The sequence below is a fragment of the Schistocerca americana genome, chromosome 7 (genome assembly GCF_021461395.2).
Source record: "Schistocerca americana isolate TAMUIC-IGC-003095 chromosome 7, iqSchAmer2.1, whole genome shotgun sequence".
NCBI classification, from domain to species: Eukaryota; Metazoa; Arthropoda; class Insecta; order Orthoptera; family Acrididae; genus Schistocerca; species Schistocerca americana.
In genome coordinates, this window is record NC_060125.1 from 465,626,768 (window position 1) to 465,698,856 (window position 72,089).

The following is a 72,089-nucleotide window of genomic DNA, read 5'->3' on the forward strand; positions in this document are numbered from 1 at the left end:
TTGTATCGAGTGTAGCCATGTATGGAAGTGAAACATGGACGATAACTAGTTTGGACAAGAAGAGAATAGAAGCTTTCGAAATGTGGTGCTACAGAAGAATGCTGAAGATAAGGTGGGTAGATCACATAACTAATGAGGAGATATTGAATAGAATTGGGGAGAAGAGAAGTTTGTGGCACAACTTGACTAGAAGAAGGGATCGGTTGGTAGGACATGTTTTGAGGCATCAAGGGATCACAAATTTAGCACTGGAGGGCAGCGTGGAGGGTAAAAATCGTAGAGGGAGACCAAGAGATGAATACACTAAGCAGATTCAGAAGAATGTAGTTTGCAGTAGGTACTGGGAGATGAAGAAGCTTGCACAGGATAGAGTAGCATGGAGAGCTGCATCAAACCAGTCTCAGGACTGAAGACCACAACAACAACATGACTCTCGTCTCCCAATCCGGACTGTGAAGTCGTAGATACTATATACACAAACACTGAGTCACGTCTTGGTATGATTTCTATGTGGTGCAAGGATTGTTTAACTGCCTCAGATGTACCTGAACGTGAAGTTGTGTATTTCAGAAACGGCTGAAAGGTAGTAATCTGTTGGTCAGTTTAAGCTGCACAGGAGGTAGAAATTATTATTGATGACTAATGCGAGCCATCAAAGCAGTAATTGAGACGTAGCCTGATTATTGTTTCACACAACAAGTTTCGTTCGTTAGAATATCATAAGATCGGCGAGTTCTAGCAGTATTGTGATTTGAGGTGTTTAGTGTACATAAGAGTCGTTAGACACAAAAACTGAACATGAAAACTGTGATGTGAACGTTAGACACCACGCTAGAGGTTGCGATAATCGATAGTGGTCCAGCAGTTGCCACCTCTCTGGACTCGCTGGCGCTTGCAGCGCCGCTGTATGACACGGATAGAGACTTTCAGATCGCACCGGCCGAGTCAGCTACAAGTAGTGAGCGAAGTCACATTAGAATTGTCTTCAGCTCTCTACGTTTGCAGCTTCTAGTTCGCGCATGCGTAATACCAGAATTGTGTTATCTTGCTTTTTGTATAATCCACTTAATGTTTGTTAATGAGTCATTTGTTTTCAAGAAAGGTAGTTGTTATTAGTTATGTTCCTGGAGTGCAGTAGAAGGAAAAAGTTTAGTAAAAGTTATTTACTAAAGTATTCCAGCACTAATTATTACAGAATGTTCCAGATTCCTACAACCACCCCACTCATGCTAGCCTCTATCATCCCACTGCAAATCCCAGGGGTACCGATCGAAAAGCATCCTGCATTTGTGTGAGGTCATCACATGCTGTCCTCAAACTTCACATCAGAAACCACCATAACATGTCGTCGATCTCGTGGCAGATTCATGGCGAGCAGTAAGTGCTTACGACACGGCATGTCGTATGCACTGCGCTGCTGCTCGCCATGAATCTGCCACGAGATCGCTCTTATGATTGTTATCTTCAGATTTCGGCTCTAACGTTACGTATGACAACTAAACATCGGAAATCATGATACTGGAACAACTTGGCAATCTGATAATGTTCTAAAGAATGAAATGAAACGTATGAGACAACAAAAGTGTATCAGTATTAGGATTCGCATTAATCATCAGTATTAGTAGGTCTATTAATCTCTTACTACAGTATCAGTCAGTCACAATTCGAACCAGTCAACTCATACAAACGCATGAAAGTAAATTTCTGGCGAGATAAAGTGAAATGCTCACATAGGCTACTTCATAGACATAAACAAGGTTGTAGGCTTAGGTTCCATTTCGAGATGCTGCGAAAATAGAGTTTACAACGTAATTTCTTACAAACTACTCCTACAACCCATCCAAGAATATTCAAGTACATGGGACACATAACAACTAGGGCTGACCGGGAACATTAAACGTATAGAAAGATGTGCAACAGGAGTAATGAAAGGTTTTCCAGCTCAAGGGAGGGACTCACAGAAATGCCGTAAAATCTGAATTGACATACATTTGAAGCTTGACGTCTGTTATCCCTCTGAAGCCTACTTAAAAACTGTCGTAAAGCATTATTGAGTGAGGTCTCTGGCAATGAAATAGAGATCTCTACATCTCTCTCCCGCAGGGATCGCGAAGACGTTATTACACTAAATACAATGCGTAGAGAGTGATTTGAACAGACATTCTTCTCGCACCCGGTAAGCGAATGAAACAGCAAGAAACTCAAATAAGCGTCGCAGTGAGTGGTACACACTGCCGTCCTCTTCACAGTGGTTTGCAGAGAGTGTGTGCATGAAAGTAGAATCTGTAACAGATCTGCAATCCTAGCATTAAGAAATACGACAACACATTTAAAAAATGCTTTTGATTGTCGCAGTTCTTGGATGCCATTCCAGTGGTTTTATGTAGCGTAAGCAGCACGGTCCCCACAAGGGTGAAGTAGGGTGGATCCTAGGGTCCAGGCTCACACCTGAAGGGGACCCGGTCCCCGCCCTGTGCAACTTAATTTCTCAATTATTATAATTTAATACAAATAATATTTTTATCTGATCACATTAGAGAAGATTCTGCAGCTAATTATAGTCTAAAGTTTAAAATTTATATTTATAGTGAACAGTTTATCGTAAACTTTAACAAATTTGGTGCTGGCAGTATTTTCATTGTGTGTGTTGTGTTAACATACGTGTGTATTAGTGCAGTAAAGGTCGTCACCATTCGGCCCCCTCCCCCTCCCTCCCTATTTCCCCAACCCACTTTCGGCCTCCACTGTTTTTGGTCTAGCCATTTTCCTCTTCCTCTTTACTCTAAAAACAGAAACATCACATCGCTCGTAAGACGCACTCTACCTGTCAACTCCGCGCACCCTGGGTCGAATTTCATCATTTTTGTCTCCTAATAGTGACCCATCAACGCAGAGTGAAGGCAAAGGACGACAACAAGCTTACTGAGGTAGGTGGACTGCAAATGTCGAAGGGGAGAGGTGGACTCATAACCAGAACCGCCACACGATGTCTGAAAACTGTTTATTACATAAATATTGACATTTTTTCTGCAAAGGCCAGAATTAGGTAGGGCATCCTTACTAACCTAACATAGAGTCATCTAGGGTATGCGCAAACATGGTATCGTTTGATTTATAGGTCTTTGTGTACCATCAGATGTAGGTAAATGAATATAAAGTTGAAATACGTAATTAGCTAGTGGAAAAACTGATAGATTAAGACTGCATGTCGTTCATTAACATATTAAGATATACGGCAAACAATAATACTCACTTTTTTTCTTTTTGCTTCATTTCTAAGTGGAGCACATCACCATCTTCAATGTATATTTCGTACACAGCACGCGAAATGTGAGTTTTGCTGCGATCCAGTAGAAAAATGCATCACCGAATTCCCGCCCGCTTCAGTGCGGTCGATTGTGTAACGGCTTGGAGAATGCATGAACTCTTGCCAGAAAGCGGAACGAGAAAGACTGACTGCGAAAATTCAGTTTACCGTATTCTTCCATGCAGATGGCGACGAAACCAAGTTTCAGCATGTTTCATATTTCTGGATGAAGGACACAGGCCAGGGTGCACATATAAGGATCGTACCAAATATGCTGAAAGAGTCTTGCTGAAATTACGAGTTGAGTACAAAGCAAACTCAAAGAAGCCTTCTGAGTCCCAAAGAGTGTTGTAACCGTGCGGATTAATTCTTCTTAATGGTTTTGTTATGTGTAATTTTCTACAGGTCACAGCATCTTATCCGAAAATTACCTTGAGCAGATAGTTAGCGGAAATGAATCGAATACTATATTAGCTCTTCCGGTCACCAGCGAGCCCAAACTGGGAACCAGTTACCTCAAGGCCGTAACAGCGTCACAAGAAAGATAGAAGGATATTTCTGCTTAGCAAGAGTTATTATCTCTTATGATTTTTTCGTTACCGTAATTAGTAGAGTTTAGATGTTCGAGTTAAATTTTCAGAACTAGCGTGTCATTTAGTTCACAAATCTATCAAAGATTACGGTCGGAGAGACTCCGCAGTGTGCAGTGCAGCCGCGTTGAGTGGCTACGCGGTTTGAGACGCTATGTCACGGACTGCGAGGCCCCTCCCACCGGAGGTTCGAGTCCTCGCTCGGGCATGGGTGTGTGGCTTGCTCTTAGCATAAGTTAGTTTAACTTAGTTTAAGCAGTGTATATGTCTAGGTTCAAAGTGCTCTGAGCACTATGGAACTTAACTTCTGAGGTCATCAGTCCCCTAGAACTTAGAACTACTTAAACCTAAGTAACCTAAGGACATCACACACATTCATGCCCGAGGCAGGATTCGAGCCCGCGACCGTAGCGGTCGCGCGTTTCGAGACTGTAGCGCCTAGAACCTCTCGGCCACGACGGCTGGCGTATGTCTAGGAACTGATGACCTAAGCAGTTTGGTCCCTTAGGAATTCACACACTTATGAACATTCGTGTAGTGCATATCTACATAAGGAAGCTGGAATCACTGGAATAGTGTTGGCCATGTAACAGGCTCGTCCGCACCATCCAACATTTTTATAAAGCCGGTACCGTAGTAAATGACACTTTGATTACTGATAGAAGAAACAAGAAGCCAAAATAATTTGATTTGAGTTTCACGGGTGATCTTTTGTTTGACTGCTTCCTCTTGACAGTCCTTTTCCATTCAATTAACATCTCTAGTTAACAATGCTCTTCATGACTTTTTTGTTGGATAGATGCAAAGCGAAAAACGTGCTATTCCGTACATGAATATCACAAAACATTCTCTACCAAAGAATAATCAGTGCATAGTGCACATATTACATATATGATATAGTACACAAACAACCGTTGATGACTCAGTGGCGCATTGCCGATACACTTAAATACCACTATCAGTGATTTGACGTAGACACACTGAACTGTCAGGTTATACAAAAAGAATTGATATTATTGCCAAAAAATGCAGTTTTCAGATTACTTGAGCGGTCAACATGAAAATTTCATATCCGGCACTTACAGTTTTGAGTATCAGTGGAAAAATTTAAGAGGATTATATAGACGTGTTCGACAGGTAGTTGTCGAGCGGAGCTGTGAGAGATGCGCAACGTCCGCCGAAGTTCAAAAGCCTTGTTACAGAGATGCTACGAAAGCAAAGACAACTTCACTCCAAATTTAAACTTAACCAAAGCCTCACAGACAAACAAAAACTGAACGACGTCAAGCTTAGAGTAAGGAGTACCATAAATAAACTGTTCGCCAAATTCGAAAGTAAAATTCTATCTACCAATTTTACAGCGAATCGTAAGAGATTTTGGTCTTATGTTAAAGCAGTAAACGGATCAGAACCATCTACCCAAACACTCTGGCATACAAACGGAGGGCGACACTAAGAAGGCCGAAGTACTAAAAGTTCTAACCCCCTCCCTCTCCCCCCCCCCCCCCCCCGATATATTTTTCTTTACGAAACTTAGCCCAAATTTACCTCCCACTCGATACAAAGCTCTACGTATTACCAAAACTGTATACTCACAAACTATTATCTAACTTAAACTCGTATGCTAGCCTTTGACTGAACAGAAACTAATTTGAACTGAACTGTAACTGGTCTAAATACAAATTGTCTTTACATTAAGTGCGCAACTGAAGTAAAACAACTACCTGGCCCAAATCAAAATGTCCACTTACCTCGAGTCTTGATAATAGTGTTGCAGATTTCTCGAAAGCACAGCAGAAAACGGCTAGCAGGCAGTGGATAAGCTAGATTTCTGTTTCGAAATAGATATTCAAACTGTTGCATACCACATGCTGCAGTGCGGTAATGAATAACGATAAACCTTCTTTAGACTGTGGGATGGGGGGCAGCAACTATTCCTATCACGTGATATTCCACGATAACGATTTTAGAATAAAGTATGTATTCAGAAAGACACAGTCAAATTTCGAGTGATCTTAACATACACACATGTCTGAACAACACTATACTTAACAAAGTGAACAATGATTTGAAAAGAGTAGAATGTTGAAAAGAGAATTTCTGTAAAAACCAAACAGTTTAATCAGTTGATATCTTAATGCATGACTCAGGGAAGTGGGATGGTCTTTCTCTCAGCGCTGAGCACGTTAACTAGCTGACAATAATTAAACTGCAAAATTTAGCTGCGCATTGCTGCAGTCTTGTCTCGCAATTTTTTCTCTTCAAAAATAATATTATTATTCAAATTTTATATTCGTTTCGCCTTCCAATATGCATCTCATATTCATCGTTGCTGTCCTTTACGATAAATCTTTCTTCGTCTAACAGATACAATCACAAGTCAAGTCAGAAATACTGAATACGTCTATTATCTATCACATTTCAGCAAGAATGTACCAGACTGCGCAGAGGCGAAGACTGTCTGACAACAAGACCAAATATTATTTAATAGTAACATAACTTGCTCTCTCTCTGACGTTATAGTATAATAAAATAATGGAATAGATGATAATAAAATGCGTGGCTTTTTAAAATGTATTGAATTAATGAGATTAATTTTTCGGCGTGAATGACAAGCACAATAAGCTGAGCTATGCCTGGAAATAAGTCCGTATTAGTTCATATTATTTTGCAGGGCGGAGTAGTTTCTTTCTCTGCTGTAGATTTGTGCTTACCATTCTTTATAATACTACGTTTGGTCGCCGCGTTCACCTTTGAAGTCTTGACCGTGTTCCTATTAAGCTTATCGGATCTTCGTAATTTTCCAAAGTACACAGGTGGGCTTCAGTTATTGTAATTATTGTACTATTTGAAATAACAACTGACACGACCTTTCTGTTAATAAAACAATACTGTATTTTTCTAAACGGTGCACATACGAAATCCACACTCCTCACTTATTCATAGCGACCCCAAAATGGCGGTCTACAAATACTCGCTAAAAAATTGACGTGCTTCTCACTCTTTCACTAGCTGAGCGCGAATCCCTCCTTCCTCCTACCGGTACCAGAAAAAATCCTCTGTTTATTAACAACTGAAAGTCAAAAAATACATGACGGTAGGCATAGGCTCTATGATGGGCTACCGCTTCATCTTGTCTCTTTGCCTTTAAGGAAGACGAAAACATAAAGGAAATGCAAAAGGTTTATCACAACGTGCGTGTCGACAACTTACAAAAACGAAAATGACATGCCCACCTTACAACGTCTTTTTCCAAACTTGGTTCATGTTGGAAGATCGAACTGCAGAACTTTCTTGAAATCGTCGCACTAACAATAAAATCGCTAATATCGAAGTAAGCGACCATGAGAAAGCTCAACAGGGGAAAAACACTTCAGCTGATGGGATACCAAGGTGGTTCCACATAGAATATGAAAAACGACCTTGCTCCTCTTACAGCAGCAGTGGACCAAAGGATGATGGAGGAGCAAATCGTTCCTAGTGATTCCAAAAAAGTGCAGAACATTACGTTCCCTAGAAGGGTCGTTTAACAAACGCACAAAACTGTAAATTTATACCACTGACATCGGTTGGCCTGTTGTAGAATTCTGGGACGTCTTTTATTCTTCCGTATTATGACGCGTCAGTAAACCAAAACTCTCCTCTGTAAGAATCAACGGGGCACCGAAAACAACGAGCGCGTGAAACCCATCTCGCTCTGTTCGTTCGCGAGGCCCAGAAAGCCGTAGGTGGGTACCAGTGACTAGGTTGATATCTTGATCCCTAGATTTGGGAAGGCGTTAGATACAATTCGAAATTGCCGCCGAATGAACACAATGCGAGCGCATGGAATATTTGAGACCCGTATGACTGGACTGAAGAGTTTCTAGCAAACATATCATGGCGTGTCATTCTCAACTGAGAGAAATCTTCAGATGGAAAAGTGACTAAGGACGTGCCTCCTTTTTTCTCCTTACATAAAAATCGTTAACTGAAAATTTGAATTTGACTCTGTTCCACAAAGTTTCATGTCCAATCCACTGCAGTAGTAATTTTTTGCGTCAACAGCTGCCAGCACTGTAGTTGCTTGCAAAATGGCAGATCTCAATGATCGTATTAGATACGTTCTGTGATAGAATTCTTAAATACAGATGATGAAACATCCATTCGCATTCATGAAAGACTAAAAAATGGATACAATGATACAACATTGGACATCACCAATATTAAACGATGGGTTCGTCTCTGTAACGAAGCTGAAAGGCAAATACCGTCGGCTGACGGAACGCGGAGTGGCGGGCCGATGTCTGCAGTGACTCCACACAACAGTCAGCGAGTCTATGACTTCATTCGTGGTGACCGCCAGGTGACTATGTAGCATTACCTCACTCACTAAATTAGCTTTGTTGACAAGGTACGCAATATGACGCAAATGTTTTTGTTTATGTTAGGAATTGCAAACCCATGAAGTCAGGATCGCATATGGAATCTTGTTTATTTAGATGAGTTACTAGTTTCGGCTAACAATGTAGCCTTTTTCGAATTATAAAACACACTTGATTAGTGTTGGTGCCACAACGGCTTCACATTTAGTTAAAATCTTTGTTAAAATGACGACATTAGTACATGAGATAACTAGAAACAGCCAGTATATTTGAAAAAAAAAAAAAAAATGCTCCAAGCACTATGGGACTTAACATCTGAGGTCATTAGTCCCCTAGACTTAGAACTAGTTAAATCTAACTAACCGAAGGACATCACACACATCCATGCCCGAGGCAGGATTCGAATCTACGACCGTAGCAGCAGCGCGGTTCCAGACTGAAGCGCCTAGAACCGCACGGTCACAACGTCCGGCGTGTAATTGAAGGCGGTCATAAAGCAAAGGTTCTGTCTGTACCCTTACAATTAAGTAACTTATACAATGAGTAACTAAATTACTAACTGATACAATTGGTTACTAAGTTGGAACAGCATACGCTTTTGCTTTATGACCATCGTTCAATTACGCTGGTCACGAACGGTGAAAAGCTGTTTTTAATTATGTCACGTATGGATGTTGTTATTTTGAGAAAGATTTTAACTATGTGTGAAGCTGTAATGACATCAACTATAATCAAGAGTGTTCTATGACGTGAAGATGACTCGATAGTTAGTCGAAGCTAGTAATCCACCCGAATACAGAATATTTCATGTATGACTTTAATCTTATGGGTTTTCAGTCCCTAACACAAATAAACACACATTTAAAAAATCCTTCAGTAAAGGCAGTGTGATGAAGATTATTCATCAACTAGTACACTCAAAGGTTTATGCAAGTTGGGTTCTAAGAATCTTAACAGACCATAATGAAGAGACAAGAACAATCATATCAACTCTTGCAGCGCTTCTATTTGGAGGGAGAGGAGTTCCTGGAAAATAACTGTGGCCATAGACGAAACATGGGTTCATTTTTTTGAAGCTGAATCTAAGTGGCAGCCAGTGGTATGGTGCAACAGACATTTACAGAAGAAGCGAAATGTTCGGAAGCATGAGATCGGCAGGGACATTTATGACTACGGTATTCTGGGACGAAGAGGGTGTGATAACGGTTGATTTTCTGAAGCATGGATGCTCAATAAATTCAGTCCAACACGTCAGGACCCTCAAATAGCTTAGAACCCGTCTTCAGCGAGTTCGTCCAACAAAAGCTGAGGCAGATGTTTTTCTCCTGCACGAGAATGCAAGACCACACGCCGGTCGACACACCACTGAAAAGACTGCGAAAACTGAATGGGAATTTTTGCATCATGTCCCATACGAACATGACCTGACACCACCTGACTTCCATGTGTTCGGGCTGCTGACAGAAGCTCATCGTGGGGTTCATTTTCAACATGAGGAGGCCGTGAAAACATCCGTGCATCAATAACTTGAGAAGGAGGACTTTGCTTTTACGATACAGGAATATATGCTCTTGTTAAGAGGTGCACCAAAGCTGTGGAAATGAGCGGAGAGTATACTTAAAAGTCATCAATTAACCTTCAGTGTTTTCAACGTATGTAGTTGCATTTGAAATCGGTTCATGTCAGATCACCGAAGTTAAGCGCTGTCGGGCTTGGCCAGCAGTTGGATGGGTGACCGTCCGGTCTGCAGAGCGCTGGAAGAGCTACTTGATTGGGACGTAGTCGCTCTGGTCACGGAAACTGACACGGCCGGGAGAGCGGTGTGCTGACTACATGCCCCTCCATATACGCATCCAATGACGCCTGTGGGCTGAGGATGTTCAAATGTGTGTCAAATCTTACGTGACTTAAGTTCTAAGGTCATCAGTCTCTAAGCTTACACACTACTTAACCTAAATTGTCCCAAGGACAAACACACACACTCATGCCCGATGGAGAACTCGAAACCCCGGCGGGATCAGCCGCACAGTCTATGAATGCAGCGCCGTGGACCGCTAGGCTAATCCCGCGCGGCGTGGGCTGAGGAAGATACGGCGGTCATTCGGTACCGTTGGCCCTTCAAGGCCTTTACCGGCGGATTTTAGTTTAGTTGTATTTGAAATTCTTGGCCAAAAAGAAATTGGATTACGTTTTGACTGACCTTCGTAACAACGGCATAATCCATGACGTCGGAAGTTCCACTAATTCATAATCAATTCTCTTCACCAAGGCTTACCGACGTACTGAAAAATGCCTGGTACATATCAGGATATTTGGAGTATCGCTCGCGATAATTTGATATCCTGCTCAATTTTGTTTTTTACTGTGGTCTCTGTCGTGTATATTTTGTGAGAAAATTTCCTCCATTTTATGTGCGTGGTGCAAGAAACAGTTATGTTTTAAACATTTAAGTACAGATTATCAATATTGTAATGATTTTGTGTCATAATAAAGAGTCCCCACAGATTGGAAGACTGCAATCATACATCCTCTGTACAAAAAAGGAAGTAAAACAGACCCCAACAACTATCGTGGAATCTCTTTATTGTCAATAACATACAAAATTCTGTCTAAAGCCCTACTAAACCGCGCAGAACCTCAGCTGGATTCAAAACTAGGCGAATACCAAGGTGGGTTCAGAAAAGGTCGATCATGTGTAGAACAAATCCTTAACTTGAAAAACTCAATGAAATATTTACATAGTACTTCAAACAAAAGTTATGTCATCACGTTTGTCGACTTTAAAAAATCATATGACAGTATAGACCGAGAATCCCTTTTTGAAGTATTAGCAGAATTTGGACTAGATCAAAAGACAACAAACATCATAAAAGAAACACTCACAGAGACCAAATCCAAAGTAAAATTTATGGGAGAATTGAGCATAGAATTTGAAATAGACACAGGAGTACGACAAGGGGATGTACTGTCCCCAGTGCTCTTCAATTGTGCTCTTGAAAACGTTGTTAGAGAATGGAAAAAAGCAGGTGCACCAGCACACAGACTGGGACCAAGACATAAGGGCATAGAATTAGACTGTTTAGCATTTGCTGATGACATGGCACTGATCGCACAAGACATTACCGATGCACAGAAACAACTAGAATTATTACAAGAACAGGCAACTAAAATAGGATTACAAATTTCATTTGAAAAAACAAAATTTATGACTGACATCAAAGATGCACCTTCTGATCTCAAAATTGGTAATAACTACATCTCTCGAGTAAAAGAATTTAAATATTTAGGTGAATGGATTGCAGAAAATTGTAATGAAAAGAAATCTGTCAGATCAAGAGTCCAGAAAATGGAGACGGCGTTTCAGTCACCAAAAACATTTACAACAAAAAGAGTCTCTCGTAGAACTGCAAAATACGACACTATACAACAGTAATTAGACCCGAAGCTCTCTACGCATCTGAGACACTAAACCTTCAACACAGAACACTAAAAGAGGAATCAGAAGTGAAAGAACGTAAGATAATGAGGAAAATCCTAGGACCAAGAACTAAAGATGGGGTACATTATCCAAAACCCAATGCAGAAATATATAAAAATATCTCCGAAATAACAGACACAATGCGCATGAGAAGAATCCAATTCATGGGTAACTTAGAAAGAATGGACTCAAACAGGTTAACGTACAAAATCCATACATTTTTAAAGAACAAAACTACAAGACCGAACTGGTACACACAGACGGAAAAAGGCCTGAGAAAATTAGGGTCTCCAAATCTACATGATAGAAATGAAATCAGAAAAATCACAAACACACGGGGTTTTGAGGAAGAAGAGAGAAAAACTAACCGACATACATGGTCTACGCAACGGAAGCTAGCCCATTCGTTGTTCATGAAGGAATACTGGGCGAAAAGGAAGGCCAACAAATGTTGATTACGCGTGGTCCTAAGTGATCCATCCGCGAAGAAGAAGAAGAAAGAGTTACTTATTTACAACTAGCAAAATACATGTATGTGAAACGGTAAACTGAAAAAATGTAAACTTAAAAAAGAAATTTAAAACATCAAACATATCTAAGTATAATAAATAGCTATATTAATTATTAATATTGAGATATTTTAATGAAATCTGTTGATAATGCTGTGACAATACGTTGTGTACAGCTTCTTTTTTTTTCTTTTCTTTTCTTTTCTTTTCTTTTAGCTTGAAGGCGTCTTTAATTTATGTTGTAACGGAAGTTTTCATCTCCCCAAAAGTAATTAATGGCGGCGGATTGATTTGCAAAATTTCATATTATCACAAAATTCGAGTATAGTTTCCAAGAATGTTAATTACATACAATTTTTATACCTCGTCAAGATATTCCCTCCAAACCTTATTTGCCAAATTTCCTATCCAGGTGTATTTTGCAAACAAATGAATACGTATTATAATACTTTGTCACTCTACACACCAAACAAGTGTCTTCAAGATCGTTTATTGCCACTTGGGAATGTTCCCTTGTAACTGTACATTCTAAAATAGCTCCCAGGTTTCCTATACAATAAGAAGCTATTTCATCAGATTAGGGAATAGAAAAAAGTGACACGGAGCTAAATCTTGAGTATTTGGAGGGTGAGTGACGCTTCTCACATTGATTTTTGCAGCATTTGGCCTGTTTCATGGACAAGTGGTCTTCTGAGCCTCACTTGGCCTCTGAAAGTTTCCAGGACATCCCTGTTGTATTTACCAATTACTGATGTGTGTACTGATTGCAGATATAACACGCTGATAAAGCAATCCGTGAATATAAGAAAATGTGTTCACCACAATCGCACCTCATGTGCAAACTTTCATAACCAAGTTGCAGATGGCACCCAATAAAATTTTCAGTATTTCAAAAAGTGTTCGTACTACTATTGGTTGACCTTCTCTCACACTGACAGCAGCGGTGTTGATAATTTCTGCCGTAAGAACAGTAAATGCAGCTCCGGGCCCACCATCTTCGAAATTTATTGTCTCACCTCTTCAAAAAATTTAAACCATTCTCGGGGCGTGCTGTGGAGAAGAACAGACTCTCCACACACCTCCGGTAACACTGCATAGGTCTCAGCTGAAGGTTTTTGGAACGAAAGGAGAATTTAAAAGCCGCATATTGTTCTTCGCACCTCATTTCCTGTATCGCGGTAGACGATAATGACGTGTCTCAGCTTGCCTGCAGCTCACAGCCGGACACCAGGAGTGATAACAATGAAACTAGTGGGGCGTGTTTGTAACGCGTTACGCATTACTCTACGAGAATGCCTAAGATTAAATTCTCGCTCAGGCAATTAAAACTGGAAAAATACAATCTTTCTGTACTGAATAGCCCTCGTGTTTGCCTGGAGTGTAGCTTCTGTACTGAAGTGAAACGTGGACGATAAGCAGTTCAGGCAATAAATAGAGAACAGCTGGTTTAAAATTTGAGGCTTCAAGGAAGCGTCAGTTTGATATTGGAGGTAAGTGTAGGGGAAACATTGCGGAGTGAGAAACCAAGGTTCGAATACTGTCAGGAGGTATAAATTTGTGTAGGTTCTGGTACTACTACCGAAAACCTTCTTTTTCCCAGAAACGTCCTCTTTTGGAGGCAAGAAAATCTGTCCGGGTGAAAAATGTCTCCAGGCTGATTTCATAGAAGTCTACAAAATGTCCTCTTTTTTAGTCTCAGAGAAAACAGCTGTAACCCCCTACGTCATCAAAAATCTGAAAAATAAGCGAGTTTTGAACAAAGGAAATCGATCGTCGCTATGATCAGTCGTAAATAAATGTAGCTCTAATACTTTCATGTCGTTGTTGTCATCATTAGGAAGTTGCCTACCCTATATTCAACCGGTATGCCCTTAAAAATAAAGGCAGTATTCACACATAAAAAGAAAGAAGGTCACTCACAAGAGTGTAACAACTTTGGCAAAGAGATGACTGTTGCGCAAAGCTCTGCAACTGAATATTTACAGAAGTGGTTGGCTCAATATTAACAGTTCGGACCATTCAGGTGGATGTAGCTCTCAAGTGTTACTGTTTGAGAGGATGTTAAAAACTGTGTCACATATCTTAACGAACAAATAAACGTAAGCGCTAATAATATAATTTACTCGATCAGTATTGTAATTTTATAAATTTTTTGAAAGACTGTCAAAGGAAACAAAATCTACCAGAAGTGGTGCGCATATCTCAAATTGGTCATCTAGTGTAGTTTGTTATTCTGAGCAGATGACAATTGTAGAAGTCTGTTTTTCTATACATAGTCATAATGCTAACAGGGAACGTTTCTTTTCTCTTGTAAATGCACAGTGTATCAAAGACAGGAACAGATTTAAAATAGAAAGTATAAAAGATGTGTGTGTCCAGTACAGTTTCAAACACTTGAACTACCTGAGGTTTTATGAATAACAATTGAGGAATAAAAGACTATTAAGAGAGATTTTTCACCCTCCAAATATTTGTTGCATAAAAGTGAAGGGAACAATAAGAGTAGAAGACCAAGAACAAAGAACTCGGATTAGAAAGGGTGTAAGAAAGGGATGTAGTGTCTCGCCCCTACTGTTCAACCTATACATCGAAGAAGCGCCGACGGAAATAAAAGAAAGGTTGAAGATTGGAATTAAAATTCAAGGTGAAAACATAACAACAGTAAGATCGCTGATGACATTCATACCCGCAGTGAAAGTAAAGACGAATTACAGGGTCTGGTGAATGGAATGAACAGTCTGATGAATGCAGAACACGGATTGAGAATAAATCGCAGAAAGAGGAATGTAGTGAGAAACAGCAGAAATGAGCTCAGTGAGAAACTTAACATCAGGGTTGGTGGTCACTTGGTAGCTGAAGTTAAGTAATTCTGCTACCTAGGCAAGAAAATAATCCACGACGGATGGAGCAAGGAGGACGTAAACAGCAGACTAGCACTGACAGAAAGGACGTTCCTGGACAACAGAAATCTTCTAGTATCGAATGTAGGCCTTATTTTGAGGAATAAATTTGTTGATAATGTACATTTGGAGCGCAGCATTGAATGGCAGTGACACATGGACTTCGGGAAAACTGGAAGAGAATTGAGATGTGGTACTACAGGAGAATGTTGAAAATTAGGTGGAGTCGTAAGGTAAGGAACGAGTAACTTCTCCAGAGAATTGCCGAGGAAAGGGATATATGGAAAACACTGATAAGAAGCAGGGACAGGGAGGTAGCACTTTGTTAAGACATGACGGAATAACTTCCATGGTACTAGAGGGAGCTGATGAAGGTAAAACTGTAGAGGAAGACAAAGATTGGAAAACATCCAGCAAATAATTGAGGATGTAGATTGCAAGTGCTGCTCTGAAATGAGGAGGTTGCCACAGCATCAGAGAGGAGTTCGTGGCCGGCTACATCAAACCATAAAACTATAGTTCAGGTGTACCTGAACTATAGTTGTCACCGTTGGTTTGCTTTCGAATCTGATGTTAATCACACTGTCACTGAACTGTTCAAAAAAAAAAAAAAAAAAAAGAAAAAGAAAAAGAAAATGAGAAACATAATAAGATAACTGGCTTTAGTCATGACGAGTAAACCATCAAGTTACAAGATATTTAGTATCAAAACAACCATACGAAGTCAATGTTTTAGTTTAGGGTAGTCTTGCATGGGTTATTTTGAAGTTGTTAACCGCACGATTTTATCTATGAAGTATTTCTCATTTTTTAAGTGTACCGTCCTCTTTTTTATGATGAACCTATGGTAATCCTAGGTTGCGGTGTTTGCGGTAGTTATTCAGAGATGAAGAGGCTTGCACAGGATAGAACTGGATCAGACCAGTCTTCGGACTGAAGACCACAACAGCAACTAACAAGAAACACCGCCAACTGTGTTTAGGGTATCCTTTCGGAACACCGTTGGCCTCTTCGCAAAAATTGCGGCTGAGTTTATCTCCGGCTGTAGCCAGCCTTCAGTGCCTGTAACGATTTGAGCATCAGTGCTTTTTATTGGCTCTTGGAGCTCTGGTACTTTCCCAACGCAGCTACGAGAAGTTACAACTACCATACCGATGGTTCCTGTATCTACGTTCTTCCCGAGTTCGGCCTGCACCCTTTGTGACAGAAGTCCTTCTTGTGTTTTCCCGAGACCCTCTAACCTAAATCACCACTCAGTCCACGCCGCACAGTCCCTGCTACCCATTTAGCTGCCTCCTGCATGTGGTGGACTCCTGACCTATTCATTGGAGCGCGAAACCCAACCACTCATATGGCGCAAGTCGACGAATCTGCAGCCTACACGGTCGAAAATCGTCTGAACCTCTGATTCAGGCCCTCCACTCGGCTCTGTACCAGAGGTTAGAATTCCGTCCTGTCGACTATGCTGCTATTGGTCAGCTCTGCTTTCATCTAGCAAGCAAGACTGGCAGCGTTTACCACTTCTGTTAGCCACTCGACAGGAGAGAGAATCTCTTCCAATCCAAAGTGACACACATCCTTGGTACCGACGTGGGCCACGACCTGCAGTTGGCTACACCCTGTGCTCTTCATGGCATCTGGAAGGACTCGTTCGACTTCTGGAATGACTCCACCCGGTATGCACATGGCTTTGTGACTGAAGTCCTTCTTGTGTTTTCCCCTCTAACCAAAAACACCGCCCAGTCAACGCCGTACGGCCCCTACTACCCGTGTAGCCGCCTCCTGCGTGTACTGGACTCCTGACCTATTAAATGGAACGCAAAACCCAGCCCCCTGTGGCGCAAGTCGAGGAATCTGCTGCCTTCTTGGCAGCCATGTCCCTAAGGGGCCCCATAACGCGCCTAACGTTGGAGCTCCCAGTTATCAATAATCCCACCCTCTGTGATTGCCCATATCTTGCTGGCTGAGAGGTTTCCTCTGAAACAGGACAAGCGAGTGCATCTGGTTGAGCGAAAGTGTCAGCCATAGGCAGCACCTGGAACCTGTTTGTCAGACTAAGCTGGGAGGTCTTACGTGGGGCCCTCTGGATAGTCTTTCACTTCCTGCCACGCCCCAAGGCGACCTCCCACTCGACCACAGGTGAGGGTCAACCTCACTGCGAGCAGTAACTGGCCTGGCCACCAATGAGGAACCATTAGAGGACTTGGACGTGCAGGCCATCTGTTGGATCCCCAGGGCCAGTCCACATCAGTGGTGCCCATCCACTGTAGCGTCAAGCTGTGTAACCGAAGTCAATACAGCCTGGAGCTCGCATCTGCACATATCAATCAAAGTCCCTAGCTGTAGCAAAGACTGTGGAAAACTACATTACGCAGGTAAACGGACTATCGGCACACGCTGCGGAACTCTACTGTAGACGCTGACGAAAACTCCAGAACTGTGTCTAATAAATTAGATTAATACGCAGAGATTCGAAAACTGAACTACCGATGCACTCAGATAAAGCTTAATAATTCATCCCTGATTAGGAACTTGTAGCATGTCACAAAATCGGTTTACTTCCCGACACAAAAGAAAACGCTAGAACTGTGGCTGTTAGATATTAAATTAACACTTAGAAACTAAAGAAACCAAACTGTCAAAGCTTACACATGAAGTAATACAATTCGCTTTTGGTTAGGAACAGGTGAAAGTCACAAAATCAGTTTACTCCCCTGTTGCTGCATCTGTCTCGGTCGGTCGCTGCTGCCTGGTTGGCTGACTGTGTTCCTGTGATTCCCTGACTTTCCCTACTATTGTGAATCTTGAACAAAATATTCTCTATTGCCAACTGAAATTTATTACAAAAAACAATTAGTCCTTTTCTTCTATCGTTCTTACTGTCAAACCTATTTTGTCCCATAGCCATTTCTTCTTTCCTTACCCCGGCAACTACGTTCCCAATCCCCGTGGTTATGATATTTTCGTTTGCCGGTACATACTGAATTACCCGTTCAGTATCCTCGTATGCTTTCTCTATCGCTTCGTCTTTTTCTTGCGACGTCGTCAGGTGTACCTGAACTATAGTTGTCACCGTTGGTTTGCTGTCGAATCTGATGCTAATCACCCTGTCACTGAACTGTTCACAGTAGCTCATTCTCTTCCCTGCTCTCCTTTTCATGATGATTTCTGTTCCCCATACGTCATTTTCTGCTGCTGTTGGTATTAGCCTATATTCGGATGATCAGAAATCCTTGTCTTCTTTCCATTTCACTTCACTAACCCACCACTCTGTCTAGACTGAGCGCTAGCCTTTTCCTTTCCAGAGTTTGTAGCTTTCCTGCTACGTTCAAACTTCCGACATTCCACATTGCGACTCACAGAAAGTTATCCCTTCGTTGGTTAGTCCATCGTTTTCTCATGGTCACCTTTCTCTTGACAGTCCTCTCACAGACAGCAGAATGGGTATCTAAACTGGAATTTTTGCCAATGGAGAGATCATCACTCCATTCTTTCAGTTACGCGCCACATGTCCTCTGGATACACATAACGTTTTTTTAACGCAGTGGTTTACACGGCCTTCTGTAACCTCAAGCCGCTGATCGTTGCTGATTCTTCCGCCTTTCAGGGGCAGTTTACCACCCTAAGGATACGAGAGTGCCCTGAACATCTGTCCGCTCCTTCACCCTCTTTAACAAGGGCGTTGGCAGAACGAGGGTGACTTGTTATGTCGGAAGTCTTCGGCCACCATTACTGATGATTTTTATTCCAAATTTAATAACTTGCTGGGTTCGAGGCCGAGACCTAGGACCTTTTCGCAACTAGCAAAAGACGCTACCCCTAGACCATCGATACCAATTACAGGAATGTAAAGATTTTATCGGGCTGTAGTAGTACTCATAAAATGTGTTACATTTAAGATCTCTCTACACTCATACTGCCAAATACGAAGACTACTCTTTATCAAGATCCGATCGGTCGCGAAATGGAAACCACTGTGAAAGTCCGATGAAGCTTTGTAGATTTTGTAGATTGACCAGTGTCTCTGGTATGCCCATAGATCACATCACCCTTTTCAGTTCTGAGAGCACAGTGAACCCTTAAAGTTTCCTATAAAGTCGTGTCTCCCACCAAATATGGCTGCCTGTGGAGATATTGCCCGATTTATGCAGCCTGCATTACTTAAGGCCATGCATTTCCTTCGGCGTGATAATTCTCGGCGGCATACTTCCGGGGCAATGAAGGCTTCTGCAGCGTTTGAGATGGGAAGTGCTTCACCACCCACTATTCAGCCCGGACATGGCTTCCTCTGATTTTCATTTCTGCAGACGTCTTCTGCTATGGAGACAACGTTTCAGTACAGACAACAAGCTGTTGATCAGCGTAGAGAATTGGCTGACAGCACAGGCGTCTGCCTTCTATCACGAGGGTATTGGAAAGTTGGTACAATCCTACCACAAATGTCTAAGTTGGAGTGGAAACTATGTAGATAAGTACCTGTAATGTGCATCTGACTGCTGCTGATTTTTGAGTTTCACTGCGGTTTCCATTTCGCGACCGATGGAAGTTGTATTTTTCAGTTCCCTTTTGATTATTTCATCACCAAATGAGTAATTGAAAAATATTTTGTCTTTCATTCTATTTCATGTACAATACGTTATATTTGCGTACACTGAGTGTCAACTGTTAGCCCCACACCAAGCGTCGGTCCTCTGTAGGTCTTTTAAATGTGAATTTTGCTACAATTTTCTTCCTACATGGCGACTTACGTGTATACGTGAGCATCGATCAAACGCGAACATGCTCAAGGAGCCATTCAAGCAGGCTCAAATTTTAGCATCAACAGCTAAAAAGATATGGATAAAGAAATGCAAAATTATAACTTTGGATCAGAAGACACTTTTCCCCCGCGGTTCCTGTGTTAATAACAGCTGACTCAAGTAGCGCGCTAGTTTGCGAATTTCTCTGCTCAAGCCAGATGTGCGGGGATTATGGGGAGCAGGACGTGTAATCATGCTGAGTGCCACAGCGGCACACGTTTCCTTAATGAACTCTCACTAATGCGGCCCTCTGAAATAGGGGTTGCGTATTTTCGGTGTGTTATATAATCCTTGAGTTTTTATAATTAGTTACGAGGAATCTCTATGACCTGCAGGGGTACACCAGTGTGACAATAGGTCTCAGCATTAGACATGACGTCTCCGTGGAAAAGTTCATTAAGTTTGCAAGTGACATATTTATAAGGTGTGTCCAGACTCGCTGCTGTGTAATATTAATTTTTATTATTTTCACTTTCAGTACAGATCTGTTTCGGCTAGATTCACTTTATTGAGTCACCTTCGGTAAAATGTGGTTAACATTATTTTTATTACACATCATTATATTATGCTAGAACATTGAGCGTGGGTTACTACTTACTTACGTACAAGGTGAACCACCTAATACTTGCACCGCAAATGTTTCGGACATGGCAGGCCCTAAGGATACACTATGTAATCAAAAGTATCCGGACACCCCCAGAAACATATGTTTTCACATTAGGTGCATTGTGCTGCCACCTACTGCAAGGTACTCTTTATAAGCAACCTCGCTAGCCATTAGACATCGTGAGAGAGCAGAACGGGGCGCTCCGCGGAACTCACGGGCTTCCAACGTCGTCAGGTGATTGGGTGTCACTTGTGTCATACGTCTGTACGTGAGATTTACACACTCCTAAACATCGTTAGGTCCACTGTTTCCGATGTGATAGTGAAGTGGAAACATGAAGGTACACGTACAGCACAAAAGGTTACAGGCCGACCTCGTCTGTTGACTGACAGAGACCGTTAACAGTTGAAAATGGTCATAATGTGCAATAGGCAGACATATATCCGTACCATAGAACACGAATTCCAAACTGCATCAGGATCCGCTGCAAGTACTATGACAGTTAGGAGGGAGGAGAGAAAACTTGAATTTCATGGTCGAGCGGCTGCTCGTAAGCCACACATCACGCCGGTAAATGCCAAACGACGCCTCGCTTGGTCTAAGAAGCGTATGCGTTGGACGATTGAACAATGGAAAAACGTTGTGTGGGGTAACGAATCACTGTACACAATGTGGCGATCCGATGGCATGGTGCGGGTATGGCGAATGCCCGGTTAACGTCATCTACTAGCGTGTGTAGTGCCAACAGTAAAATTCGGAGGCTGTGGTGTTATGGTGTCGTTGTGTTTTCATTGGAGGGGGCTTGCACCCCTTCTTGTTTTGCATGACATTATCACAGCACAGACCTACATTGATGTATTAAGCACCTTCTTGCTTCCCACTGTTGAAACCAATTCAGGGATGGCGATGGCATCTTTCAGCGCGATCGAGCACCTTTTCATAATGCACGGCCTGTGACGGAGTGGTTGGACGACAATAACATCCCTGTAAGGGACTGGCCTGCACAGAGTCCTGGGCCGGCCGCTGTGGCCGAGCGGTTCCAGGCGCTTCAGTCCGAAACCGCGCTGCTGCTACGATCGCAGGTTCGAATCCTGTCTCGGGCATGGATGTGAGTGATGTCCGTAGATATGTTAGGTCTGTTAGGTCTGTTAAGTCTGGGGGACTAATGACCTCAAATGTTAAGTCCCATAGTGCTTAGAGCCATTGAAACCATTGTGAACAGAGTCCTGACCAGAATCCCATAGAACATCTCTGGGATGATTTGGAACGCCAACTTCATGCCAGCCGTCACCGACAGACATCGATACCTCTCCTCAGTACAGCACTCAGTGAAGAATGGGCTGCCATTCCCCAAGAAACCTTCCAGCACCTGATTGAATGTATGACTGCGAGAGTGGAAGCTGTCATCAGGCCTAAGAGTGGGTCAACACCATACTGAATTGCAGCATTACCGATGGAGGGCGCCACGAACTTTTGAGTTATTTTCAGTCAGGTGTCCGGATACTTTTGATCACATAGTGTGCGTGGTGTTCGCATAATTGAGTTGTAGGCAAGGGCTGGTATTTATAGCCAAAATACAGATTTTGAGACGTTGACGAAATTGCAGGTTTTTGTAAAAGTTTCAAATTTTTTAAAGGAGCAATGTTTATTGGCAATTAGATACTAAAATAGCGTTAATGAGAATGTCAATTGTTTCCTTAAAGTCAGTACCCCCATTAGTCTGTTGTTTATTTACAGTGTTGCACTTATACATACACAATCATGATTTCGGCTTCAAAGAGCCATTATCAAGTGTTTTAAGTGTTATTAATTACCTAAGATGGCGTAACACTTAAAACAATTGATAATGGCACTTTGAAGCCGAAATCGTGATTGTGTAAGTGTAAATGTAGCACTGTAAATGAATAGCAGTCTAATGGCGGTACTGACTCCAGAGAAATATATTATGACTGTGGCCCCGCATTCTGAAAAAAATTTTTAAATGTCAATGGTGTTTGTTACAGAAAGGTACGGCAAGTATTTTACGAGTTATCGTGTTTTCAGCACTGTAATCACCGATAACTGTTTGTTCCGTCCTATTGCTTCGATACTGTGCGACGGTGTTATGTTTGTTTGAACTGTGTGTGCACACTGCTACTGCATTGGGACAGTCCTGTCACTTACTGTGACATAGTGAACGTAGTTGGATGTGCTTGTAAGATGGTATTTCCTCATGCGAAGAAAACGGTCAGCTCATGGTTTATGGTGAATGTAGGAAGTATGCCGTTCCTTCGTGTACAGTGTACACCTAAAGAGATCATAATAGGTGTGAACTTCTTCAATCTCTTCAAACAATTAAAATTATATGAAACGGCGTGTTACTGTTGCCTGCGTTGCAGTTTCCGCTGAAATGCAAGAACGTGTGCAGCAGTCGTTGCATGGCAAACTGCAAGCTAGTAATGACGTGTGGTGGTCATTTTGAGTACAGGCTTTGAGGGTACATTGGTTCTTTACCCACAGACGCTCTACATTTACCTTTGTTCGTTTTTAGTTTGTCGTAGGCAATGTGCTGTTTCACAACACGACAACTGCGGAGACTTATTAACACCTGTGTGGGGATGCACGTACGCACCATGTGCAATTGACATTCTTTTGTGCTACAATATGAAACAAACAACTGCCGATGTTTACAATGTTCAAACTAGGATTCTCGTAAACTACTTGCGCTATGCTCCTGCAAAAAACAAAATTTACGCTCTAATTTAATCTACTTTGATTGCGTGATTGCGGTACCGTCAGTAGGAGATGTTCCGTTGAAATACTTGTACATTTTTTAAAAAGTAAATGCGCATTTGGAACTCATAACGCTCTATTTATACGATACTTAGGCGAGCCTCTGACAACCATTCCAATCTGTGATATCCGCTACCAATGACGCCCTGTATTATCAAAATATTTGTGATGCAAGTTTTAGGTGATTCACGCTGTATTGTCTAGATGGATTGACATACACACAACACCGATGGCAAGTGTCATTCTACATTTGTTGAATTAAGGTAGTAAGTAATTTGCAATGACAGTAATTTGACAGTTTTGTAGCTATGACGAACTTTGTTTACAAAGTAAAAGTTCATCATTCAGAAGAGTGAATTTTTTGAATGTTAAAAGTTAAAACCATTTCCCCACTGTACTTTTAAATTTTTTAAAGAATTTTTTTTGTTTCAACACTAACTTGTGCGTTATAAATTTATATTAGTGCCTGTCTATTATCGTTGTTTTTGTTGTTGTGGTCTTTAGTCCAGTCACTGATTTGATTCATCTCTCCATTTTAATCCAACTTGTGGAACTCTCTCCTCTATAACTACTGTAGCCTAGATCTATTTTAAACTACTTGACCTACGTTTACTGCAGCTTGTGTAGCAAAGCTTTGGTCTCCCACTACAGTTTTAAACCCCTACATTCACACCCACTACAAAACTATTGTTGTTATTTTGATGCTTCAGGACGAGTTTTGCCAATCCATCCCTTATTTTAACGAAGTTGTGGCGCAGATTTCCTTTCTGTCCTACTTGATTTAGTACCCCTTGAAGAGTTATCCGATCTGCCCTTCTAATCTTCATCAATCTTCAGCAGCGCCAAACCTGAAAAGGTGTTCTGTTCTCGTCTGAACTATTTCCAGCCCGCTTTTCGCTTCTGTACAAGTCTACATTCCAGACAGACACTTACAATGAAATGAACACCCTTAGCTGCTTACAGGCGTTGACATACGTCAACGGGGACAGATGAAAATGTGTGCCCCGACCGGGACTCGAACCCTGGATCTCCTGCTTACCTGGCAGACGCTCTATCCATCTGAGCCACCGAGGACACAGAGTATAGCGCGACTGCAGGGATTTATCTCTGGCACGCTCGCGCGAAACCCACATTCTCAACTTACTGTCCCGCACTACTTTCGTAGTGCCCCCGCCCATTATATACTCATTACTCGCGGCGCGTTGCCGATTCCCGTAAGAGTCGGGCACTGTTTCTGCATTCGCACAGAAGAAGAAGATGGTCAAGTGGCCGGTGAGCCTTAACTATATATATAATAAGATGATATCTGTTCTTCCGGTCATGTCCGAAAGAACAGATACCGTCTTAGTATATATATGTAACCAGACAGAAACCTTCGGCAAACGACTTCCTAACACCTGACATTATGTTGAATGTTAACAAACTTCTCTTTTTCAAACTTATCATGCTAATGCCCGTCTACATTTTATATCCTTTCAACTGTGGTCATCGTCAGTTATTTTACTTGCCAAATAGCAAAATTCATCTGCCACTTTTAGTGCCGCATTCTAATCTGATATCCTCACTATTAGCCGATATAATTAGACTACATTCCATTACCTTTGTTTAACTATTGTTTGTATTTATCTTACGATCTCTTCCCAAGACAGTATTCATTCCGTTCAACTGATTTCCCAAGCCCTTTGCCAACTGTGACGCAACTGCATTAAGGTCCGGAAACTTGTAAGTTTTGATTTGCTCTCCCTGAACTTTCCATTTTCTAGTTGATTTCCATTAGCACTTGTTGAATGTACACATTTCCAAATGTCTCCTTGCTTTCCATTAATACTTTCCCAATATAAAAGACGTAAATGTTAGGAGAAATGGTTGTGAAAGACAGTTGGTTTGATAAATTTGACAGTTTATTTGGAATTTTCACCACTATGATCATCATTGCATGGCTGAACACATGAGATTGTAGTATTATTGACTAGAGCTCGGGTGGTGAAGGAGTCGGAAGCCGTTGTCGACCGCATCGGGAAAGAGACTGTTTCGCCGTGGCAGAATAAGGAACTCGGATGGCGGACGTACAGCACAGAGAATTGAGATGCTCCCTGATGGGTAACTGACGACGGAGGATGATGATGTAAGCGGATTTTGTACAGAGAGGATTTACTTGGAAAGAAGGTCAAATGCAGTTTTATTTTGTTTGCAAGCGTTAGCCGAGTAAGTATTGTAATTTTTAGATTTCGTTGTGTTTAGTAATATCTACGTGTTGGTATCCAGAATCAATTGCAGTCATGTGTTCGCTACTGTAATTAGGTGCCTCCATCCACCCTTGGTTGAAGTTTTTCATTAAGAAAGGAAAAGAGTGAATCTTACATAATTTAAAGATCGTCTACAAAACTAAATTTTATATATGACAGTGCTAATGAAGGGTTTTTGTTTATGTCAGTACGAGTCATTTGTATCTTATTGAAAGGACTGAATATAATTTCATAACACTTTCCTACTCATTTATAAATATTTCATGATATTCATCCCCACTATAAAGTGAAAGGCAGATTTGACAAAATCCTCCACTGTAAGGCTTTGCTCTGTTGCATTGGTAGTGAATTGTATTTTCGCAAAAAGAAAAAAAAAATAATTTGCCTATGCACCCTGATAAAATAAAATTAGATAAGCGAGTCTGCCGTACAGTGATTTATTTTAAGATAGATGCAGTTCAGCACTTCGAGATCTTGGAGTCACATCATTCTTTATATTCAATCTCATTTACAGATAGTCAGATGCAATTTAATTTATTTGATATCATATATATCAATAGTAATTTGCACAGTTATGTTCGTGCTCAAGAGTAGAGTGGCGAAGGCAATACTAGATCAGAATCAGTAATGGAAATTTTAAAAAAGATCTTATTATCATATTACTAGCCAAAGGTTTTGGTACACACAGTTTCCAATTAACAGCTATAAAAATTAAATAATTTCAAACGTACAAACTGGCTACCATCAGGTATAGACGAAGAAGTCTTAAAAAAAAAAAACAGAGCTGCATCTGAAAATCACAGCTATAGGAAAACTTCCCAAGAGACATTGTGCATCATCAGGCAATGACCAGAATACAGAAGTAAGGAAAATGAACTTCCAGCACTTACAATTATCTCTCTATAAGTTTGCAGACTATTCTTAGCGTTCTAAATAATGAAACTTGAACACTAAGGTCAATGATCCAACGAGGTGGCGTCATGTTATGACACTGGACTCCTATTCTGGAGCACGTCAGTTCAAAGCCCCGTCCATCCAATCACATTTAGTTTTCATGCATTTACCTAAATCACATAAAGTGACTGGTGGTATGGTTCCTCTGAGGGCGGAAGGTCAATGTTCTTCTTCATCCTTTCCTAATCTGAGCTTGTGCTTTGTCCCTAAAGACTTCGTCGTTGACGCGATGTTGAACCGTAGTCAGTCATTTTAACTTCTGAGTGAGACTTTCTACAGTTAGCCTACGAATCTTGAAATGCATGAATATATAGCCCGCAGCTGAATGGAAACTCGAAATTTGAGGTAAGGTTCTGTGGGACCAAACTGCTGAGGTCATCAGTCCCTAGGCTTAGACGCTACTTAATCTAACTTACGCTAAGGACAACACACAGACCCATGCCCGATGAAGGACTCGAATCTCCGACGGGGTAGCCGCGCGAACCGTGGCAAGGCGCCCAAGACCGCGCGATTACCCCCTTCCCTCCCCCCCCCCCCCTCCCCACGCGACAACTGCAGGTGAATGGCAAAATAAACAAACATTCATTTTAAAAATTGAAAACTGTGGACAGTAGCTTATCGATTTTGACCATGAAATGTTGACTGCGGCCCTGAAACCATGCATAAGGAATTATTTTTGGTTGCAAAACCCTGTAGTGAAGAATTTCCTTGAACCCTCCATGGCTGACTGTGAGCAGGCCACCTCTTTAAGAACTAAGCTCTGTGTGCTTGTGCCTAAACTGAACTGCATAATGCGAAAATTACTGTCCTAGGCATAGCCCTTAACGTGGGAATTTGCAAAACAAACTCTAACGCCGTGTGACAGAAGTAGTATGTTGGTGATGATTTTCAGGTGATTGTTGATATCTTTGAGGATACAATTTAGAAGCATACAACTTAATGTATGTGAAGGCGTCAAACAGAAACAATGAATAAAAACAATACTCACATTTACTCATAAAGACATTCACGAGATAAACATATTAATGAATAATAAAAACCTCTGATAATTAGGTGTATCCAAATTAATATCAAGATTAAATGAGAAGCAGTGTCACTCCCCTGTCAATTATTACTTTTTTCCATACTAAGAATTTACTCCCTCTCGATGTTCAGTGATAACTGACAACTATTAAATCCCGCAGCACTTGATCGTAACAGTGACTGGAAGTTGGTGATTAACAACCAAGAAAACCACACATTCATTATCAACGTATAGGCTGTGTCTATTGTCCTGGATTTCAAGAGTGTGAAATCAATTTAACTACTTTGCCGGTACTGCTAGTTATGCTCACCGTAAATAAGACTGCGATGCGCTGAGCTTCGCGGTGCAGACATGCAGGCCCCTTCGTGAAGACGGAAGCGTCAGCACCTTAGCAGGACTGCACTATGCGGCTCCCTCCAACACGTTGCTAAGTCAAGTCGATCCAGCCGCTTCCCCATCCGACCTGCAAGAACTTCGGCGATACGGACACCTTCTCGCTCTCTTGGCCAGTGCTTCTCCCACGGCACTCACTTACCCTTCCTATTCCTTGCAGCCAAAACACATCCAGTCGCCAATGGCAAAATTAGGAGCAGCTGCAGTCCTTCCAGAAGAAAATCCTTTTCCAGCCTTCAAAGACACCATGAAACTCTCCCATACTACCAGAAAGTATTCATTTCAGCACTACGCTCTTATGTCACACTTTTGTCGTAGATGTCCCCACAAGCCGGCCGAAGTGGCCGTACGGTTCTAGGCGCTGCAGTCTGGAACCGCGAGACCGCTACGATAGTAGGTTCGAATCCTGCCTCGGGCATGGATGTGTGCGATGTCCTTAGGTTAGTTAGGTTTAACTAGTTCTAACTTCTAGAGGACTAATGACCTCAGAAGTTGAGTCCTATAGTGCTCAGAGCCATTTGAATCATTTTTTTGTCCCCACAAGCAGGTCTCTCAGGGCAATGAATTCTTCAGGAGATGCAAGCAGGAAAACCTCTGACTCCAAATTAGTGGAACGGGTAGCTAGTTTCTACGAAATGTCCCAGGATGCCATTATAATGTATTTGTTTGCAAATATCGCATAATAGTAACAGTTTAGTATTATAAAACGATTCCTTTACCAAAGTTAAGCTGTTCCAAGAACCTGGTGAAGCTGAATGTTGTATCTGAACTCTATCAGAATATATTCGATAGCCACTTCTCACAGATGTACGGACTCAGAGTATTTATTACTGGCGAATAATGAGCTTATGTGCAGCCAAAATGGGCATACCGCTGTTGAAAGCATAGGTGGAAAGAGTACACTGGTGGCCTCTACGAGGGGGAAGACTTGTCTGGTGATGTGGTAGAAGAAGAAACAGGAATCGATCGAGAAGAGATAGGGGATCCAATGTTAGAATCAGATTTTAGGTAAGCTTTGGAAGATTTAAAATTGAATAAGGCAGTAAGCGTAGATAACATTCCATTAGAATTTCTAATATCATTGGGGAAAGTGGCAAAAAGAAGACTATTTATGTTAGTGTGTAGAAAGTATGAGTCTGACGATATACCATCTCATTTTCAGAAAAACATCATCCACACAATCACGAAGGTTGTAAGAGCCGACAAGTGCGAGTATTATCGCACGATCAGCTTAATAGCTCATGGATCCAAGCTGCATAATACACAGAAGAATGTAAAAAATTGAGGCTGTGTGAGATGACGAGCAGTTTGACTTAAGGAAAGGTAAAGGCAACACTTGGTAAAGTAACAATACCAAAGAAAAATCAAGACTCATCCATAGGATATGTCTACCTGGAAAAGAGTTCGGCAACGTAAAATGATGCAAGATGTTCGAATTTTTGAGAAAAACAGGGGTAAACCATAGGGAAAGACGGGTAGTGTACAACATGTACAAGAGCCAAGAGAAAACAGTAAGAGTGGAAGACCAAGAATGCTCGTATTAGAACGGGTGTCAGACAGGGATGTAGTCTCTTGCCAACATTGTTGAATCTATACATCGAAGAAGTAATGACGGAAATAAAAGAGTGGAATTAAAACTGAAGGTGAAAGTATATCAACTGATGACATTGCTATCCTCAGTGAAAGTGAAATAGAATTACAGGATCTACTGAATCCAATGAACAAGTCTGATGAGTAAGGAATATGGACTAGAGTAAATCGAAGGAAGACGAAAGTAATTACAGGTAGCAGAAATGAGAACAGCAAGAAACTTAACATCAGGATTGCTGATAACAAAGTAGATAAAGTTAAGGAATTCTGCTACCTAGACAACAAAATAACCCTTGGCGGACAGAAAAAGGAGAACATAAAAGGCAGACTAGCACTGGAAAAAAGGGCATTCCTGGCCAAGGGAAGTCTACTAGTATCAAACATAGGTCTTAATTTGAGGAAGAAGTTTATGAGAATGTGTGTTTGGAGCACAGCTTTGAATGGTAGTGAACCACGGCCTGTGGGTAAGGCGAGACTTTAGACCGCAATGACAAGAAATAATAATATAGACCTGAAGGACAAATAATCTACACAATTATTTCTTTAATTACTTTTATATCTAATGAAGTGTAATTAAATTGAGTAACCTGAAATAGTATGCAGATATATGCAACTTGAGCGTGAGGATGCCAGAGAAAACCGCGCTGTCACGGATTAAGAACAAGTTACGGATAGTCTTTGAATAAGATATGTATATCTCTGAGCTGAGCTCTTCTTGTGGTGATTGCTGAGACCAGGCAGACGTCACGGACTGTCAGTCGTCCGTTTTCAGTTAGCAGGGCAGTATGGAGATGGGAGCCAATGTCGTCTCGTATTATGTTTAATTGCAATTGTCCATCCTGTTCTGCAGTTAATGTTAAAAAATGTACTTCCATGAAGTGAAATAATAAATGAGTTACAGAAGAGAAGAATCGTGTTAGAAATTATTTCAAGTTATGGCTCAAAGATGCCTTGCAGAAAAATGAATTCTGTAACAAAGAAATGAAATCCATATAACAGCACGGCGACCAAACTTTTACGTAGGATTCGACGAACAATTCATACGTCATCGACTCGTAGACAAAATAAGAGGTGCAAGGTACTGTTATAATTTGGTTAACAAGACTTACAACAATAGAGAAGAATTCTGTATAAAAAAAATGTTCTGTAGAAATCCGGTTTAAGTATGCTACGATTGGGAATTAAAATATGGCATTTTAGGACTGTATCCACAGGTATCACAACTTCCAGTTATACACATTTAGATATAGGCATACACTCTCTTTTATAGAATTATGCAACGTCTATTTATTACTCATTCTTTAAATTTAATTACATTTTTATTAGATCCTGCTACATGGGAACACTGTAAAAGAACAGAATAGGAGCGTCTGAGATGTGGTGCTACAAAAGAATTTCTGAAATTAGGTGAACTGTAAGGTAAGGAATGAGGAGGTTCGCCAGACATTCGACGGGGAAAGAAATGTATGGAAAATACTGACTAGAAGAAGGGACAGGATGGTAGGACGTCTGTTAAGAAATCGGGGAATAACTTCCATGGTACTACAGGGAGCTGTAGAGGGCGACGAAGACAGGGGTTGGAATAAATCCAGCAAATAACAGAGGACATAGGTTGCAAGAGTTGCTCTGAGATGAAGAGGTTGCCACAGGAGAGGAATTTGTGGCTGGCCGCATCAAACCGTTAAGAAGGCTAATGACTAACAAAAAATTTTAATAAAGTAAAACCGGCGCTTCATGGGATAAGACTAGTGGTAACCTTACACCTTTACTCAAGGCTCCCATTCCTTTCTCCACTTTCGTGATTGGCCATCGCGCCATATGCTCTGGTCTCTACCTCAGCTTCCAAAGGAACTGACTTCCTGCTCACTGACAGCTTACACTGCGGCACCGCTTAATGTAGCCAATTGATTTCGGCTGTCTGCGATGTTTCAGTAAACCTAAAATTTGGAAAAATAAATACAACTGGTCTGCTAACTCTCTCGCCTTTAATCAAGTTTAAAACGTTTGGGACTGTTTGGGACAACGGCAGAAAGGTAGCAATCAGCATCCCTGCAATGATATAGCTCTACAGGTTATCATCAATGAGTGGCTTCAGCTGGATATGATATAACTGAAGAAACTAGTAGATCCTTTCCCTCATCGAATTGAATTGAACGCATTATCAAGACAAGACTGTGGCTGTACACCAATTTAGCGCTATGTCTCTGGGAAGCAGGGGGTGGGGGGCGGGGGCAAGGGGAAGGAGAGAGAATTGTGTCAAGCGCACTTTAATTTTAAAGGAATTTTCGCTCAATGAACAAATCGTCCCACAACATCACAAGACTATTACGTGATTAGGTTGGTGCACCTATCAGTAGCGTTTTTGATTTGCCTGTTGGTTTTCCGGACGCTATGGGTTTATTTATTGACTATTACTTTTATTTGTAGTGTAGTTCACTGTTGCTCTTTTGAGTTAATGTATTGCCTTTTTGCCATCTGGAGATAGTGAGTGGAGCTGTGGCGCTAGAAAATGGAGTACCAAGTGGAGGAATCGGAACATTTCCGACAAATTCTTATTTTTGAGTTCAATAGAGGGGTAACAGCAGCGTAGGCAGCCACAAACACCTTCGCCGTGTATGGGGATAGTGCCATTGGACAGAGAACGGCAAGGAAATGGTTTTATGGCTTTAAAGAGGGTCGATTTGATGAAGATCGTATACTGATCCACGTCAGTATACTCGAGAACTGGAAAATGTGATCAACTGTGATCATCCCTCCATCGTGCAACATCTGCAAGCAACGTAGAAGGTTGTACAATCCAGTGTGTGGGAACCGCATGCTCTAAGCCAAAATCACAGAATTCCGTAGGTGGCCGTACGTGCATCTCTGCTTGCTCATCATCAACTGCCTCGCGAACAACACCGAACATTCCTATCCTGTAATGTTATGCATCTTGTGGAACAGCGACGGTGTAGTGAGCTGCGAATTGCTTCCCCCAGGTGTGACCGTCACGACTGGCATTTATTGTCAACGACTGAGGCGTCTTGCAGACGCGGTTCAAGATCATCGACGAGGAAGACTGCGTGAAGCGATGGTCCTCCACGATAACTCCCGCCCGCTTTCTGCTATACTGACGGAAAACACTGAAGTCATGCGCATCCATCTTATTCACCTGATCCTGCGTCTCAGGTTTTCACCTTCTCCGCTCTCTACGGAACTGCCTTCAAGGAACTTCCTTTCCGGACGAAAATGCACTCCGGACCAGGCTCGACGAGCTCTTCGCCGCAAAACCAAGTGATTTCTACAGTCGCGGAATCGAAAAGTTACCCTAGTGTTGGCGGACTGTTGCAAAGTAAAAGACATTACATTGTTTATGACTAAATCGCTGTTATGAGTGTCTGTTGTGATTATTAAGCTTACTGAAAAACACTACGAATTTTGCACCAACTCAATACACACACTGCCTGACAAATAAAGTCAGTCACCTACAAAGGCAGAAGGAAACTAAAGAAACATCAGGATTTAGAGGGTATGTGATATTATTTCAGTGATTGCAAATGCGAGTCAGATTGGCAAAGAACTTGGCACTGTCGGCCCACTCACACTGAAGCGCCAAACTAGTATACGCAGGCGTATTGAAATACAGATATATGTAAACAGGCAGAATACGGCGCTGCGGTCGGCAACGCCTTTATAAAACAAGTGTCTCGAGCACTTGTCAGAACGGTTAGTGTTGCTACAATGGCAGGTACCAAGATTTAAGAGAGTTTGAACGTGGTTAAATAGCTGGCGACGAGCGATGGAACACAGCGATGATAATTACGATGATGTTTGGTTTCTGGAACGCTCAACTGCGCGGTCATCAGCGCCTGTGTCCGCCCCGGTAGCTGAGTGGTCGGCGTGACAGACTGTCAATACTAAGGGCGCGGGTTCGATTCCCGGCTGGGTCGGAAATTTTCTCCGCTCAGGGACTGGGTGTTGTGTTGTCCTAATCATCATCATTTCATCCCCATCGACGCGCAGGTCGCCGAAGTGGCGTCAAATCGAAAGACCTGCACCAGGCGAACAGTCTACCCGACGGGAGGCCCTAGCCACACGACATTTCCATTTCCATCAGCGCCTGTACGAAGTCCCAATATTTACACAGTTCATTTTCTTTTCACAAGCCAATCTAGTCATTCCCGCAAATGATAAGGATGATGAAATGATGAGGACAACACAAACGCCCAGTCCTCGGGTAGAGGAAATCCCCAACCCAGCCGGGAATCGAACCCGGGACCCCTTGATCCAGAGGCAGCAACGCTAGGCCCTAGACCATTAGCTGCAAACGGGACATAGCGATGAAGTGGGGATTTTCCCGTACGACCATTTCCCAAGTGTAGCGCGAATAACAGGAACTCGGTAATACATCAAATCTCCGACATCGCTGCGGCCGGAAAAAGATCCTGCAATAGAGGGACGAACGATGGCTGTAGAGAATCGTTCGACGTGACAGAAGTGCAGCCCTTCCACAAATTGCAACACATTTCAGTGCTGGGCCATCAACAACTGTCAGTGTGCTAACCATTCAACGAAACAGAATCGCTATGGACTTTTGGATCCGAACAGCCACTCGTGTACCCTCGATGACTGCACGACACAAAGCTTTACGCTTCGCCTGGGATCGTCAATGCCGACATCGAACTATTGATGACTGGAAACATGTGGCCTAGTCGGACGAGTGAAACACGTATGCAGCGATGGCGAGCCATGACAATCTCTGACCAGAGAATAGTATCGTGTGCGAGATGATTCAGTTGCGAGAGAGCAGTTGCATGCAGTCAGTCGGTAGTAGTAGTCTTGTACAGTTGCGGGTAGAGTCGCGAGTGGGACGCAGTCCGCGGGCGTCGACATGGGTCTCTGGTCAAGATGCTAAATGAGGCACATTGTTAAATAAGGTAACGAAGCTGCATTGCGCACTTCAGATAATGTAATGTATATTTATTGTAATTAATTTTCAAGAAGTGCCCCAATAATAATTTTGTTTTGAAAGAATTTTAACAAAAGAGCCATTTAATTGAAAAAAAATATTTCCCTTAACAAAAGTTTCAGTTAAATTCAAAAAAATATTTGCGATGAATTTCCTCCAAGCTATGGCGAAAACTAAGAGCAGATGCAGTTATAGTGAGGTAAGAAATTAATTCAGATTTTTTTGCACAGGGCCAAAAGATCGACTTTTCAGTCTAATTGAGTTTTCATTGTCACTGAAATTTCATTATCACTGAATTATCTTTCATTTTGTGGGGAACTGACTTTGCAACATTTTTTATGTCTTGCATTTTTGTAGGGAGCTTACAATTGGGTCAGATTGCGATTCTTACATTTAATTGTCATTATCAATAGATTTCATTGCGGGAAGGTTACACTTGGCTCCAATATTTATTGTTCTTTTTTTATTTAAATATTTCTGTGGGGACGATATTGCTTCGTGGCTCCATTTTTATTAACTTTGTTAGTCATACATAATTTTTGTGGGGAGGTTACACGAGTCTCGTTTCAAATTGTATCGAGTGGATGGACGTGTACGGGTATGGAGATAATCTCATGAATCCATGGACCCTGTATGTCAGCAGGCGACTGTTCAACCTGGTGGAGGCTATCCAATGGCGTGGGGCGTGGGCCGTGTGCAGTTGGAGTGATATGGCACCCCTTGTACGTCTAGATACGACTCTGACAGGTGACACGTACGTAAGCATCCTGTCTGATCACCTGCATCCTTTCACGTCTATTGTGGGTTCCGACGATTCCAGCAGCAAAATGAGCCACCCCACACGTCCATAATTGCTACAGAGTGGCTCCAAGAACACTGTTCGGAGTTTAAACACTTCCGCTGGTCACCAAACCCCCCAGACATGAAGACTATTGAGCTTATCTGGGATGCACTGCAACGTGCTGTTCAGGAGAGATTTCCACCCTCTCGTATTCGTACGCTTTTGTGGACATCCGCGCAGGATTCATGGCGTCAGTTCCCTCCAGCACTACTTCAGACCGTGTTGCGTAACTTCTGCATGCTCGCGGGGGCCCTACACGATATTAGGCAGGTAGTTTCTTTAGCTTTTTAATGTACTGGTATGGCATTCTCTCTGGCATGGATGCATGCACACATTTTGTTGGGAAGGACGTCATAATTCCGTTGTATCGTCCCCTGCGACAGTCTGACCCACAAGCATTATAACTGATACGTGATATCCACGTACTGGCGATGGGGCGGGGTTGATGTTCGAACCGGTCCCACCATTGTTCTACGGGGGACAGACCTGGGCATCTTGCTGTCCACAAGAGTACCTCGTCATCTCGCAGGGAGTTCACGAGAGAAACTGCGTGTGTGGACGAGCATTGTCCTCCTGCAAAATGGCACCACGGTACTGTCATACGAGAGATACAGACACAAGCTGTCCGTGACATAACGTTCTGCCCTCACAGTTCCTTGCATCACTACCAGCACTGAGCTGAAATCACGCACGGTCGCTTCCCACACTATAACGCCAGGAGTAAAGCTGCTGTGCCTCTCGAGACCGTGGGAAGAATAGGAGATCACTACAGGTTGGCACTATATTCGCCGACAGTGGTCATCTGGAGAAATACAGAAAGCGATTAATCACTGTACTAAGCGCGACGCCATTTTTGTAGTCCGTACTTTCCCGTCACAGCACCACTCCACAATGGTGTTTAATTGAAACCTACGCAATGCCCTAGTCCAGCTGTTTTTAGACCAGTGGAGCGGAATGACGCTGAATGTTTGAGGATGGTAGGAGCAGATTTGAGAGGATTACGATATGCTTGGTGCACAGCAGGGCGCTAATCCCTTTGGTGGACACATGTGGTCGACCGGAAACTTGACGACGAATTTCATGTGCCTCACGTTCTCGCGCAATCCAACATCGGGCCACCGCCAAATCTGAATGCCCCACAAATCTGGATATTGGACGATTCGATCGTCTGGAAAAATGGAGATCAACAATTAAGCCTGTTTCAAATTTTAACAGGTGCTAATAACGCTGACTCACACGTTACACGGAATCTCCGCACCCTGTACAGTGTTCAATCAACGCCTGACGAATTTCACGGCTTTTATATGTCCTACCCTACCCTGAAAAAGCTAAACATGAACAACAGTAATGCACTCTGGTGGCCGTTCTTCCTGTCACAGAGAAATAATGAGTGTGAAATCTTATGGGACTTAACTGCCATCAGTCCCTAAGCTTGCACACTACTTAAGCTAAATTATCCTAAGGACAAACACACACACCCATGCCCGAGAGAGGACTCGAACCTCCGCCGGGACCAGCCGCACATTCTATGACTGCAGCGCCTTCGACCGCTCGGCTAATCCTGCGCGGCCCTGTCACAGAGAATTGCAGCTCTAATCATTTACATACCCTCTGATGATGTGTACATGTACTAAGTACACTCATATCTGACTATGTCTTCTGGATGCTTCACTATTTTGTCAGGCAATGTGTGGGCATGTCAGTTTGATTTTTATAAATCATCGATGTGCATGTCGGAGAGAGAGGGAGAGAGAGAGCAAGTTCTTTTACTGTTAAGCAACTCAGAGCTGAGAGAAAGACCACCCCACTTCCCTGAATCGTGCATTAAGATATCAATTGATTAAGCTGTTTGGTTTTTATAGAAATTCTCTGCTAACACTGTACGCTTTTCAAATCATTGTTCACTTTGTTAAGCGTAGTATTCTTCGAATCAATGTTACGTGTAAATAACACACGAAGCTTTACTCTGTCTTTTTGAATGCATGCTTCATTCTAAAATCGTTGTTTTGGAATTTCATTTCATTAAGTAATTACTCTCCCCATCCCACTGTTTAAAGAAGGTTTATCGTTACGCATTACCTCACTTCACTATGTGGTATGCAAAAATTTGAATATTTATTTAGAAACAGAAACCTAGCTTAGCCGATGCCTGCTTGCTGTTTGCTGTTGTGTTTTCGAGAAATCTTCAACAATGTTGTCAAGACGTGAATAAGTGGAAATTTTGATCAGGGCCAGATAACTGCTTAACTTCAGTTGCGCAAAGTTACAGTTCAATTCAAACTAGGTTCTGTTTAGTCAAAGAATATCGCACGTGTTTGAATTGGTAACAGTTTGTGGGTCCGTGGTTTTGGTAGCATGTAGATTTTTATGGAGTGAGAGGTTAAGTTTGGGCTAAATTTATACAGAAACATACATAGTGGGTAGCTTACATATGTCGACCTTTTCTACCACCATAGTTCGTTATTTCTTTTGGTAATATGTAATCAGATAGTACTGGATTACTCGAAAGTAAAAAATACTGCTGTGCTAATTTTACTAATGTTTTACTTCTTTTACAGGCAATTCATTCAAAATTTTGTGTTCAATTTGTGAAACCTTGTGTCGTGTGACGATTATCGATTACTTTATTATGCAATGTTCGGCATAATAGTGCAGGTTATATGCGCATTTCATTCGTTGTTGAGTATTTGCGTGCACGATAGTACAGTTTTTTTTTTGTTTGGTCATTACAGCAATTTTATTTTTCAACGAAATGGTATTTCGCCATGTTTGGCACAATAGGAAACAATATGAAAATCCGACTTAGCACAAGACAACAGAGGGTGTTACAAGACAACGAGCAGGCACAGAATGATACAAACCACCTTCAGCAATTAGCAACGACCAGTAATTTACATGAGTCTCCAGGAAGTTTCGCGGTTCGACAGTTGTTAACCAATTTAGCTAATAATAATGAAACAGAACAAACGATGGGTAATGAGTAGATAAACAGACAAATTCTGAAGTGGAGTCCGTCGGCAATAAGTCGTCACAGTTTTTTAAAGCTTAAAATGTCGCCAGAGTTGCGTGAAATCTTACAGCAACTGGCAACAGACACATCAGAATTTGGTTTTCCGCCGTCTTTCGAACGAGCACAACACACATCACCTCCAGTGAACAATTATGTAGAAGCGCATTGCGAGAATCCGATAAATTTTCGGGAATCAGTTTGTCAGATGCTTAAAGAAACACAAGACGAAGTTAGTAAGAAAATCGACAAATCTCAGGAAGAGAGTAGAAAATCACAGGAAGATATTAGAAAATCACAGGAAGAAATGAAATTTAAAATACAAAATTAGTCAGTTTAGGTTAAGGAAGAAATTAAAAAGACCATTAACCAACAATTAACCTTCTTGCAACTAGACTAAGCAACCTTGAAACAGAAAAGGAAAACCGGAAAACAAACCAGCGTAATGCCAAAGACGAATTGTTAGCTGTAATGAACAATAGTTCCGAGTGAGATAGTCACACAGATAAAAGAACGGAACGAACAGCTCAGCACAATGGTAAAAGAAATTAACAAACATGTGGAAACTTTGAAATTAAATTTTGACGAACGTAAAGAAATTTAATCATAATTAAAGAAAAAGTTGATGGCCTGACAACGAAAATGGCAAATTTTCAGCCAGTGCAGGTAGAGATTCAAATGACACAACGCCAGTATAATTTTCAGACACAGTAGAATACGAGTTATTAACAAATTTTAAAGACAACCAGGAGAAAGTTAATCGGGATAATAAGCATTATAGGAACACTATCAATGAAAACCTGGAATGTGTTGAAAGAAAACTTAACCGCGAAGACGAAATACACGGATTTTACCATCTATATTCATATTCAGAAAACTTTGCTGACCATGCATATCAATGACGATTAGGTGATTTCCAACAGGAACAGCACCTCACGTCCAGATACGACAATGAATCGCCGACTTGCTGCAGTAGAGAACACAAATTAGAATTTAATGCGTTTATTTAGAAAATGAACCCGCATTAAGAATACGCTCACTTGTAAGAGACTGTCAAAGCGTAAACGATTTCTAGCAAGCATATTTGTCAATTTACTCGTCGCAGGCCACACAAGATAAGTTAAAACATAGCATCATAATGTTACGAAAATTTTAACAGTCTAACTTCTCTAGCCGAGAAAAATACTTTGAAGACATGGTACTCAGAAATCAATACTTATCAAACCCATACAGTGCGTCAAAGCTAATTCTCCTTTGTTTAACAAAGTTACCTGCACATTTGAGACTCGTGAGTTTGGCCAGCAGATGTAAAGATAATTTAGAAGCTTTTCAATCATTACATCAGGAACTGGAATTGGACAGTGACAACAGCTTAACAAGAAAACAAAATAACAATCACAACAGAAACTATGACACGCAAAATACTTTTGTACCGCGTGAAAACAAAAACTATGGGAACTCGCGTAACAAACAGAACCACAGAAACAATTACAGGCGTGAACAGACATTGTCTGTATGACGTACAATTCTCGCAGCTGAATAATGGCTATTGTGATGGAAGTAATTTCCCGAATTCCAACTATGCATAATATACCGAACGTCAAAGTGCCTACAGTAACAAGAACATGCTTAATCAATGAATATCACAACAGTTGAAATAATCATGAACAACACAGTAACCTTGATAGTAAACAAGTAAATTATTACTGGCATGCGCAATCAATGAATATCACAACAGTCGAAACAATCATGAACAACACAGTAACCTTGATAGTAAACAAGTAAATTCTCACTGGCACAGTGTGAAGGTTGATCACATCCGCGTCTCAAAGTGCCTACAGTAACAAGAACATGCGCAATCAATGAATATCACAACAGTCGAAATAATCATAAACAATACAGTAACCTTGATAGTAAACAAAAAAATTCTCACTGGCACTGTGTGTAGGTTGATCAAATCCGCATCTCAAATGGGGCAACGATTATGCAAACAGCAACCAACATAGTCAAAATATCGGCTTATCGAAAACATCCCGTTATCATGCACGCATGTATAGAAAGGCTATCGAAATTAATAAATTTTAACAGAGGAGGGGAAGGCGTTACATAAGCCAAAATTTGAATGTCAACGTTGCAACGTAGGAATGACAATCGATTACTATCAATCGAGAATATTGGCATTACCAGAGATAATCTCGTAGCCGACATCACGCGATGGACTGTGGTGCCCACTACACTGCCCATATATTCGGCGCTCCCTCGAGTTCTGGTTGCATTTCGCCACTTTACCTCTGAAGATGTCTCCGGCTGTCGGAGAAGAAACGTTAGGAGAAAGATTTATACATAGACGGCAGCCTACTCACCCGGAAGTTTTAAATGATGTCAGTGCCGGCCGTAAAATGCTTGCTCTGTGTGATTAGTTGTGTATTGTTTGCACATTTTACCATGTTAAGTGATTCTTTCACCAGTGATTGGTAGAACAACTTATTGCTTACACTGATGAGCCAAAACATTATGAGCACCTACTTAATAGTTTTTTTATCAGTCTTTGGAACGAAGTACATCAGCGATTCTTCGTATCACGAATTCGACAGTTTGTGGAGGTATGTGCCATTACCAGTCTATTCACGGGTTATGTAATTCGCGAAAATAACGGTCAGATGATTTGCGTACGCGGTGATACGCCGAACAGCGGCACAGATGGGTTCCATAGGATTTATAATAGACGAATCTGGTAACCGAGACATCACTATAATGCTTCTCAAGCCACTGTAGCACGTTCCAGCTCTGAGACACGGACAACTACACTGCTGAAAGATGACATCGCCGTCGGGGAAGACATCAGGCATGGAGGCATGTGGGTGGTCTGCAGGTGAATGGTCTTCGATTATTACCACACGTCCCACGCATGTGCAGGAGAATGTCTCCCATAGCAGAATACTGCTGCTACCAACCTTCGTCCGTGGCGCGCTGCACGTTTTGAGCCATCGTTCACCTCGATAATGGCGTTTGTGGGGACGACCGTCGACCTAGAGTAGCAAAAATATGATACACCCGAAGATGCTGGCCGGAGTGGCCGAGCGGTTAAAGGCGCTACAGTCTGGAACCGCACGACCGCTACGGTCGCAGGTTCGAATCCTGCCTCGGGCATGGATGTGTGTGATGTCCTTAGGTTAGTTAGGTTTAAGTAGTTCTAAGTTCTAGGGGACTTATGACCACAGCAGTTGAGTCCCATAGTGCTCAGAGCCATTTGAACCATACAACCGAAGAGCCTACTCGTCTATGGTCCCGTGCCCACTGCAATCGTAACTGACGTTGTCGCTGCGTCAACATGTGAACGCTCTAACAACCCTACCACAACAAAGATCAAAATTTAATAACGATTGTGGTGTTTCTCACGCTGCTAAATACTGCATTTTCGGGCAACAACTAAGTTATTATGTGGCAGGTGTCATTAGAGCACAGTTAATAAAAGCCATTTCATGTAATAATGAATAAACTAGGCACTCATCTTTTCGTTGTAAAATCATGGCTCAATGGTCGAAAATCTAGGTGGTGATGATTCCAAGTTCGGATGCAAAGAGGCTTAGGTTTTATTCTGCTATGTTCAAAAGTTTTGTAGATGCGCTTCACAAACCATTCTTGAAGATTACACTTTTGCAGGACGATGGTGATGTAAAAAAGTAATCAGCACTCTGAATTTAAGTTACACTTCCTTTTAATTGCTTTTATTGCAATATCACGTAACACACAAAACATCACTTCACAATACAAAACATACTTGAAAACATCTTCCTCACAGTCACTGTCAAAGTTCACATTTTATAAGCTGACTACAGTATGCGTCTTTCCAACATGACGTTCAAGACTTCACCTTTTCAAGGTCCGACTCTATAACAACTAACTAATAATCGCTTACGCGCCCAAAAATCAGAGTTAAAAGTACGACAAAGATCATAGTGACTAAAAAAATGAATACACATAAAAATAATATCATTGCAACATAAACATATCGATGCATCAAAGTATCTCTACATTAATGAAATGAAATCTGAATGTTGTCTCAGAAATATGTCAACTACTTTGCAGAAACACAGTAGAATATTACTGGTGTCGAGAGGTTCAGGTGAGGTGCCGTAATGGCTACGTAATTCAAGTACCATTACAACGCGTAGCGGTTGTCTGCTACGGAACTCCATGTTCAACAATGTACACTGAACGGTTCCTCGGAAACACATTTGCGAGCACCAGTACTGTGCTCTTTCGGCAGAGATGCCACAGATCACCATATATTCTACTTTGTCGGGCAGACAAGACTCCGAACCCCGCGTTCTGTAACGTCCAACGGTTTAGCGCCTAGTGGTAGTTTCACTGTCCTTCTGCCTATTTCTGTAGATGCTCACAGCATTAGCAAGTGAACACTTGACCAGCTTTGCCTTTTTCGAGATACTCGTTCACAGCCTCTGCGTTGTTACAATCTGCCTTTTGTCAGAGTCGCTTCTCTCAGTGGAGTTCCCCCTTTTGTAGCCCATATCTTGGCTAGGGCCTTGTTTTCTCCGCTTACGTACTTCGTTACGTCGTCACGTACCCGCTACGCCACCAGGCGGCATCCAACGCCGCAGTGGACAGTGTTCACAGTGTTTTGGCTTATCAGTGTGTAAATAAAAAGTACAAAAATGTCAATTTTCCTGCTACATTAGTTTATTTGGTGTACTGTTCTGTCCAATTGTATCCTCTTTCACAGCTCCATCCGACAAACCGGCAAGCAAATTGCACGCTTTAATTAAAAGTAAGACAAAATTCAAACCAAGATATGGTATTTCAAACTTAGTGCAATTATTAAATAAAATGTAAGCTTTTCCGATCCCACTCAGAATTATATTAATATTTTGAAGTTTGTAGTTTATTGTACAATATGACAGTAAGGGAATGTGTTGGTATTTTGATAAAGTTGATGTAGAAATCTGATGTTAATTTTGTGGAAGTGGATTGCTTGTGACTGACCACTCAGACATCCTTAACACAAAACTGTTTCTATCTACAAGAGTCTTTACAAGCATGTAAATAGGTTAGCTATTAGGTAACATCTTAATCCACTCATAACTGATGTTATCATGGACGATAGGCTTTCTCGATCTGAACATGATATAAGAACATAAATACATTGTTTCAAAACGTTCAGAAAAACTGCACTGCAGCAACATGTAAAGTAATAGCTGTTGATCTCGACTCACTGTTTCAAACAAATATGTTGTTTTCCACTCAGTGGAGCACACCATATTGCAGTGGCCAACTCTATATATATATATCGAAATTACAAATTAAGACAATGAAAGTACAGTCGATTTTTTTAAAATAGCTTTACATTACAAAGTTCTAAAGTAATGGAAGAACCCTTGGTAGGTGGTTGGGTCTGAAGAGAATCATGTGCTAGCTGCATGAGCTCGTTGTCCTTTGGCTTTTCCCTTGTGAGTGAGTACCGGAGCATCCCTTTACAGGGACCAGCAATAACCTAAAAACTTTGTGTCATTCCAGTGGCCCTGATATTTCTGTTCGATTACAGTAATTTTTTGATGGGAGCTTTCACCTTTTTCATCACTTACTGGTCCACAAGAACGAGGTAAAAGGTTTTGGTGGGCGTGGAGAAAATGCGCTTTACGGGACATGTTGCATCCGAGTTAATGGTAATATCCAGGAGTACTGCCATCAATTGAGAATAGTTATCGTCTCTTTTGTACCTTAAAAATCCACGAATAACTGCCTTGAAAGCTTCCCAAGCTTCCTTTTCTTTCCCCTCCAAAACTCAATCAATCGCAGGGTCCGTTACAAGTTGACAAATTTGAGTCCCGATAAAAATGTCGTCCTTACGTTTTCATTACTTAAAGTAGGAAATTTGGCTCTTAACCTCACAAAGGCTTCTTGGTTCATTGCTTTGACAAAATTTTGCTTCAACCCTAGTTTCACACGTAGGGGAGAAAGTACATCTTTAGTGTCCACGAGAGGCTCAGCGATGGCATTTTTCTGGCTAGGGTTAAGATTTCTTGCAGGTCAGTGTGCTTGAAAATAATGTGATTTTCTGTCCCTGCAGTACCACGCACACAGTAACTGACGTAGCCTAGTTACATTCCTAAGAGAACAGCGATGACTTTAGATCGCCATATATTTTCCATTTGTGTTCAGCACATTTGATTGAGTCGAGGACGGCTTTCATGCCTGCTTAGGTCTCCTTAATATGAATTACACGGCCAACAGGAACAGGACGATGGAGGTGGCCATTATGAAGTAATAGACCTTCCATACTTAGCCTGGAGCGGTCTATCAATAGCTTGATCATGGTTTAAGTTCAAAGATTTCATCAAACTATGAATAGCGCAGCAAACAACAAGAATTTTTTACTTCTCAAAATAAGGAAGTAGAGTTGCCTGTAATTTGAGAACCTGGCGTTATTTTCGAGAAGACACTATTGCTGTAAACTTGGTCCCATAAGTTCTGCTTTCTTTGACAAACCAAGGTGTCTAATAAGGTCATTCAGTTCCGAAAGATTCAGTGGGTGCAGTTTATTACCTGTTTGCTCAGAATAAGAATAAGGATATGCGAAAAGGTCCTTACGTTCTACCTCCATACAGTCTTCGTCTTTGTTTCCACCTAAAAGTTTGGGGATGGAGTTGGAAACGGTCAAGTATTTGAATGTGGAATACGTAGAATAGGATATGGGAGATTCGGGTACTGCACAGCTTTTCTTTTATTGACAATCCTGCCTTTGCTGGTGGAGTCAAGCAGAAACAGCAATCTTCTACAATGGTATCCAAAATTAAAGCATCAAAGCACTACTTCCCCGTGTTGTGTTTAATTCACGGTATAATCATATAAAATGTCAACAGATGTCCGTACAATAGTGTTCTGCACGGAAGATGGCATTCCGTCAATGGACAACCACGTCAACGATGACGTCAGGGCACCTATAAAACGGGGTAATGTTTGTCAGGTAGTCCCACATCCACAATCGCTGTGTACATAGTCACAGACGGTGCGGAATGGCACAAAGAAGACGCCTACCAGACTCTATGCGGTGGAGGGCCATAAGAAGAATGGAAGCAGGACAGTCGCAAACTGATGTGACCCGAAGACATAACGTGAGTAGTTTTGTTGTTTCTCGGATGTGGCGACAGTTTATAGTGACAAACAGTATCCCGAAGACGAGGACATGGCCGACCACGTGTGAATAAAAAAGAGAGGACCGTTATTTGACACTAAGGGCACGACGGTACCGCCTTAGTACTTCACGGCAACTGATGTCTGACCTCGCAGCATCCACTGGACGTGTGTATCGAGACAAATTGTGTACGAAAAGCTTCGGCAGAGTAGCCTTTATTGTCGGAGACCTACTGTATGTGTACCTCTGGTGCGTTATCACAGAAGGGAACGTCTAGAGTGGAGTCGTCAATATGACACCTGGACTCGCCGAGCAGTGGGTCAGTGTTCTTTTCGCAGATGATTCCCGATTTGGTATGAAGAGTGGCTCTCGACGCATACATATGTGTAGAGAACGTGGAACACGATTTCTGAATCCAAATATTGTGGAAAGAGTCCGATATCGAGGAGAATCCTTAATGGTGTGGGCAGGGATTATGTTGACCACTGGAACACTTCTTCATGAAATTGTACAGGTGAATCGGCAATGCTTAACTGCTATCAGGTACCGCGACGTGATCTTCGGACCTCATGGGCGGTCGTTGCGAGGTGGTGTGGGGCCAGACTTTGTATTGATGGACGTTAATGGTCGATCTCATTGAGGTTTTTTGGAAACGGAAGATACTGCATGCATGCATGGCATGGCCTGTTCGCTCTCTTGAGTGAACCCCATAGAGCATGACTGAGATGTGCTAGAGAGACAGGTTGCATCACGTCAGCATCTACCAACCACTCTCCAAGAGTTGCGAGCAGCTGTCCAGGACGAATGGTCGTTATTGCCTCAACATGAGACTGAAGACATCACTCACAGCATGCCCCGTCGTTGTCAGGCATGAATTGCTGCCAGAGATGGTAACATCCCATGCTGAGCACATTAACCGGTTGTCGGAATGTGCGTGGAAATCCGTTAAGTTGGAAGTCGCTAAGAACGTTTTCCTCTATCGTTATACATGTTGCATTTGTTTACGCTCCGTTTCTCTGTTTTCTTTACATTATTGCTACATTACTATCACCTGTTTACACTGTTTTGTGGCAAAATGAACGCAACCTTGCAACATCTCCGTTTGTTGCTTTAATTTTGGACACCAATGTACATGGCTTGTAGTCTCTAGCTAAACCATAAATACAGCGAAGGCCATACACCGTTCTCCATTTTCCAGTCATTCTCATAGTATAACAGAACAAGGGTTGCAACATACATGGGGAGCCCATGACTTATCCTCGTCCTCGCTCCTCATTTCTTGGATGAAAACGTTTCTTCACCACAAATGAAACAAAAGTCATTCACTGAATTTACAAATCTTCGTGGCACTGGAATTTTAATAAAGTTTACGCCTTTAAAGTCTCAGAACACCAGAAATCTTGCACTAATTACAAAGAAAACAATATTAAACTTCCACTCATAGCGACAATATATGTTTTTATAACCTGCAGACAAGCTGGAGAGCATTGTGTTTTGTCAGTTAACAAGTGTGTCAGTTTCAAAAATAAAATTTTCCCCAAACAGAAAGAAAATGTAGACTCTAAATAGATGTCTTGTTACTTTAACGCAAAAACAAGAGCTAATTGGTAATTTTTATGGCCACTTATGAATTCAGACCATGGAAACACATAAGAATCAGCTATTTTCGAGCCCGAAACATTTTCATTAGTAGCCAGTGTTATCTGTTCCAGTGTCGAATGAAGACTGCCTCGCAGATTAGAACACCATAAAGTTCGTCGCCCTCACATACAAGTGTAGCCAAGTCGTGAGTGACCACATCGTACTCGAGAAACAAAAAGCTGTAACTTACATCCCTATTCTAGGTGCTCCGTGCTTTACCCTCCAGTGTTTGCAGAAATCTGTACTGTGCTACAGCTGGGACAGATGTCATAGGATATAATCAGAGCACTGAAATCGCGTGATTGTAAAACTTCATACTATGTGAGAAGCACGACAGATCGTTACATTTTTTAACAGTGAAATAATAATATCCAATTAAACACAACAGTGGAGTTCAAAAAATCATTGTCTTCTCGTGAACCTAGCTGGAGGTTGCAGAATTCTGACCCCACGTTTGCTAATCCTGCACTAAGTGAGTGTTAGAGCTTCTGGCCACAGACTCAAGTCCTCAACTTATGAAACAAAGGTTGAAAACTGATTATGTCGGAAATCTTGGTCAGCGATAAACATCTGACCACAAACTTAATATTAAATGTTGAAACTCATGTTAATGCTTCCTCTCTGCTAAACTTCAATAAAGAGTCGTATTTCTTCAGTTCTTCCAACACATTCTGTCCCACTCTACTTACCCAACTTTCTTCGTATTTATTTTGGTTAGGGTGTTGTAGTTTATTCCAAACGATTATACGTTATATTATATGTACACGTTCCAAACAGTAAAGTTTAATTCTTCGTACTTACTCATACACAATTTATTTTTATTTGTCTTATATATTTCCAATTAGTTACAGTTATCAAAGATATTTTATGCTCCGTTTCTTCGTAATGTTGCAGGTGTAATATCGTTTTAGTGTGTTATCCAATCCTCTAGAGCACTTATCTTGTGTTTGTTTTCTTTTCTTTATAATTACGTTTACAAAATTGGTAGTTTAGCATTTGGTAGTACAGTTACAAGTTTAGATTCCAATGCAGCACGATTTTTTTTACTGATGTTGTTCTCCTAGCCTGTCCTTCCATCTTATGCTCGGGAGTTCACACGGACACAAACACACATTTTGGCTTCATTTCTTTCTGGCATGATCGTTTCACCCCCCCATGAACCATGGACCTTGCCGTTGGTGGGGAGGCTTGCGTGCCTCAGCGATACAGATAGCCGTACCGTAGGTGCAACCACAACGGAGGGGTACCTGTTGAGAGGCCAGACAAACGTGTGGTTCCTGAAGAGGGGCAGCAGCCTTTTCAGTAGTTGCAAGGGCAACAGTCTGGATGACTGACTGATCTGGCCTTGTAACAATAACCAAAACGGCCTTGCCGTGCCGGTACTGCGAACGGCTGAAAGCAAGGGGAAACTACAGCCGTAATTTTTCCCGAGGGCATGCAGCTTTACTGTATGATTTCATGATGATGGTGTCCTCTTGGGTAAAATATTCCGGAGGTAAAATAGTCCCCCATTCGGATCTCCGGGCGGGGACTACTCAAGAGGATGTCGTTATCAGGAGATAGAAAACTTGCGTTCTACGGATCGGAGCGTGGAATGTCAGATCCCTTAATCGGGCAGGTAGGTTAGAAAATTTAAAAAGGGAAATGGATAGGTTGAACTTAGATATAGTGGGAATTAGTGAAGTTCGGTGGCAGGAGGAACAAGACTTCTGGTCAGGTGACTACAGGGTTATAAACACAAAATCAAATAGGGGTAATGCAGGAGTAGGTTTAATAATGAATAGGAAAATAGGAATGCGGGTAAGCTACTACAAACAGCATAGTGACCGCATTATTGTGGCCAAGATAGATACGAAGCCCACACCTACTACAGTAGTACAAGTTTATATGCCAACTAGCTCTGCAGATGACGAAGAAATTGAAGAAATATATGATGAAATAAAAGAAATTATTCAGATTGTGAAGGGAGACGAAAATTTAATAGTCATGGGTGACTGGAATTCGAGTGTAGGAAAAGGGAGAGAAGGAAACATAGTAGGTGAATATGGATTGGGGGACAGAAATGAAAGAGGAAGCCGCCTGGTAGAATTTTGCACAGAGCACAACATAATCATAACTAACACTTGGTTTAAGAATCATGAAAGAAGGTTGTATACAGGTATCAGATAGATTATATAATGGTAAGACAGAGATTTAGGAACCAGGTCTTAAATTGTAAGACATTTCCAGGGGCAGATGTGGACTCTGACCACAATCTATTGGTTATGACCTGTAGATTAAAACTGAAGAAACTGCAAAAAGGTGGGAATTTAAGGAGATGGGGCCTGGATAAACTAAAAGAACCAGAGGTTGTACAGAGATTCAGGGAGAGCATAAGGGAGCAATTGACAGGAATGGGGGGAATAAATACAGTAGAAGAAGAATGGGTAGCTTTGAGGGATGAAGTAGTGAAGGCAGCAGAGGATCAAGTGGGTAAAAAGACGAGGGCTAGTAGAAATCCTTGGGTAACAGAAGAAATATTGAATTTAATTGATGAAAGGAGAAAATATAAAAATGCAGTAAGTGAGACAGGCAAAAAGGAATACAAACGTCTCAAAAATGAGATCAACAGGAAGTGCAAAATGGCTAAGCAGGGATGGCTAGAGGACAAATGTAAGGATGTAGAGGCCTATCTCACTAGGGGTAAGATAGATACCGCCTACAGGAAAATTAAAGAGACCTTTGAAGAGAAGAGAACCACTTGTATGAATATCAAGAGCTCAGATGGAAACCCAGTTCTAAGCAAAGAAGGGAAAGCAGAAAGGTGGAAGGAGTATATAGAGGGTCTATACAAGGGCGATGTACTTGAGGACAATATTATGGAAATGGAAGAGGATGTAGATGAAGATGAAATGGGAGATATGATACTGCGTGAAGAGTTTGACAGAGCACTGAAAGACCTCAGTCGAAACAAGGCCCCCGAAGTAGACAATATTCCATTGGAACTACTGACGGCCGTGGGAGAGCCGGTCCTGACAAAACTCTACCATTTGGTGAGGAAGATGTATGAGACAGGCGAAATACCCTCAGACTTCAAGAAGAATATAATAATTCCAATCCCAAATAAAGCAGGTGTTGACAGATGTGAAAATTACCGAACTATCAGCTTAATAAGTCACAGCTGCAAAATACTAACACGAATTCTTTACAGACGAATGGAAAAACTAGTACAAGCCAACCTCGGGGAAGATCAGTTTGGATTCCGTAGAAACACTGGAACACGTGAGGCAATACTGACCTTACAACTTATCTTAGAAAAAAGATTAAGGAAAGGCAAACCTACATCTCTAGCATTTGTAGACTTAGAGAAAGCTTTTGACAATGTTGACTGGAATACTCTCTTTCAAATTCTAAAGGTGGCAGGGGTAAAATACAGGGAGCGAAAGGCTATTTACAATTCGTACAGAAACCAGATGGCAGTTATAAGAGTCGAGGGACATGAAAGGGAAGCAGTGGTTGGGAAGGGAGTAAGACAGGGTTGTAGCCTCTCCCCGATGTTATTCAATCTGTATATTGAGCAAGCAGTAAAGGAAACAAAAGAAAAATTCGGAGTAGGTATTAAAATTCATGGAGAAGAAATAAAAACTTTGAGGTTCGCCGATGACATTGTAATTCTGTCAGAGACAGCAAAGGACTTGGAAGAGCAGTTGAATGGAATGGACAGTGTCTTGAAAGGAGGATATAAGATGCACATCAACAAAAACAAAACAAGGATAATGGAATGTAGTCTAATTAAGTCGGGTGATGCTGAGGGAATTAGATTAGGAAATGAGGCACTTAAAGTAGTAAAGGAGTTTTGCTATTTGGGGAGCAAAATAACTGATGATGGTCGAAGTAGAGAGGATATAAAATGTAGGCTGGCAATGGCAAGGAAAGCGTTTCTGAAGAAGAGAAATTTGTTAACATCCAGTATTGATTTAAGTGTCAGGAAGTCATTTCTGAAAGTATTCGTATGGAGTGTAGCCATGTATGGAAGTGAAACATGGACGATAAATAGTTTGGACAAGAAGAGAATAGCAGCTTTCGAAATGTGGTGCTACAGAAGAATGCTGAAGATTAGATGGGTAGATCACATAACTAATGGGGAAGTATTGAATAGGATTGGGGAGAAGAGAAGTTTGTGGCACAACTTGACCAGAAGAAGGGATCGGTTGGTAGGACATGTTCTGAGGCATCAAGGGATCACCAATTTAGTATTGGAGGGCAGGGTGGAGGGTAAAAATCGTAGAGGGAGACCAAGAGATGAATACACTAAGCAGATTCAGAAGGTTGTAGGTTGCAGTAGGTACTGGGAGATGAAAAAGCTTGCACAGGATAGAGTAGCTTGGAGAGCTGCATCAAACCAGTCTCAGGACTGAAGACCACAACAACAACAACAATGATCGTTTCACGTCTATTTACAGTTCAGAGTCAAATTTTCCATTATGTTACAGTTGCACTGTTAGAGATGACGTTTACTCTGACTCTCTCACATTCCATGAGTAACATATTTTTTCAAACTGTTCGCCGGCACTGAACCCTGCGTAATGATGACAGTTATAGTTTGATGATAGCTTTACAAGCCAAAAACCGATCAACTAAATAAATTGATACTGTAGGACATCCACAATTTTGCATTATCATTTACAGAAAAGAAAGATGTGCTACGAACATAGGAGGAAGAATCAGTTTACATAAAGTTTTTTAGTTGCAAGATTTCGCAGTATTGGCTAAATTTTTAGATAACTTTTGTATGTACAACAGTGCACCAGTTATTGTCAGCTATACATGTTACTGCAAAGGGGGCACGTATTTAGGGCAAGATGTCACGTCTTTCTGTCTTCTGTAGTTAACCAACAGCTTAGCCGAAACTCTCGAATAGTTGCACAATGCACAATGCAACTGAATAACATGAGTTGTAAATTGTAAATTTTCTTGTTTCGCCCATTTACTTTTGTTAAGCCGTGTGTGACAGAATTTATCAATTTTTTCTCATTTAATTCGAATTACGACTCGTCAGAACACTCGGAATATGGTAAGTGAATCTGAACCGTTACTGCACTTTGCTTGGTAATCTGAGTTTTTCTTAAGTTTCAAATGAAGATGTCCAGGGTGCACCGAACCGTTTAATTAGCGCAATCGAAATTAGTGAGAGAGGAAACTCATTGCTTAAATGTACCATAATTATCTTAACACTGAGCGAGGGAAAGTACGTCGGGAAATGGCGACAGAAAACGGGTCTGGGAGGCTTATAGCCCACTACATTTGCATTTATAAGCTTAATCGTGCTGGTTAGAAATTTCATTCAATAATAGCGTTTTCCCCCAGAGATTCGCGTTGCAGCCGATCGCCTTTTAATTGCATAATGACTTGAAACTCCAGTAAGAAATTACTATATTGACTCTCGTTGCTAATTACGTAGATAATTGCGAATGTTATTATATAGTTATTTATCACCAGAACAAATGAGCAGAGGTACCAAACGTCTGTGTTTTCCAATATTTAGACGTAGACTGTGAAATGAGATGATGTAAAACAACAATATGGGAATTGTGAGTTCGGTTTGATGGAAAACACTCACAATTCCTATATTGTTGTTTTTTTACGCAAACTTAGTTCGAAGATAAAGCTGTGATATAAAACACATAGCATCTGCGTCGATGCGCTGCTTACACATTTCGACGTGTAAAATACTGCTGGGCTGAAAATATTTTGTTAAAGACGTTTTCCTTGAATCTCATCATCTCTTTTACTGTTTGATGTAACAAGCAAATTAATTGGACGACTTACAACTGGAATACTGTTACACGAGTTCCATTTGCACTCTGTTCACTGGAATCGTGTATATTTGTTTGTGTGTCCGTGAGAGACCGAGGAGAAAAGGCCGAGGAGACCATCATGGCGCTACAGTTAATGTTCGCCAACAAGCAAGGAAACCCGCCCACCTACGCAGGAGGTGGGGACGAGGGCACGAACATTGATGTCACATTGGTCACGCCGAATCTCGCCACCAGAGTAACAAATTGGATGGTCTGGGATCAGATAACAACCAGTGATCATAATCTTATTACATTCTCATTGGGAGACGAGGAGTGCCGCTGGGACATGGGGTGGGAGACACAGTTAAACTACAACAGAGCTGACTGGGACCGCCTGTCAAGGGAGTGTGAAATACCGACATTGCCTGATGGCGACGAAAATGTCGAAGGATACGCCGAGGAACTTGTGAAAGCAGTTGTTAGGGCGGTAAAAGCTGCCGTACCAACCAGGAGGAGAGCCGTAGCGGCCCCTCCGTCACCATGGTCAACCGAACTGGGACAGATGTGCCAGTCAGTTAGGAGGGCGAGGAGGTACTACCAGCGCAGTGTCGTCTGGGAAGAAAAGCAACGCTGGTTGCTAAGATACAGAGAGGCAAAGGAGCACTTCCAACAGGAGCTTAAAGCCGTAAGGCTACAGAGCTGGGAAAAGTATGTACAGACGCAATTAGCTACAAGTTAGTATGGGGAAAGATTAGGTCACCCATGGTGCTGTCCACCGTCAGGGATCAGACGGCATCACTGCAGAGGTGGTGCAATTCCTGGCCCCCCAGTTGGTAGCACCTCTCACAAAGCTATACAACGAGTGCTTGCGGCTCGGGAAATTCCCCCAAATATGGAAAAAGGCCACAGTAGTAATAATCAAGAAAAGCCCAGACAAAGATCCACGAGAAGCTAAGTCCTACAGGCCCATCTGTCTACTAGACACACTGGGGAAACTTTTTGAGAGGCTGCTGGCAGACAGACTGGCAGCACATCGAGTTTTGTGCGAGATGAGTGACAGACAATTCGGCTTCAGGGCCGGGAGATCGGCGTCTGACGCCATCGCCCTGGCTGCGGAGGTCTGTGCCTCTACCCCGTACAAATACGTGGTCGGCATCATGGTGGACATCAGTGGCGCCTTTGACAACCTGTGGTGGCCCTCGCTCTTCTCCCGAATGCGAGAGAAGGAGTGCCCGAGGTTGCTATATGGCTGTCTCAGGAGCTATTGTGAGAATAGGGAGGTTTGGCTATCGTCCCCTAGCGGAAGACTAAGTAAAGAGATCACCAAGTGGTGTCCACAGGGATCTGTCCTGGGGCCACTCTTTTGGGATATTAATATGGAACCCCTCTTGGACAACCTTCAGAACAGCGACGATGTGCTAGAGGGCATAGCCTATGCGGACGACCTCCTCCTGCTGGTTGGCGGCCGTAGCCGCGAAGACTAAGAGCCGAAAATTGAAAGGGCCATATCAATCCTAAGTACATGGTGCCACATGACCAAAATAAAGTTTTCACCAACTAAATCTACATATCTACTCCTAAAAGGACAATTAGTTAGGAATCCAACTGTAAGGATAGATGGCTCACCAGTTCTTCGACGCCATGAGGCGCGATACCTGGGTGTAGTCGTCGATGAGAGGTGGACTTATGCATCACATATTGACACACTCACACGGAGATCATTAGAAACATTAAATAATCTAATAGCGGTTGGTCACAAGCGGTTCCACTTACCATCAGAATTAATCAGATTACACCATAACAGCATACTGACATCAATTGTAGGATATGGGTCAGGAATCTGGGCCCACAGACTCAAAGGGGTTATGCCTGCCACGGCTGTGAGAAGAGTGCAGCGGAACATGCTTCTCAGATCAGTAGGGGCATACAGAACAATACCAGGAGGAGCCCTAACAGTACTAATGGGGCTCTGTCCGCTTGACATAAAAATCAGGAAACAAGCAACATGGTACTGGGTTAAAAAGGGTAACAGGGATAAAATAGTTGATCTAATGGAAGTTTACGTGGGGAACAAAATAGAAATCAAACGCAGGGGGGAAGAACTTTGGCAAGAACAATGGGATAACGAAAAACCGGTCGCAGAACACACGAACTGCTGCCCAATATCAGGGAAAGATTGCAGTTGAAACACTTCACACCGTCACGAGGACTGCTGCACTTCCTCACAGGTCATGGACCCTACCCGACATACTTATGCCGGTTCGGGAAACGGACTACACCAGCGTGTGACTGTGTGGCCACACCAGGCACCCCAGAACACTTAGTGTATGAGTGCCACCTCTTCGACGATGTAGCGGCGCAACTGCGCCAGCAGCTACCCAACCATGACACGTATCACCTGCTCAGGCATGAGGACCATTTCTCAATCTTGAACAAGTTAGCAAATGAGATCTCACTCAAAATGATAAGGGAATATCTCAGGAACAATGATTAAGATCTCATTACACCCAATTTGACTCCACGCACCTGTCTGTTTCCGCCGAAGCGTGGACTTGGCCGGCCGCTTCACGGCTGGATTCCGCCACGCCTAGGATTAGGGGGAGGGTGCCCCCAATTACCGATCTAAGACACTCACCGATTTCGACACTAAGTTAAGATAGGTTAGACGTAGGATAAGCTAGGATAACAACATTAGTATAATGCTGCAGCGATCAACAACTCTGGCCAGCCCGGTGCCAGGGGCACGTTCACCGGAATTAGCTCGGTGAACAGGGCCAACAACATAGGTTTATACTACGCTGGCACGTTTGTAACGCTGCAGGTAGAAGTAGATTAGCATAAGTAGAATAAAATAACATAGGAAGACATAACGGTAGTGCCCATAGTGAGAGCAAAAGAAAACTAACATAGAGTAAGCTGTAGTACTAACACTTGAATTGTATCAACTAGGACCCACTAATTGCATAAGGTGGTGGGTTGTTATGTATCATATATATATTGAGAAATAAAGATTTTTTTTAAATTCACTATAGTACAAAATGCAGAAGGATTCCCAAAGCGTAATCCAGTTATCGAAGGGTGTGCTCTTTGAATTACGCTTCAACGACCTCTCTCAAGAGATATTCTGAACCTACGCATTCAAGTGTAGGCACCCCGAATGAAAAATTGATCACTTCCAGAAGAGACATCTCGCTGACACTATTAACACTGCCTGCAGACTTGATAATGGCCTCCACTCAGGTAGGAGAAGAGTCCACAAGTTTCTTGGGGTGTGCCACACCCTTCCCAAGACACTCATTGGTGATTGGGTTCCGTAGAGGTAAAGAAGTGCGACGATGTTAATAACTACCGTGTGGTTGTAATTAAAGTGCAGTTTCTCATGTATGTCTAGTGTGGGTTGTAATTATCGTATGGCTGCGAAACGTGATAGATATACTGATTCGTTAATGCAGAATCGATGTACTGTTGTAAGGGGTTTACCACCCTCCTAGAACAGTTGTAATCTCGATGTATTGCTCACTTGCTAGAACGGCAATTCACAGGCGCTGCCTAAGACGTAAAATATCTTTGCCCTTGTTAAACGAGAGCTGCAATAGAGTCGCAGATCAGAGACTGCTCTGACCTGCGACTCTGTTGCAGCTCTCTTTTAACAGGGGCAAAGATATGACTTACGCAGCGCCTGTGAATTGCCGTTCTAGAAAGTGAGCAGTACATCGAGATTATATGCTCCAGCATGATGGTGAACCCCCTACACTGTCGAAAAACCTTAGTTTCTATTTTGGTCACCAGGTGCAATTCTGGCGCTCTGTGCTGTATGTGCGACTGTATGACACCCATGCTGTCATTTGACAAATCGTAACGTGAGAGAAAGGTAGGTCTGTCGAGAAGAGAGACCGTGCACTCTTAGTGGAACCGTTTTACTTCAACGGTAGCAATTACAATGTTGATTTGAGAGAGTGTCGCTACTGAAAGCTCTAAGGAGAGTCCCGGTGTCATTAAATGGTTTAAAGTCGATGGTAATAAAATTCGAAAACATGCATGAGGTTGGCGTGGCTCCTGGAAGAGAAAGGCACTCTCTCCCAGTGGAAGTTATTGACGAGGTTTCTGTTTCTGTGGCTGACCACGCAGCACGTGCCCCGGGTAGTGCTGATGCTCGTGCTGTCACGAGAATTGTTCATCCCATGGTCAACAGTAAGGTAATTTTTGCAGTCTGTTTCACATTAATGCCCGTACAAGAGCGAGGCGGTGCGGAAACTGAAACCTCATTATCCGCACCAACGTTCTGAAATTACTCTTCGGTTTCCGGCGTGGATCAAAGCTAATGACGTGTTGCCGGAAAATATTCTAGGGAGTGACGTGGCACATATTACTGTACAGGGCGCAGTGAATACACAAAACTGCCGATTCTGGGGTACTGTTAAACTGCTTATTGTGTTATTACACTCGCTGTGTGGTGTGGATTCAGAAGTACCTTTATTTTCGATCCGTTGTTCTTTGAACAGAATACACCCAGAGGGCCTGTCAGTCGTACCCACCTTATCGAGACCTCCTTGTACAGCATGTGATTCCTTTGGAAGAGCGCAACTGTGTGGAAATCACTATTTTTATGCAAGATGGGACAACACCCCATGTTGTGTGTGTCCCCCCCCCCCCCTTTACAGAAAAATCTGTTTAATGCAACATTTCACAAATGTGTTATCTCGAAAGGCTTTCCTGATGCATCGCTTACACTATCACTTGATATGAATCCGTGTGACTTTTGGCTCTGGGGATATCTAAAAGAACTCGTTCACCGGGGACACGTTCGGTCTCTACCTGATCTGGAGGCCAGTATACAGTATCACGTAGCTCGGACTGGCAAGAACTGACGCAAGCAACAATTGATCACGTCGTTTTATGGATGAAACATCTCGTCGACGTCTCCGGTGCTCTTGTTTCAACGGAGCGATGAAATATTTGTTGTACTCCATGAACTTCCATACCACCACTTGTACCTCAAAAATTAGCCACACAGTTGTGTTCTTTATGTTCACTGACTTTACAACATTTGCGATATTTAGACATTATCTCCACATCTAAAACTTTACGAGTGTCTACACTCGTGGCAGTGACTACTCCATTCAGAGAAGTATGTCCTCTTTTCTGCCAACTTCCATCAAGTGCAACTGCAATATCCCAACATCCATCATTTTCTTCCACTGCTTCCCTAGCAGCCAGTTTCATACTGTGCTCGCTGACCTCACATACCGCTTTCTCTAATATTGCAGTCAGTTTTTCAGATTTATTTGGTGGTTAACGTAAGTTCATCACTGAACAAAATGTTCTCCCTGCAGCCATGCCCTGGCCAATGGATCGTAAGGCATATACTAATCTAGTACTGATTTCATAAGGGCCACTTGCATCTGGTTTTGAAGAACTCATAAATGAAATCGCAGCTGAGCATTTAGTGCAAATTAAATCCGAAGCAACTGCTAGGCCTTTTCTCCCAATGGCACTCTCTCAAATTTTCACACTCTGTGACTCACCACACTGTTTACAGTGTAGAAATTTAGAAATTACATCAGATAATATTCTGAAATTTATTATAATGTTACTGCACCCCTTGTCACTTACAGTAAATTCGTTGTAACTCTCTTGAAATGGTGAGAACTTCTTTGAAGATGCACTTGTTGAAGAATTACAGCCGGCCGTAGTGGCCGAGCGGTTCTAGGCGCATCAGTCCAGAACCGCGCTGCTGCTTCGGTCGCAGGTTCGAATCCTGTCTCTAGCATGGATTTTTGTGATGTCCTTAGGATAGTTAGGTTTAATTAGTTCTAAGTCAAGGGGACTGATGACCTCAAATGTCAAGTCCCATAGTGCTCAGAACCATTATCTTTTGAAGAATTACAATTAGAAACACCGTTGCCAGGCGACATGACCTCTTATACAGAAAGCTTTCCAAACTTGTTTGCTCTAAATTGTCGTTTCTTGAAAATGCCTTTGCGTTTCGTCATTTTCAATAAACACAACAAAACACACGTAAACAAGCACCGCAAACGTAAGTATAACAAGTACTCGCAATCACACTTGAACAAAACTAACCGAGTGTTTGAAAGCGTGTTGTTTACAAACAGCAGAAACAAAAGAATACCGTACATTCGAAAGACAGCCAACACACTCGGGAGTAAAAAAAAATCGCTAACGTGCAATGTAATGGATATAAAGATCTAAAATATATGCCGAAAAGTGGGTGACAGAAAAGTGGGCGTGGCGCATAAACACACGTGGTAGGATAATGCTCTTTAAATGCTCGAAAAAAATTTTTTTCAGCAAAATCTTTTTCAGAGTACTTAAATAAAACCATAATCTATCGAAATATGATGAAAACCGCAAATCGATATTTTTTTTCGGCCTGAACCACGGTGTGGTCCCCTTAACGGTAATATATCGAGCTAGTAAGAGTATACACTAATTTCTGAATACTGAAGTACTGTTAGGTAGTATCTGCAAGGACATGGTTATTATTAAACAATCAAAACTTCGTAAAAGGACGCATTCATATTTGATAGTCAATAATGCTCGCTGTCATACTTTGGTCCAGAACAGTGCGACTACAGAGATTGAGTACGAATAAAGCAAAAATTTATAGTCATTTTTAATCGAGTCGATTTACATGGCCTTTTATTATGAATTTGGCGCATCGCACCGATTTTTAATTAATCAGTCCTGTCTTAACGGGATGAAATAGCGATCGGCGTGCCGCGCGCGCCGTTTCACACGGCTAAAACAGGTGTCCGCGGTGTGCGGCGCTGCTGCTGCCACCTAGCCGCGCCTGTCACGCCCACACGACGCGCGCCGCGCTGCCATTTATCTCGGCTCATCAGTTATGACCGCAATTAAAACGGCGCACGGTCTCGGAGCCATCCAATAGCGGGCAGGGACGCCGCCGCATATTTAAATTGCTCCCTATAAATCTCGGCGCGACACCCCAATCAGCGGTCCGAAACAGCGCCGCCGCCGAGGCCGATCAAATACGCATTTGTCTCTGGCGGTGCGCCGCGGCTCTCTCCCAAATGGGACGCGCGAGCCGGACTGATAGGCCGGCGGTAATGACGGCGAGGCCAGACCGCGTGTGCTGCAGGCTCGCGCACTCGGGACGCGAAACTCGTCAGCGTGGAGCGGCCCGTGTGTGCGTGTGCGAGTGTGCGTGTGTGCGTGTGTGTGTGTGTGTGTGTGTGTGTGTGTGTGTGCGGCCTAGAGCGGCGCGCGGTCGCGCGTTTACGTCTCCGCTGTGGCCTAATCTGGCGTTATTGATTCCTGTCGCACGACTCACCGCCAATGTGTGCCGCACATATCGCGCGGCCGAGTGACGGCTTAACCTGGTCGACCCTCGCGCCATTGTCCGTCCTGTTAAACGATGTGCTCCTCGTGCGTGTGCAGATGTGTTTTTAGGATTGCGCACCTCAATCTGAACAAACAGAACTCTTACGGGATCTCTTTGTTGTCCGTCTGTCTCTCTATCTCTCTGTCTGTCCGACTTTTCAAAACCCTCTATCTCTTCAAAGAGTAATCGTATCAAGTTGAAATTTATGTCACATATTAAGGTCCACGGTCTCCTGAAAATGTAAAAAAGTCAAGCTTCTAAGTCAATGCTAAGGCCATTTGCGTCACATATTTTGAGACTTGCAAACTGATTCATCAAAACCCACGGGGTACTTTCAATAGACATAGGATCATGAAACTAGCCAAGAAGTGAAGTTACACACAAAAACCAAACAAAAAAATCAGAAAGTAGTTACTTTGTAATTACATCATACGTAAAAAATTGCCTTTTTCTATCAGACTGTCTGTTCGTCCGCCTATTAAGCCCCCTTTTATTTCTCAGGAACAGTTATACGTATAAAGTTGAAATTTATGTCACGTATTAAGGTCTAGAGTCATAGGCGATGTAATACATGGAAGCATTAAGTCAATTCAAAATGAAGACACACATTACAACTCTCGCAGACCTACAGGGTCCTTCCCGTCAACTTAGAATCATGAAATTTGCCAGGAAGTAAGGTTTCACACTATAACTTCATGAAAAAAATCCAAAAATAGTTGGCTTTTAATTGCATCATGCGAAAAACAAAATTTTTGTCATTTGTTATTAGACTATCTACTGTTTGTCGGCCTGTTAAGACAACGTTGTCTCAGGAACGGGCTCACATAACAAGATGAAATTCATGTCACATACCAAGGTCTACAGTTTATTGGTGGTGTAAAAATCTTAAGCTTGTAAGTCAACGCCATCAAAGGGTACGGCCATTTATGTCAAATGTTTTGATACTCGAAAACTAGCTCATCAGAACCTGAAGGATATTTCCTCTTGACGTAGAAGCATGAAATTTCGCAAGAAGAGAGGTTCCGTTGTACAAGTAAAGCAAAAGAATCACACATTTGCGAATTTGTACTTAAATCACACGAAAAAAAGTGTCTTTTTTATCGTAATGTAATGTATCGTAATGTCAGTCCATCAGATTAAGCCCCCTTTTTTCAGGAGCGGGAATTCGTATCAAGCTTAAATTTATGTCGCGTACTGAGGTCTATAGTCACTTGACAGAGTAATAGATGTAAACTTCTAAGTGAATGCAAAAAAAAGATACGACCATTTACGTCACATATTTTGATACTCTCAAACTCACTCATCAAAACCGACAGTGTATATTCCTTTGGCTAGAATCAAGAAATTTGCCAAGAAGCAATGTCTGACAATACTACCAAATGTAAAAAATTATCTATCATGAAAAAAATTGTTTTGTCACTTGCTATCAGACTGTCTGTCCTTCTACAAGGACGTCTTCTTCTCAGGAATAGGTAGATGTATCAAACTGAGATTTATGCCATGATCTATGGTCCTTGGGTGTACAATAAACGTTAGCTACTAAAACAGTCACTAAAAAGATACGGCTATTTATGTCACATATTTTGATACGCCTAAACTCACTCATCAAAACCTATAGAGTACTGCCCGTTGGTTTAGAATTATGACTGGCAAGAAGATAGATTTCACAGTACAAGGCCGCGCGGGGTAGCCGATTGGTCTATAGCGCCTTGCCATGGTTCGCGCGGCCTCCCCATCAGAGATTCAAGTCCTCACTCGGGCATGGGTGTGTGTTTTGTCCTTAGCGTAAGTTAATTTAAGTTAGATTAAGTCGTGTGTAAGCCTAGGGACCGATGACCTCCGCAGTTTGGTCCCATAGGAAATTTTTCACAGTACAAGTAAAGGAAAAGAATCAGACAATTGTTGACTTGTAATTATATCACACGAAAAAATATTTCGTCTGTCATTTGTTATCCGACTGCAGAATAGCAATTAAAAAATTCTCGGAAGTCCTGGAATCCCTGGGATCGAAATCTTGCCAGTATCATTGTCGACAACAGGAAAATGACGAGATCCTCGATTCCTGGAATGGATTAACTGTCTATACACCTAATTAAGTTTGTTCAGAACCCTTAGCGAGTGAGTCCCACTCGCACGTGGCCTATTTTATAATGTTTATATGTCAGATTTCAAGCTCTACTAAAAGCGAGCACTTCGTGCTAAGTTGCTCACAAAGTGCATCTTCCGACATCATGAAAGATATACAATGATACGTGTTAAATAAATCTCACCGTACTCTGGAGCTACTCACTACTTTTAACGGTAATCGGATCAGAAGCGCACTCAGCGCTGCACTCATCATAAAAGTGTGGGAATACACTGAATAATCCCCCCCGTCGCAGGTTCGAGTCCTCCCTCGGGCATGGGTGTGTGTGTTGTCCTTAGCGTAAGTTAGTCTAAGTTAGATTAAGTAGTGCGTAAGCTTAGGCACCGATGACCTCAGCAGTTTGGTCGCGTAAGACCTTAGCACAAATTTACAAATTTTCCATTGAACAAGGGGACCCACGAAACTCTCTAACTGAATTTTAGAGCGAATTCTGAAGAACAACAAGTTACGGGTCCGATAAATACACTGTTGATACATCAAGTGACAGGGTGAGAAAACAGTGCTGCTAAATCAGTACCTGAAAATAGACGATTATGACGCATTCACTCTCTCCCAGTTGTTTATATATATTTACAAAATACTCCCTGTGGTAAACGTAGGCAATAAAGAGGTAGAAACGTAACATACATGGTTTTGTTTGAACTGGTAAACCATTTCCCACCTCTGCCTTTAGAACTCCTTCACCTATCGAGTTATAGGAGGTCCTACGCCGGCCGAAGTGGCCGTGCGGTTAAAGGCGCTGCAGTCTGGAACCGCAAGACCGCTACGGTCGCAGGTTCGAATCCTGCCTCGGGCATGGATGTTTGTGATGTCCTTAGGTTAGTTAGGTTTAACTAGTTCTAAGTTCTAGGGGACTAATGACCTCAGCAGTTGAGTCCCATAGTGCTCAGAGCCATTTGAACCATTTGAGGACCTACAGCTTAACGTGCATTCCTAACGACTTTGCACCTTTGCAGTTCTCACTTTGTGAAATTGTTGCTAGAGGTGGGAAGCGAAGAGCTCCAAAATGAAGACAGGGAACGGCCGACGACTGAAACATCATTTATAGGGTGACACTTACCTTCACAACCACCGAACTGCAAAGTAATATTACACTGCCGTGCATTTACTAAGCCACTGTGCTACTGTGGATAATATATGCAAATGTTACGGACACCAATCAAGTCACAGATTAGCGCAATAACTAGTACTAGAGAGTGTAACGCGACGTAGGTTTAATACAAAGTTGATACAGGTCGCACGGAGTACTGAAGCTTCATATAGGAACCAGAGACCAGAGATGCATCTTTGGCGATGCGCTTCATGATGGTAGCAAAACCCAAGAAAAATCAGCTTCATAGGATTTATGGATATAGAATAACCATTAAACAATGTAAAATGATGCAATGTGTTCAAAGTTCTGAAAAGAAATAGGAGTTAGCATTAGGGAAAGACGAGGAATAAGCAGTATATAAAAGAACCAAGGGGGAACAATAAGAATAATGGGCCTGGAATGAAGTGTTCAAATTAAAAAGAGTGCAAGACAGAATTTCAATCTTCGCCCCTACTGCTCAACTGTACATCGAAGAGACAATAATGAAAGTAACAGAATAGTTCAAGAGTGGAATAAAAAATCAAGGTGAACAAATTTAAATGATAAGGTTCGCTGATGGCATACCTATGTCCAGTGAAAGCAACAAATAATTCGAGGACATGTTGAATGAAATGAGACGTCTAATGAGTATAGAATATGGATTGACGGTAAAGCGAAGATGGTAGTAATGAGGGGCCTCAGAAACGAAATTGGCGAACAATTTAATGTCAGATCTGGTGACCACGAACTAGACAAAGTGGAGGAATTCTGCTACCTTGGAAGTAAAGTAACATATGACTTACGAATCCATGAGAACATAACAAGCAGACCAGCACTGATATAAAAGACATTTCTGGCCAAAAAAGTCTACTAGTAACAAACATTTACTTTAATTTGAGGAAGAAATATTAGCGAATATGGGAAAACCGAAAAACGAGAATCGAAGCATTTGAGACCCGATGCTATAAAGGATGGTGGTAATTAGATGGACTGGTAAGATTCTCCACAGAGTCGGCGAAAAAAAGGAACGTATATAAAACACTAACAATAAGAACGGACAGGATAATAGAACGTGTTATGACTTTTGTATCCCGTCTGGAAGACGGCACGTGGGTCTGCTCCTGAAATCGGACAAAGAGGCCGAATGAAAGGAAGGGAGTAGGAGCAGGTGAGGTAAAGCTTTCGGCACTGCAAGTAAAATAAAAGTGGTTTTACTATAGTATAAACATATGCAAACATATTACATAACTTTAGGTGATGAGCACGTAGGTGTGCAGCCAAAGTCCAGATAAGAAAGCCTCAATAGCAAGCTAAGCTAAAGCGATGGTTCTCGGCCGTATGCTCTTCACGAACTGGGCCGAAAGTGGAGCGGCTCTCGTAGAGCTGCAATGCGTCGGCTAGAGGGCGCTGTTGGCGAAGACCTTCCGCTCTCATAGTGAAAACCTACACTGTGCCATCGGAACCATCGATACCACAATGACTTCAGGGAATAACTTTCACGGTGCTAGAGACAGCTGTAGAGGTTAAAACTGTAGGGCAAAAGTGAAATGGGAATACATACAACAACTAACTGAAGACGCAGTTTGATTGTTTTACTCTGAAATAAGATTGCCGCAGGTTGCGGGCCGTGTCAAGTCAGTCAGAAGAGTGATGACACAAAAAAGGACTCACAATTCACGACTAACTTTTATTATTGACAGTGACTGCTGAACTTAATTAACAGTGGCGAAACAATGACGGGTTAGCCATAAGGAAAAACCGTAATCTGGCAACATTTATCAAGAAATTAATTTCAGTGTTACTAACACAGATAGTGTCGTCACTGCTATAGTAATTTTTAGTAGCTTTCCCATCAGGAACCTTACAGCTATAAAGTCATGCAACATTCAACTTTGAACTCACAGCAATGGATGCAGTCCCTTTTCTTAGACAATGAATAACCAAGAGTGTGGTTGCATTTAGAGTTCATTCTTCGTCAAGACCTAACATTTGTTCATTACTCTAATTTGTAAGTAATTTTCTTTGATACAGTTGTAATGACGATCAGTATTGCAAAATGGTATGATAAGAACCTACGACGGAACTAAGACAGCACAGCATAAGCCTAAGGTAATTTGGTTAAAAGTATAAGAACATCAGTTCCATTTTGGAGAGAAGTTTTCCGAATCATTTTTATTTCTTAATTATTCTAGAAAATTCTGGAACTTAACGCTTTAGGTTTTGAAGGAACTTCAAATTGTTTCTGTATATGGTTGCTGAAACCAGATGTGATAATCAATTAACAAATTATTGGAGCGCCGGTTTAAAGGGAATGTAATCCGTCAGCTACATAAACTACCTATGGAATACTTCGGCAGGGGAAGTGACGATATCATAACCGCCGGCCACTGTGGTCGGGCGGTTCTTGGCGCTTCAGTCCGGAACCACGCGGTAGCTAAAGTAGCAGGTTCGAATCCTGCCTCGGGTATGGTTCAAATGGCTCTGAGCGCTATGGGACTTAACATCTGAGGTCATCAGTCCCCTACTTAGAACTACGTAAGCCTAACTAACCTAAGGACATCACACACATCCATGCCCGAAGCAGGATTCGAACCTGCGACCGTAGCAACAGCGCGGTTCCGGACTGAAGCGCCTAGAACCGCTCGCCCACAGCCGTCGCCTCCTCGGGCATGGATGTGTGTGATGTCCTTAGGTTAGTTAGGTTTAAGTAGTTCTAAGTCTAGAGGACTGATGACCTCAGACGTTAAGTCCCACAGTGCTTAGAGCAAGTTGAACCACTTTTGATATCATAACCGTAGGTGTAGGGGTACTCACCATCCATCGTACACTACGTTAGACCTGTACTACAGCGTCTTGAACTTACGTCACCGAATGAGGGTGCGCTCTGGTTAATACACAGAACACGGAATCGTGAGGACAGTGGTTCAAATGGCTCTGAGCATTATGGGACTTAACTGCTGAGGTCATCAGTCCCCTAGAACTTAGAACTACTTAAACCTAACTAACCTAAGGACATCACGCACATCCATGCCCGAGGCAGGGTTCGAACCTGAGACTGTAGCAGTCGCGCGGTTCCAGACTGTAGTGCCTAGAACTGCTCGGCCACCCCGGCCGGCTGTGAGGACAGTGGTTCAAATTCGCGTCCACTCATCTGGATTTAAGTTTTATGTGGCGTTCCTAAATCATTTAGTCCAAATGCCAGGATGTGTCCAAAAGGATTTGTAACCAGTCTGTAATGACCTCGTTGTCGGCAGGACTGTAAACCCGTATCTTCCTTTGTTTCTTGAACGCATTTCAATTTTCCCCTGTCTCCGATTCAAGTAGTGTAATGTTATATTAACTTATTTACATTCTTTCATTCTAGAGATGCCAGTTCCTTGTCATGCGTCTTGACCTAAGTAACTACACAGTATCTAATCTATTCGATATCATTAGGCTCTACTGGAATCTTAAGAAGTCCATGTCTGTTGCTGCGATTCTAGTTCTGATATTCGTTTCTACACACTACTTATACTATCACCTTGTAAACCATCACCTGTATCTACACCTATGATCTGCAAGCGAACATACGGTTTATGGCGGAGAGTAATTTTTACCGCTACTAGTCATGCCTTACCTGTTCCACTCACAAATGAAGCGTCCGAAAAATAAATGTCCATACGCATCGTTACGAGCCCTAATTAACTTGTTTTCGAGTTTCTTAAGCGCAACATACGTAGGTGGCGCTAAAGTAGTTGTGCAGTCAGTCGCAATCGCCAGTTCTCGAATCATTCTCAAAAATATTTCACGAAAATAAAAAATTCCAGGGATTCCCATTTGAGTTCACCGAACACCTTCCTACCAGTCGTATGTTGATGGGACCGCCGGCCTGGGTGGCCGAGCGGTTCTAGGCGCTTCAGTCTGGAACCGCGCGACCGCTACGGTCGCAGGCTCGAATCCTGCCTCGGGCATGGATGTGTGTGATGTCCTTAGGCTAGTTAGGTTTAAGTAGTTCTAAGTTCTAGGGGACTGATGACCTCAGCAGTTAAGTCCCATAGTGTTCAGAGCCGTTTGAACCATTTTGATCGGACCTACCGGTAACAAATCTAGCAGCACACCTTTTAATTGCTTCTATGTCTTCTTTAATGCAACCTGGTGCGATCCGAAACACTCGAGTAGTACTCAAGAATGGGTTGCACAAGTATTTTGTACGCAGTGTGCTTTTTATATGAACTACACATGCCTTGAAGTCTGCCAATAGGACGAAGTCCACCATACCTTCCCTACAACCGACTTTACGTGATGGTTACATTTCATATTGTTTTGCAACGTTATACCTATGTGTTTACCCTACGTGACTCCGTCAAGCAGCGCAGCATTAATAACAGTGCTGGAACATTGCAGGACTGCCTACACATCTACATTGGCTACCATTTTTCTACATTTACAACAAGCTGCCATTCATCAAACAAAAGAGAGACTCTAACAAGGGGAAGCTACAACGTTGGGATCACGGATCTACATCAGATTTCTTACGGGTCTAACAGGCCATTAACACAACACAATGTGCAATTAGTACTCTGGCAATTCCTGGAAAATCGGAAGAGAGATTTTACACGTCTGTTATGTTACTGATATATCTGTGCAAAGGCACCGGTTACAATTAATCATTGTAGTCTGCCGGTGCGGTAACACAGCTTTTCGGTCAGAGGGATAAAAAACTAAGTGAAAGAATCCACGATGAACTTGAACTTGAACGGCTGTTTTGTGATGTCCACCCCGACCAAATGCAACGAACGGTAATGACGAAAATTTTCAACTTAAAAAAATTGGTTACCGTTGGCGCGTTGCAAGAGGGTCGTAGACGAGACGACGGTTCGAGGCCCGCTAACACTTATTTTTCTAATCTACATTTTTTCATCACTGGTCACATTATTTAATTTTTGCGACATTTGAGAGGTAATATAGTGAAAAAAATCACGTCCAAGTTCATTAAGTTGTAGTGAATTTCATATGTTATTTGACTATTTACTATTTGTAATGAAACTTTGGAGGTCTCTGCTTGGAACCCCGAATTCAAATCTCGATAAATAATTATGAGAACGACGTTACTCACAATCAGTGATATAGCAGGTCACAATGTGCCAGACCACAAGAGTAACGTACAATTATTCGTGGTGTGTGCTCCCAACGGCATTCATTGCAAGATGGTATTTGTCACGCAGACATGTAAAACATAAATTGAAACTTCATGCAGAAACACGTGGTTTGTTTGATTATATTACCTCTCAGGTTTCATATAAGTTAATATGACATGTGACGAAAAAAATAGATTAATGATTAAGATTGAGTGTGAGTCGAACCGTCGCTTCGTCCATGTTCGTCTTACGAAGCTCTGACACTAATCACTTGACAACCGTGAGTGCTAACAACCGGAACCTACGCATAGATACATAAGCGACATAATAGATGCGTTAAACTTCTCTTGCGATTTTCTTTGAATTGTCAGAGTAATGAAGCTTACAACTTGGAGATTATGTTGTTTTAATGGTCTACTAAAGGTGTAAAAAGTTTGAAGTAAATCTACGATCCCAACGTTGTGGCCTCCCTTTGTAAGTCATCATGTATCCCCTGTCGGAGGTTCTAGTCCTCTCTTGGGCACGGCTGTGGGTGTTGTCCTTACCGTAAGTTAGTTTAAGTTCGATTCAGTAGTGTGTACGACTAGGGACCGGTGACCTCAGCAGTTTGGTCCCCTAGGAACTTACGACAAACAAAAAATCATCCTGTAGTCTCCTATAGCCTTGCTGCAACGGCACTTTCCCGTATACTACGGCATCATAAATAAACAGTTGCAAATGGCTGCCCTCCCTATCCGTCTAAACGTATATGTACGTTTCTCTGTAGCAAAGACAAAAAGAGTGCTCATAGTTCTTAAGGTATGCACTTTAGAGCCCATGTTTACGGGACTTCTTTCGTGTTTTGAACCATGCTACACCTTCTCCCGAAATATGCTGGAAATCAAAGAGCTGGCATTAGAAGACGTCTACTGTCAGACGAATCAGGATTTTCGCTTATAACTCTCGAATCTGTCGTTCCCGAACCAGTGTCCTTACCACAAATTGATACATTTACCCATCATATCTGAAAGTTTGTAACATCATCATGGAAATACCCTGCAGAGATCAAGAGCAGTCGTCCCATATTGGCTTGGGACCCTTCTAACGATATTCTTGTTTCTGATGAACAATCATCGTCCATGAAACGTTCTATTACTTAGAAAGTCTTCGAAACACTCTGATATCTGAGAACGTATTCCTTTTGCTCAGTCCTACGCTATCAGTCTGCATTGAGACATTGTGCAAACGTTTTCCGGAAATCTAGAATCTGCCTTTTGCCCTTTTACTCATGTTTCATAGGATGTCATGCGAGGAATTGACATGCTGAGTTTCGCATTAGCGATTCTTTCTACATAGGTGCTAATTTGTGGACAGAAACGTTTCTGTCTCGAGGAAATTTATCACATTCGACCATAAAGAATTCTGCAGCATACCGATGTTAACGATATGGGTCTGTAGTTCTCGGTTCCAGTCGTTTACGAATACTCTTCTTATATACATCTGCGCTTTTCTCCAGTCGCCTGGGACTTGGGCTGGGCAAGAAATTCGCGACAAAAGCAAGCTAAGTAAGAGTCCAGTGCCGTAGAATACTCTCTCAGCAAAACCAAAACGGGATATCATCCTTACCTGGCCTCTTATTTGTTTTTTACCTCTTTTCAGGGCCGGGGATGCCTATTAATAGGTCACACAGGAAGATCAAACGATGCTATGCCTCTACGATCCTGCTGAGTGAATCAGTTTTTATACACGAGATTTAGAACTTCAGCTTTCCTTGAGTTCTCTTGTGTTGCCACTCCAGACTGATCGACGAGTTGTTGAATAGAAGACTTCAGCCGGCCTAGTTATTTTATGTAGAACCAGAATTTTCTCAGATTCTCGGCAAGACCTTTCGATAACGTGTGACGGTGGAACTTGTATAGTTCATGCATCGATCTCTTCCCAGCAGCACGAATTATTGATAACTTTGGCCTGCGACATTTTTTTGTTCTTTCTGAACCGAGAGTGCAACGATCTCTGTTTTCTCAGCATGTTCCGAATTTTCTTATGAAATAGCGGTGGGTGTTTTCTGTCTTTAATTCACTTACCCGGCACATACCTTCCCAGAGGATGATTTGCAATCGGTATACATTTTGTGCATAATTCATCTATGTTAATCATATTGAAAACAAATTACGATCACACATTCTCTAGAAAAAAACTCTCCTAGCCTTTTTAATGGATTTACTTTTTTGGCGATATCTTGATGACTAATCTCAGTCCCTGATATCCCTTATTCTTAACTCTTCATCTCAGAGAGCACTTGCTCACTCCATCCTCAATTCTAAATAAATTGTTGATTATATTCCAGTCACTTTCCCCTACAACCCTATAATTTTTGCACACTGCATTTCCCTCTAGTAACCATAACTTTTTTTCCTGACATGCCTTATCAACCTGTCCTGTCTCTTATTATTGTCATCATTTTCGTATTTTCCTCTCTTCGCCGGCACTGCGGACTATTTCCTCAGTCCTGATCTTATCAATTCACCTATTTTCATCAACCTTCTATAGCAGTGCACCTCAGTCACTTCAATTCTCCTCTTTCTTGCTTATCTCATTCTCCATGGTTCACTGGCATACAATGCTGTGCTCCAAACGTACATTCTTAGTAATTACTCACGCCAATTAAGGCCCAAGAAAAAGGTTAGTGTTTAATGTGCTGTCATTTTATTTTGCTTCAAAAGTAGCAGTTTTCTGTCATAGCAGAATTCTTTCACTTCACCTACTTCTTGGCCACCAATTTTGAAGTTAACTTTTCCGCTAATCTCAATTGTGGGACCAAACTGCTGAGGTCATCGGTCCGTAGGCTTACATACTACTTAATCTGACTTAAACTACACACACACCAATGCCCAAGGGAGGACTCGAACCTTCGACGGGAAAATCCAAAGAGATTCTGGTCATATGTAAACTATGCTAGTGGCAAAACGCAATCAATGCCTTCTCTTCGCGATGGTAATGGAAATACTATAGATGACAATGCCGCCAAAGCAGAGTTACTAAACATAGACTTCCGAAATTCCTTCACCAAAGAAGACGAAGTAAATATTCGAGAATTCGAATAAAAACAGCTGCCATCATGAGTAACTTACTTGTAGATATCCTCGGAGTAGTGAAGGAACTTAAATCACTTAATAAAAGCAAGTCTTCCGGTCCAGACTGCATACCAATTAGCTTTATTTCAGAGTATGCTCACGCAAAAGCTCCATACTTAACAATCATAAAACCGCTTCCATCCAGTACTTCCGTCTTTCTTCTCAAATGGTTCAAATGTCTCTGAGCACTATGGGACTTAACATCTTAGGTCATCAGTCCCCTATAACTTAGAACTACTTAAACCTAACTAACCTAAGGGCATCATACACATCCATGCCCGAGGCAGGATTCGAACCTGCGACCGTAGCAGTCCCGCGGTTCCGGACTGCAGCGCCTAGAACCGCACGGCCACCGCGGCCGACCTTTCTTCTCAACCC

General features: G+C 42.1%; 1 non-coding gene across 1 annotated transcript; it reads right to left on the bottom strand.

The window, feature by feature from the left end:
- Positions 1-24,326: 24,326 nt before the first annotated feature.
- Trnat-ggu lies at positions 24,327-24,400 on the bottom strand. The gene has a single exon. It is a non-coding gene; the product is annotated as a tRNA-Thr (tRNA).
- Between the last annotated feature and the right edge of the window lie 47,689 nt (positions 24,401-72,089).